This window comes from Cydia pomonella, chromosome 8, assembly GCF_033807575.1.
Source record: "Cydia pomonella isolate Wapato2018A chromosome 8, ilCydPomo1, whole genome shotgun sequence".
Classification (NCBI taxonomy): domain Eukaryota; kingdom Metazoa; phylum Arthropoda; class Insecta; order Lepidoptera; family Tortricidae; genus Cydia; species Cydia pomonella.
Window position 1 is genome coordinate 8,245,115 of NC_084710.1, and position 72,089 is coordinate 8,317,203.

Below are 72,089 nucleotides of genomic sequence, written 5' to 3' on the forward strand. Positions count from 1 at the left end.
TGAACATTATCCGTCATATTACGGATCTTGATAACTTTCTTGTTTTAATTTTCTAATTTTTTTTTGCTATTTAACCTCGTTTGCAAGTGTTTATTTTACTTGAAATGTCTGTGACATTACATTAAAAATACCTTTCAAATTATTAAAATCGGTTCACATAATAAAAAATTATCACAAAAAAAATCAACATACACACAAGTCGAGCAAATTAGTTAGGTAATTTACCAATATATGACGCTGTTTACAATTATGCTTAGCATACTCCTCATAAAAAGACTTTTGTGTTCATTTTTACAAGAAATAGTTGAAAGTTTGCACGGAACCTTCTCGGTGCGCGAGTTAAACGGACTCGCACGTAATAGGCTCAATTGGCGAAGTAATAAAAATATATGAAACATATGCAGTTAACCAAACATGAAAAAAACATTGCGAGACATTGCGAATTTTTATTGTAATTACTCTGTTACTAACTGAACAATCTATTTATGAATCAGTGATCTATAGCACGGGTCTGCCGACTGGTGTATGCAGTTAATCGTTGTGCAGCTTATGAACAAACATATGATTTAAAAACAAATATATATCTTTATTTTAGAATATAAAGAAATCCATGAACATTGTTAGTACCATATCATTATAGCTACATGTTACTAAGTACAATAAAATCATATCCTAACAATAAATAATCAACACACTATTATTAACAATGATAAGTATTTTTTTTGCACATATGATAATTATTTTTAATTCAATATTATTTACTAGTAGTTTTGCACTTAATAAATAACTTGATCAAAATAACTTAAAAACACATCGACTGTTCCATAGAGTTATTTTATGGGAAAAATTTAATCTAAAGTCATCCGTTGAGATATGAGATAAATAAATTGTATTCGGTCTCGCTATCCTGTTGCAATACCTATGGCGGCGAAAATGCAATGGAATTATGAGATTGTTAAAATGAATAAGCGTCGTAATGCCAGCTATGTCAATTGCTTCTTTTTTTCTCCGAAAAAGCCGTAATTATGACTGTTTCGTTTAACAAATATTTAAAGGTATGTTTTTTATTAAACAGATAATTCGAAAGTTAATAGAGCGCAATTTAGAAAATGCAATTTCATATACCTACTATTTGATCACTCTTATCAATATTTTTTTATTATCCGATAAATATTATACAATCTTTTGATGTTTCAGAATGTTTCATAACGCTATTCATTGCTAAACCTGATTGGAACTTCTCTATTTATTCAAGCTACATGAAAAATTCGCACTATTCTATCATTCCGAATACATATCTAAAATCCATTGAGATAGAATGTTACCGGTGAATTCGCTGACAAATACATATATCGAAATCGTTCGCCCCATACTTCCCTTTATGATTGCTTTAGGCCTGACAGTGATCAAAAAATTTCAAATTTGTTACCAAAATGTTTCTGAATGAAATACATAAATAGCTTCCAATCTAAAGTCCTCTAATCTAAAATCTACAGGGTTTTCCCCAAAAAATCCAAATATATTCCAATTAATCCAGGTTTGATGATGATTTTGAAGACAAGTCACATTTCTAGAAAGTGTAATCTAATTTAAACTTTAAACCAGAATGCTAAAGTTGTAATTCTACTGGCGCATATGTGGTCGATAAATCGTACTATGCCTGGAAAAGGCTTAACTTGCAGAACTGAAACCTTGGAATCACGCCCAAAACTGCGCCGCTAACTGAAGATTAAAAATTTAAGTCTCGACCCGGTGCAACCTCCGCTGAATAATGCTTTCGTAGATACGAGTATTCTGGTGAATCTTATCTACGCTAATTTAGGAGTTCAGAGCATTTCTTTGTGTAAGTTATATCGTGTGCTGTTTTATTTTATATGAATGAGGCACATTGGTAGTTTATGTGACTGTTACATAATGAAAGAGCTAAATAGAGAAAGGATGTCACGTTTTTTTTTTTTAATTTATGCCTAATTATGTACAGTTAGACACTAATTTATCTACATCAATATCATAAGCTTCAACAAAACAAAGTAACTAATACTTACAAACTAATTATCCGTCAAAATGGCGGTAAAGCAGACCTTTTCACGCATGTCACGCATCCGTTGTTTTTATTTTATTCAGAGATAAACTAGAGTCGGGGCTGACTTCATATTGTTGGATATCCAGTAACACACGAAAGGACAATGGGCACTTTTGTATGGGGAGTGTCCCATGGATGTATACTGTTGAGACATATGCCGTTTTAAAGCTCTTAATCGTAGTATTATTTTATTGTATGGCACCAACCTTGGACAACTTGCAGGGACCGAGCTATATAAAAAAAGAAGTTGCGCATATAAGCAGTTATATTTCCTTATGCGCGGGATATAAAAGGTTAAAATTAAAAGTCAAAATTGTTTGCAACTGACCCTTCATACCGTCATCTCGACTGATATTAGAATAGAGGCCAAATCCAATTCTTTTAATTTTTAAAATTTTAAAATTTTTATTAATATAATTTAGTTACAAATTGTATAGGTCGCCTTATTGTCCGAAATAAACGAATTATATTTTTTATTCTAATTTTATATTGATGGACAACCTACACACAAGGTCTTAAAAATACCACAACCACTTATAGTAGGTATTCTCTTGAAAAGAAAAAGTTGAGGTTACCCCTACCACAGCTCTGTCCCAACCTCCCATCGATGATTCTTTTGCTTTTTATACATGTATATATATGCGTTGTAATTTTTTATGTTTGATTTCTATTGCTTTATAGACACATTTTACTTTCTTTTATTTACTGACATAATTGTCCATTTAACTTACGAGTAATATTATTTTTATCCGAGCGGCCGGTGTTTATTCCCAACCATTTAGAATATATATTGGTTCCCTTATATTTATTTATGTTAAGGAAAACCAACAGTTTGAAACTTACAATAGGACAGCAAGATTAAAACCGAAAGCCACTTCCGAAAAACTTAGTTCATTAGCGCCCAGACCTAACTGAGGTCTCAGAGTTCAAAAGAGGAAAACAACATAATATAATGTTTATCAGATATTAATGCTGATAAAGCATAAGTTTTTATTCCAATATATTTCACAACTCTTCTGTTTCATTATATTCATCATTTTATTTAGTGATATATAAGTGTCCTAAGGTATTCTCTTCAATTTACGTTCTTCATTAAGTTTTAAGTCCAGACATGCCACACTGAGTGTGAGCGGAAATTTGCCGTGATTCGAGTTTCCTAGTTGTAAAACAAAGGCAATTCACGGTCCGCGGCTCTGTGCTGCAGTGGCTTTGAGAACAGTAGGCACAGACTCTGTAAATATAGAATTACGTATCTAGTACAATACGTACTCTCGTATTATTTGAATATTAATTAAACACTAAATAGTGGATACCGATATATGTTGAAAAAAAAAAATGCAAGGAATATGTAGTTATTAGACAAAAAAAAACTATGCCATAAATTGAGGTAGTGAATTATATTTATACTCACCCGTACCTACTTAATAAGCTCTAATAAAATCGAAAGAAGTCAAACATGTACACCGAATACATCAAAATATGTAAAAACATTCCATAATGTCAATATCCAGAGAGGAAAATGGGGACTACGTTTGTATGTAGAAGTAGCCGTGGTCTTAATCTCTGAGTAATTTTTATAATAGTTTTAAGACAATTAATGAAGAAATTTTCCATTAACAAAACTTATTCATGTGCTTTTTGCATCTGCTACTCAGCTAAGGTTACATTTGGATTGCGACTGGTGCAACATGGAATGGGCGTTGTCGCTGTTGGTTTCCTGACAAATTGCATTACTCATTGTCGAATCGATGTCACGAAGGTAAATTTTCTACTCATTTTATCAAGGAACTTGGCAATGATATGATGTTACTGAATATCAGCATCAACGCTGCTGCAGTCGCAATCCGATCACAACCTTAAGACTATGTTCTGGCACCCGTAACGAAGCTTTACAAACTCTTAATCCTGTTTCGCTGGTGAACAGTTCACTGTTCACATGGAGTTCATCGTAGGACAGTCACGTGCGTCGCTTCCGATGACAATTGGCGCCATCGGACTCACCTAATCTCGAGTAAGAAGTGTGCGTGAAATGGAATTCAGGACGTTCGTGTACAAGTCTAGAAATTGTTGTATTTTTTTCGATAAAACATCGTTTGTGTAGTAATCGTAGTTTATATATTTTTGTTTATGAACTTATTATATCTATGTAGGTATTCGTATAAATTTTAAAGCAATGGAAAAAAATGCAGCTATCAATAGTGACCAGGTGGCAGGTGGAGATGGAGGCACGACTAAGACGCTTATAAACTGGTCGAAAATAAAGTTATTTACTTCTAATTATGATTACATTTGGAATTTAAATATACGTTTTACTAGTTACTAACTAACTACCTAACTACAGACTAGAGTTATTCACTTAAGTTGTATTCCTATACAAAGGGCAAAGTTACAAGTAGGTATGTGAAAAATGGGTGTCAAAAGAAGTCTTTAACTGACGGCAAAGTTATCCATGCCGATGCCGGCACGCAGCGCAAAAAGTTTTTTCGTACACCGTGTGAAAAGTTCGTAGCGTTAACAAGGCCACATAAATACGACATTGTTGGCTTGTGTAGGTACACTTTGGCAGAGAAATATAGATAATAGTAAACCTCTTTATTTACAATAACAATATACAAAATGGATATATATAACTAGCTTATATCTAAAATAGGCCCTTGAGGCATTGTACCAAGGATGCTGTGCGAGGAAGCCGCCAGCTCTTCGGTCGCCAGTTACGTCAACCAGACGTTTCGCGATTTCTCCAAAAAACTTGTACACGCTGGGACCCCATGGACCTAGAGTTTCAACGCTAAATAGTACAAAATGGTACTCTCTATTCCGAGGCTCTTATATTTATTACGTTTCAAAATTTCGGCGCTTTCCGCCGCTGTGCCCGCTTTTACATTAGTCCGTTGGAGGTGGGATGGTGCCAGTGTGTCTACGCAGGTAGCATCCCATACTAACATCCGTCCTCCATCTTGCCTGATAATGCCAGTCAGCTCAAGAAGAGCAGGCACATTGATGGTGGCAAGAGTTCGACGGATTATTTCATTAAGCTACGCATGTCTTGAAAAACGACCTACACTTTTTTGACAAGATAATCCATGGTGTCCCAGTCAGTCCACGTTCGTGCCACAAGAGCATATATGTGGCGTACATACCAAAACCCCGAGTCGCAAATCAGTCGCCAGTGTTAGGGATAATATGTCAATTCTTTTTTATTTGATACATTTTCTCATGTAGGATGGGCTTTTGTTATTTATGAAAGCATCGAATCAATTTGGGACCTTGTTTAGATATATCTACATAAACATTATCAAGGTTTCAGATGATTAGGTACTCGATTTAGGGGTATGATATAGTTTATTCTATAGTGATGATTATTTTGCATTGGCGAGCAAGCTTTACGCGTCATGTCTTGTTTACTTCCAACTTTCTAGCTTTAAAGTCTATAGACAGATATATATTTATTAGTATTTTGCTACCCCTCCACCAAGTGACACTGGAAAATTAGTTGAACTTGGAATTTAACGCGCGTGGTAGTACGTGTAGGGGCAGAATGCACCTAGATACATTTTTATGCCTTATTACTGTTTATGTTTTTCTCAATTGTACATTTTATGTGAAAGCATAGTAGCTTTTTAGCTGTAATAATATGAGGAATGAATAATAGGCTTTTAATATAGTAAATAATTGCTTATAAGACAACATTTAATTAAATAAATAATATAAAAATTACTTAACTCAGAAATATACATTTTAAATAGAAATAAAATTATAAAAATTTCATTAAATGTGTCCGCATCCAAAAGCAACTTTATACATTTATACCTTAGAAATTAAATGATAATAACTAACAAGTCCTGTCCAATTTGGACAAACCACATACACTAATTATATGTACATAATATATCGACCAATTGAATAGCTTGTCAGATCTTTAACTTAGCTAATTAGCAACTATTATAGTTATAGACGTAAAATACAAGCCGAGTACGTCGATATGGTAACATTGACTAATAATGTCAAATCCAGAAGCCTATGTTCTGAAGGCTGCATTGTCAGCGCCATTCTCGTCGAGGGTGTCCGTCGAGCCTGAGGCGGGGGCTTCGGTTTTGACAGCTGGCTTCCAAGTAGGGGTGGGGGTGAATAACTCCATTCCACGCTGTAAAACAAAAGGCATTCTTATTGCAACATGCGGCGTAACAGAAAACTGAGTCACTGAAATAATGTTAAGCTTTTAAGATTATAACGAGTATCATAAAATAAAAATAAAAATTATAGGATATTATTACACAAATTGACTAAGTCCCACATTAAGCTCAATAAAGATCATAGTATGTATGTTAGTTTCAATGGTATGTATCTGTTACGGGCAACTTGATAAGTCTCGTCACTATGAATAATGACCGGTCTGTATGCATAATTCCTGTATCAAGTGGGCAATGTAATTAAAACTGCAAGAACACACTTTGACCGGTGAGTATGAATAATCCCCAAGAGCGTCGGGCAAACTGATAAATTTGTTACTATGGCCCGTCAATATTTATAATTCCCGACGGCCCATGGTCAATTTAATACATCAAGCTTTGAAATCGGGGCAGTATGAATACTTCCCTACTTCCAGCCGGGCAATGTGATAAATCCATTTTTTATACCGCCCGGTTAACTAAGTTGCCCGTAACATATCTTTAAGTTGCCTAATAATAAATGATATTTAATTTTTTTTTTTATTATTTCTGTAAAGGTTGCTTCAACTGGCTAGTAAATGTGGATAAAACTAACGAAAGTAACTTCTTAGCCAACTGACTCAAGCTAAGATAGGTTACTTTTTTTTAATGATAAAAATAAATTTAAAGTCTGTGCGGAAATAGAAGAGTCGTGGAATATGTATAAGGGAACCATTACATTCTATGAGCCTTGTCTTTCGGCACAGACTCTTGCCCTGACATATGTATAATAAATAGGTAGATCAACTTACATAGCCTTTATAGAGAGCCCAGCCTACTCCAACCGGGAAGAACATAAGCGTGGATAATCCCACTACCCAGCCGAGGAAGTCAGCGAAAAATGGAAATTCGTAGTTCCCATACGCAGGCGGGGTCCAGTCCGCTAGGATGAAAACTAAAATGGCCTGCAAAAATATTAGTTTTCGTTATGAGTAATTTGGAGTAATAAAGACATTTTTAGAGAGTACGCGTTATTAATTTCCGAAAATCGCAAAATAAGGGGCACGAGTTGTTGCTGGAAATGTAGTAGTTATGAATACGATTATGATTATGATTAACCTAAGACTCTTTTTTATTTTTAGTGATATAAAATTGTTTATTAGGTTGGGTCAAGAGTGTAAAGCTATGAATATTCCTTTTCCACGAGGTTTTTTATCCAAGATACATTGAAATTATCCATATCAAAATTTAGAGCAATTAAAGTGGAAAATTGGAAATAAATAAGTGATATTTCTACTTTGGAGAAGTTTTAATGGCTCTTTATACATTTTTTCTATTAGTTATAATTTTGTAAAAAATATTTCGGTCGAAATTATTATTTTTGGGTTAGTTTGTAAAAGATTATTGCAAATCACGAAATCATAGCAACCTCTAAATGCAAATGAGTTCAAATTTGGCACGTAGATTACTATTTCATAATAGAATAAAGGGAGCCTTGTGAAAGTAACGTTTATTACTCTTTTCCATACAAAGTTGGATCACCCTATTATTTTTATTTTTAAAACTAAAATCAAAGTTAATTTACTGTTATCACCTTATCTACATACCTAACTACACGCAATCACACAGCAAGACTGATAAATATTTTATTACCTTTTGTTACTATTGTTTCCCGTTACGTTTATATATTTCTTGTTGGTCCATTAACACTGATATAATTCCTGTACTTACGAAGCTGCCGACCGGACAAATGACAGTCCAGACTGCTTTCCAGAAGAACCGTTGGATTTTGTTCATCTTCATATTCATCGTCGCTAGATTGGCCATCGCTCGGTTGATGCCGTAACTCCACGCCACAGACATGCACTAAAAATTACGAAACATTACAAAGTAATATATATATTAGCTGGGGAGCCAGTAATGTGTAGGTAGTTACTTAAGCGTCGTAGAGACCTATTGGAATCGAAAGATTAGGTGATATAAAGAAATAAAAGGTTTCTAAGGTAAAGGTTAAGGTGAGGTAATGTTTTATTTTCCAGTGAGCAGGAAAGTCTCTAACCTTTTAAAATTGGTTGGTGAAGGGTTAAGAAAATCGACAAGTAGATTGTGGATTTTAGTCATTTTGCTCCAAGATAATGCTTTAATCGTTGTGTAACTTAATCTGACAATTATTTGTACGCATTTCCTTGATCTGACAATCGCAAGTTCGACGCCCAATTTTCACATTTTAACCATCAGATTAACAAAAAACAAAATAATTTTCAGATTTTGTAATAGCACAATTAAAGCATTAAATTGGACTAAAATGAACAAACCCATGATCTGCTTAGCAATTTGTTGAAATCCTCACTAACCCCCCAACAACCAATGGATCAACATAGATGGCTAAAAGTGGTTAAGGTAGACTCCACGGGGTAGCAAGATATCACTCATATCCTAATTTGACGCGCTCGAGTAACTACAAAAATCCCCTCTTGGGCTCTCGGACTATTTTATTTTCACGTTCCAATAAACTCAAAGCAATGTAGCCAATAGTTAGTCATTGTGTTTTCATTGCATTGGTTTTTAATATAACCAGTTATATTATATATAAAGTGATTGTTTTGATATAAGAATTGAAAATATCTGTTTATGGTTAAATAATAAATATTCTTTGGATGTAGACGTTACCTGCTCCGATGTTTTTTTAAAGAAATAAACTGCATTATAGGATATTAGTATGAGTAAGATTCTTCAAGTAGTAATAAGGGTTTTAATAGGCAGTTCCGTGGGAACCCGAACATGCGAAACAACAGAAAACTGTGTCGGCGAAATAATAGTTAGCTTTTTAAAATTTATTATTGTATGGGTCTTAGTTGTCTGATATTTTTTTTTCTTAATTTTAATTTAATAGATAAGTGCAAAAGCTGGGTTATTAAGTGTCTCATAATTTCCAGGGGAAAGTGGCAAAACACAACCTTAGCCTATATGACTGTAAAATAACGAATCCTATAATTTTCCCGTTTTTTGATTTATTCTTTTTACTTCGATCTTTAAAAATAAATATTATAGGACATTATAACACAAATTAAGTAAGTCTCACAGTAAGCTCAAGAAGGCTTGTATTGAGGGTATTTAGACAACGATATATATAATATATAAATACTTAAATACATATAAAACACCCATGACTCAGAAAAAAATATCCATGCTCATCACACGAATAAATGCCTTTACCAGGATTTGAACCCGGGACCCACTAGGCCAATCCGGTCGTCAAAGATAGAGTATAGATATGATATGGGATTGTACCTCTGCCATTCCTATAAGTAAGATGGCCCATGATGCTGTATTCCAATCTAGCAGAGTAAGCAGGTATACTCCTCCACTGAAGCACATTGGTATCCCCATGATGAAGCATGAGAAACAAGTAAATGCGGTAACCTGAAAGAATAATAAAGAACGTGATGACAAAATGCTTGATTGATGATTTTTTTATAAAGATTAACTTAGACTGCCGCCAGCAACAAGGGGACCGGCGAGATTTTACTCACTGATGGTAAGGCCGCAGAGAGATCGCCTGAATTACCCGTATGCCCATGACTCTTGGCTAATTAAATTGGTTTTACAGTTAAATACTCTGTATAAGCCAATTATTGAAGGATCCTGATTAGAAGTTGTCGCCACTTCCACGTAGAAGTCGATAAACTGGCTCCACTCCCGGCTACCCACTTTAGTACCTACTTCCTAAAAGTTTTTTTAGTTAGTTAAAACTTAAAAGCTCATTATACCATCCAATAGTTCTTCCTCAAAGACGGCCACTGATCAACGATCGCTGTGTTGATGGCCTCAATGCCGGCGAACTGGCTTCCGAGGCCCAGGATAAACAGCATCAGGAAAAACAGAATGGACCAGAGCTGAGCCACTGGCATCTGAAGCAAGGCTTCTGGGTATGCAATGAACGCCAGACCAGGGCCATCTGATGCAACGTCTGAAAAAAAAATCTGGATTGAAATATCACAATATAAAAGTATTTATTTTGTTCAAGATAAATATTGTAAAGATATCTACATACCTACAGGTAAAATTCGAAAACCACGTTAGAAATAATTAATTATATCTAAATATAATTATTGAGTTATTTAAAACCGTTTATTTGTATACGTTATAAATAAAAAATGACATGTTTATACCAAAAAAAAATGTAAGAAATTAATAATGACAGCGGCGAATGGGCTGGTAATTATTTAGATGGTATTAATTCCAGATTAAAAATATAATGAAAATAATTCCCAAATTAGTACGCATGAAACGAGTGATGGCTATCGCTTATTTAGAAAGTCAACAGTAGGTACAATTTACAGAGTTTTACTCGTAACGTACACAGAATTTACAACCAATTCGGTAGATGCCTTAATCAAGACATTTTTTATATGACGCGTTTTGAGCTATATAAAGTTACGTTAAAAAATACCAGTAGCGTACGGTCCAATTCAGATACGGTATGTTAAAGTTCAAATCGGGCTGTGTCTATAAAACTCGGTTCCTATCGGATTGCTAGAAAATATTTTTTCGTCGCTCCGCTATTGAAAAACACAACATGTGTTATAATGATCTCTCGACGGATATGAAGTGTTAATAACAGTCGAGAGCGATGTCAATATGATGCGTTATTGGGTGATAACTCGTGATGGCATTTGTTATTGTGAAAATGTAATAACACACCTTATCGTGCCAAGGGAGAAATTATGTGCTATAAATAGGATATTTGTTTGATAGTTTGTTATATTTGGTGGATACGGGATATACTAAATTTATCACAACTGCGCACATACCATCCAGAGTAACCAGACTCCTCATAAATAAATCCAGTGTAACTTCATTGTATATTTTCACATGAGATATATGGCATTAAGTCCGCCTTTTGTGCAATAAAGGTTAAATAAATAAATATGGGCAAAAGAAGTAGAGGAAGAAGGAAGCTAGCCTGGATGGATAACATTAAAAGCTGGACTCATATTAAAGACTCTGCCAACTTGAGCAGAATGGCACAGGATAGAAATAAGTTCCGAGAGATGGTCGCCGACGTCAGATGATGACATGGCACAACAAAAGATATTTAATTAATTTCATAAGTCAAAATTATGGACGGAAATTATTTTTAAGGTACGGTACTGTACTTACCATCCACGGTAACCCCCATGAGCTGCGCTTGGAAGCCGAGAACAGAGAAGACGGCGAAACTAGCGTAAATGGACGTAAGGAAATTGGCCAAGCTGACGAACACGGCGTCAAAGTGGCAGTTGTTGTGGAAGTGGTTATAAGAAGCCAGCGTAACTAGAGAGCCGCAGCCGACGCCAAATGAGTAGAAGATCTGTGATTAAATTAATAAAAAAAGTATTAAGGGACAATCTTACACAAATCGATCTACAGTGAGCTCAATAAGGCCTCTGTTGTGGGTTCTAGATGAGTTATAGATAAATACATCTAAAACATCCATAACTCAGGAAAAAAAAAAACTATGATGAACACACAAATAAATGGCCTTTCCAGGATTTGAACCTGGGACCTCCTGCTTCGTAGGCAAGATCACTACCGGCTGAGTTAGGAGTAAGTATGAAGTCAGTTACTAATAAAAAATGGTTTGCACTTAATACAAGTTTACACAAACTTACTTACAAACAAGTCCTATTCGAATTTTAGATCTAAATCGGTAAAGCCGTTTAGTCTGCATAAGTGACAAGTAATTAAACAATATGCTAATTTTACGGTTTAACTCCCGTAATCACTCGCGCGGCATTTTTCGTAGAACCTAGGTCCCCATTTTCAAGCACTAACACAATGTAAGACCACCACTCAACCGGTACCTACACTCATCACGCGGCCAGCGCGCTGCGCAACGAGCGGTAGTACACAGCACGCGGCTATCGTGAACGCCATGCGCTATTAGTGTTTGAAAATGGAGACCTAGGCTCACCGAAAATATCGCGCGAGTAACTAAAAACACGTAAGTAAGATTAGCTTAATTACTCCCGACAGTTTAAATTCAATATTTTGAATTAAATATTTCATAGAAAATAGAAAAACAAATAATATTTTTCCTCTACGGATTTTGCATAAAAACTATAGCACGAATTGTATTCTTACTCACAAAGTAAAATTTTGTAAAAAAAATACCGTTTATAATTTAATTTCACTGTTTTATAGGCACTGGTCGTCTCGAGATTTCTCTCTTAGTTTGGAGTTGTTTTTAAATTTTTATTCCTCAGTAAGTGGGTATGCCTAGATTCCACTTCCTGTTGATTCCATTTCTGTTAATTATAAAATTACAACTTTGACGATTGATTTTATATAAGTAACAGTATCAGTACCTGCGACGCTGCATCCCCCCAAACTCTGGCGTCCAAAAGTGTTTCCCATGTTGGCGTTATGAAAAACAACATGCCGTCTGTTGCCCCCTCCAAGGTGACACCTCTGACTAGAAGTGCTGTTAACATCACATACGGGAACAGAGCTGTGAAATACACAACTTTTCCCGCTGATTGTACGCCCTGCAAAAAAAAAATCCGTTTCTAAATTCTTTGTTTTACCCAAATTGAAATAAGAAGGCATGCCACAGGATGCTGTTAGGTGCAAAGTCTTAGACAACTGATAGCTTAGGTATTTTTGAACATTTTTTGCGGTATTTGCCATAGATGTTATCATTAATATATTTTTATTTGTATTGGGTTTAGAATTTATCATGGGTTTAGAATTTTGGTCGACTTTAGTTCATTTTATTAGCTTAATTAGTTAGTAAAGTAATTACAAAGCTCCAGATATCATGGTATCGTACTTTTATATATGCTTATGCTTTTAAATCCATTTTATGTATTTTTTGTTTGTAAGAACCTGCATATTTTTGAGTAGTACCTACTTATAATAATTTACTAATGGGCCGCCCCCGGGCTTTGCACGGGTTAACAAATTATACACCTAAACTTTCCTCAAGAATCACTATTTATAAGTGAAAAACCACCTCAAAATCCGTGCAGTGGCTTTGGATTTTATCACGAACATACAGACACACAGACAGACAAACGCGGCAGGGTACTATGTTTTATTACATGTAGTGATATCAATGTTCATTAAAAACCTAGTTCTTTTTTCTTTACTTATTATTAAATTGCTAAATTAATGCAGTGGTTGAGAAAAAAGTATATTTTATCCAGGTCGAATGTACAAATATAGGCATTTAACACACGGTACTTGTATATTGCCACGTTTAAGGTAATATTTAGATTCAGACAGCACTAGCGTTATTGTTGCTGTGTTATTTTTCTTCTTCCTAGCTTTATCCCATATACTTGGCGTCAGCTCTCCTTATATGGCGTCGCCAGGCATATCTGTGTGTGTGTGTGTTACTGTTGCTGTGTTGCTATGCAGTATTGCTGTTGGCTAAATTAATTCAGGAAAAGTCGATTATTCCAGCGTCAATACTCATTCCGACATTTCTTCTAGCAATTTCTATATTTCCAGCGTGCTCTGCTGCTGCACAGCAACGCTGCTGCAAATACGTTAGTGCAGTCTGAATCTGATTTACTTCACCTGTACTTACTTTGATGACGACAAGGAAGGCCACAAACCAGGACAACGCGAGACACCCAACAAGATGCCATTGTATCGTGCCCCAATTTTCCCAAGTCGCGTCGCCAATGCCTAGTACGCGTTCGCTATCAACAACAAGATCAATTTAATTTGTTTTATATTTATTTATGTAAATAAGTTTTTAGTTTTATAGCATTTTTCAAACACGAAGGCTAAGGTGACAGGAGTCATCTTTATACAATTTATAACCTTAAAACACCAAATCTCGCAAAATGGTATAAATATGACATCTGTCATCCTTTCCTTCCTGTTTAAAAAAATACTACAGTAATGTTCAAACGATAACAAAATATCTTAAAAGCTTTCTACCAGACTCTACAAAACATTAACCAAATGTGACTGAAAGTTGTTCTTGGTTATCAATGTAAGGAGCCAAATTTGAATGGTAGGCTGACGGCATTATCGTACTAATGGCAAACCCAATGTACAACACTTTGCAAAAGATGCTACTAGCATTTTATTAATGTAATCAATCATTCATCGAATCATTTTGTTAAGTTAATCATTTTTATCGTCATATGTAGTGTTTGGTAATAAAGTCTCCAAGCACCTTATGTAAGTTTCTATTGATTGATATGAAGATAATTATAATCTTATCATTAAGGAATGCCCACGGCATTGGCACTAAAATAAGACGACAAAAGACAGTATGCATGTCGGTGTACAAATGACTCAATCTTTTAAGTGATTTGCGAGAGATAATAAACCGATTTAGATTAAATCGACCCCAATGGCTGCTACTGTTTCAGTTTTAAACGCTACTATACATATTATACAATGTAATTTTAAATGTAGATATTTAATTAAAATACGATTTTTATGAATAAACCCTAAAGTAAAGGGTGAGTACTATAACATTGTCGTCAAAGTTTTGTATATTAACTTTCTTTGGCACGTGAACTCTCTATTTTGGTCTGACGAATATTAAATTTACAAACTTGCAACACGAGTCAGAGAACAATGCAAAGAACTCTAAAAGCGTTAAGGCATGGTGGAACTACTGATAGAAAACAGCGAGAAGATCAAAAAACGGAACAGAAAATTAGAATCAAAAGTGTGTAAGCTGCCTAATCCGAATCCGTCTATCTCTTCTCGAGAAATATCCAATAATAAACAGGCCCAAAGAAGATGATATTTTTCTTCTAGAAATATCGCGAGTCTTCACGAGTCAGACAAAGTCATTTCAGTGGAGATATTCGCCAAAAAATTCTTTAGTGGCAAGCTATATGCCTGTATGGCAAGAAGTTACCTTACGTAACCTTTTTTCCGTTAGAAGTAATTTCCGAAAATTTTCTCATCGTGCTCTAAAAACTATATTTTGTTATAGGTGATCTATTAAAACAATAAAAAATAATTATATGTCCTATAATATATTTTAATAGTATTCATCATTTATTATGAAACTCATTTTCTTTTGGTAAGTTGAAACTCTTAAGTCGGTACTGGTAGCATTTGCTTACAATTGTGCCTATATTACAATAGTCAAAAAAATTATTATTATGTACCGGACATTTAAATTATAATCAAACGAATGTTTTAAAACTCACTTGTAATACTCTTCTGAAGCCAAAACCCTTGTGATATTCGAATACCAAGGTATGGCCTCTGTTCCGTTTAGGCACGAGAAACCATCATAGGGCTGGTATCCAGTTCGCTCGCATATGTCACCAATGGAAATACAATCACGTTCAAAGTACGTAAGATCGGTCGCTAGACCCGAGTTGTTGCCTCGAATTTTGCACTCCGTATCGTATGATCCACTGTAGCAGGCTAAAATGAAGCACTGGTAAGTAAACAAGTTATGGATATATGGAATAAATCTATGTTTAGTGAGAACTCACCTAAGGAATTGTATTCATTTTCACACGATCCCCAATCCAATTTTCCAGCGAAAGATACAATGGTATAAAACAATGTCCATGCCACGATGATCATATAGTAGATTGATATAATAGTAATGACTACTAAAGTGCAGTAGCCCAGGCCACTAAAAAAAGGTGAAATAGCCGTGAATGCTTGAAGTGGTCCGATGCCTGAGTATTGTCCAATGTAAAGCTCCAAGAAGAAGATTGGTAGACCGATGAAGACGAGCATAAGGAAGAAAGGAATGAGGAAGGCACCTAGAAGAAAATAAATAGGTAAATTTCAAGAATGCACATAGTTTGATAAATAATTAAAATAACCTAACCTATAAAAAAAACTGGTCTGACATTGGTTCCATGGCAGAAGGGCCGGTGTCTCTTGTGGGATGCGACATGCTTCAGTACATTTGCACCGTCCCACTTGAGTCACACGGTTAGGTCTGCTGGTTCAGCCGCGGAGTATGTTTTTGGACCCGGGTACGTCCTTAAACTACGTCCACAAGAGAGGTATGGGCATTGTGAATGTCATCTCGCTTTGTGTGGTAGGGCACAGCCAGTGGATGTCATTCCAGATCTAGAGCAGAGCCCAACTGGGGAAGTACCTCCACCTTACAGAAAATCGCAGCCAAATAACACTAGACCCTTCTCATAGTGTTGTGTTCCTGCCGGTGAGTAAGGTTGCCAGAGCTCAACGAGGGGTGGGAGGGGGTTAGGGTCGGCAACGCGCATGTAACTCCTCTGGAGTTGCAGGCGTACATAGGCTACGGATACTGCTTACCACCAGGCGGGCCGTATGCTTGTTTGCCACCGACGTAGTATAAAAAAAAAAAAATGCAGCCAAAATTAAACATGCCAAGTACTCTGCCCTGGAGCCAATGTACGACTTTGTACCAGTTGCAGTCGAGACTGCGGGACCTTGGGCTTTGGAGGCGAAGGACTTCGGCAGGAAGGAGTCGGCGGCTGAGGGAGAGGGGGTGCGACCCTCGGTCCGGATCGTACCTGGTCCAACAGATCTCATTGGCCATTCAGCGTGGTAACGCTGCCAGTGTGATGGGGACATTTGAGCCAGGTACGATTCCTGACGGTTATTTTCTTTAGCTTAAATTATTGTTTACTCGTATAAATGACGAAGCCTGTTGCGTATATCATCATTGGTTTGTTTTAAATTATTTTTTTATGTAAATAATGACCCTAAATTTATATGATTGAAATTTGTAATATAATGTTGTATCAATTTTTAAATCATTAAAATAAAATATATTTAATTAAAATAACACAATTAACTCACCTCCTCCATTTCTATAGCACAGATAAGGGAATCTCCAGACGTTGCCCAGCCCGACGGCGTAGCCGAGGCACGCTAGTATGAACTCTAGCGGGCTGCCCCATGACGCGCGCGCCTCCGCCGAGGATTCAGAAGAACTGTCACTTGGCAATGGCTTGCCATTTGCCACATTTGGCTGTGAATAAAAAAAAACACGATTATACACCCCACAGTGTACTTATATAAATATAAATTAAAAACCAATTCTTGTCTCATAAGTTCCAGAAGATCAATATTTTGTGTTTGTTATGTAGTATGTAAGTCATATAGAGCAAGAAAAAATGTATGGGATAATATAGTGTTAGTATGTACTTTTAATGTCTGCATACTTGCTATTTTGATCCGACGGCCATTTGTCCGGTACAAGGTGCTAAAGTTAGGTAAAAATATTACTAATTTTTCGCGCTTGTACCGGACAAATGGCCGTCGGGCCAATGTAGCAAGTATTAAAAGTACATACGAATACTATATTATCCCATACATTTTATTCATGAGAAAATAAGTAAGGTCTGGCGGCTCTGGGATCTTGGACTAATATAAATATCACGAATCACGTTGAAAATAACTTATGGAAAAGCAAAACGGACGGGTTATCTTGGATAATAAATGTACTTTAAAGATAGTCTATGAAAATTCGTACGTATCGAAAGAGTTCGTAGGTATAAATCTCGCACCAGTATGAACCAAGTTTTTATGATAAGCAAAGACGATGTACATCTGAGATGCGTAGAATGGTTGTTAGGTTTACAAAGACAATGATATTATATCTCAAGATAGGTTATACGCGCTCCAAAATTGAAGCATTTATTATACAAAACGCTCTCACTGGCACCTGACGCAAGGGAGAGGTGTACACTAGCTAGTTAGTTTCCACAAATAGCGTGTTATGTTTATGTTATGTTATATGTAGTGTTATTATGCGTTATATGTTATATGTAATTACATAGTACGTAGTAGTTAGTAATTACGTAGTAGTTAGTAGTAGTAATTACTCAAGGTGTACACCGGCTAGTAAGTTTCCATAAATAGCGTGAATTATGCGTCATAGTGTGTTATGTTTTAAAATTATGTTATGTTTATGTTATGTTATAGTGTTATTATGCGTTATATCTTATTGCTCAAGGTATCCATAGAAGCGCAAAAAGTGACTTTTTGGTTGTAGATATGTCATTTTTGACACCAACAGATCAGTATCATATTTTTAAATGATATTATTTGATTAATTTTTCTTTTTACTTGTTGACATTTTTAGATTTTTTTTTCTTGTATTTAAAATTTATTTAAGATTTAAGATTTTTCAAACACAATGTAATATTGTTATTGAATAAAAATGATGATGATGATGATAGCATATTATTATATTGATCATGACGCGCGAGCGTCAAACAATAGTCGTCTGCTGCCGTGCCGTGAGGTTGTAAGCATATCTTTTACTTGTTATGTTAGGGTATGCCATATCTTGAGATGTAATATCATTGTACAAGTAGAGCCAAATTTCAACTTTTGCGAATTATCATTTGACGGTTTAAAAGTTTTGAATTACATTACTTGAACGGAAATTCCTTGGTAAATACAGTTTAAAAATCCTTCGTTACTGCAATATCTGTTTTTTTTTTCTATATTTTTACAGACATAGCGCCACATTTTATTTGAGAAATATAAATCTCTGAGTACTTATGGTAAAACCTATAAAACATATATAGAAAAAAATATATAACTTACAAATAAGGTTATTAAAGACATATGTACCTCATATCAAAAAGAAATACGAAACAGAATATGCACAACTTTTCAAATACTGTAATGTACTGCCGGTTCAAAATAAGTGGAAACTAGCCATACTAACTGAAGAATATCACTATGTTACTAAACTAAAAGTAAACAAAATATGTACAAAACTAAGAAGTCTACAGAGACAAAACAAATATTGTAAACCCAAATATAATAATGTTCACTAGGTTGTATACATATATATTACCTAAAATATTAAATGATTTGCCAGAAGATGTTCGTGTAAAGTACTTAAATGGTAAACATATAAAAAAGATATTAAAATGCACTTATTGAAATCAAACGACAAAAGCTACTTAAGAAAATCCTACAATGTTTTTTTTTATTAGACATAAGACATTAATATACGAGTATGTATTGTTCTTTTTTCTCTGAACTCCCCATCGGCACACAAACCTCCTCAAGGTTTTGCCTACGATGGGTGTTGTATTAAATTTTAGACTGTAAATTGTATGTTTATTCAATAAATTAAAATAAAACTGTATATCTTAAGATTAGGTATTATATTAATTTTGTAACATTCTTGAAGGTTGAATTAATGAATCTCAAAAATGTTTGCTTATTTCGCAAGGCAATATAATGAGAAATAACCTTTTTAACCACACATTATTACTACTAATAGCACCCTGAGACAAAAAGATGGAATTAATTGAATGTCTTAAAAAGGTTAAAGATCATTGCATCCAAACTTCCCTTCAAGTCCCGCAATCTAAAAATATCGTAGCCATATTTATCGTACCTACCCAAGAACATATATCTAAAATATTAAAATTCAATTCCATTCGTTTATAAATCTTAAGATAACAGTGTTATTAGTATTGCATAATCATAATCATAATGCTTTATTTATAAAACATAGGTACACATAGGTCTTGGGTATATACATTGAATCGCTATGTTTTGCCGGTTAGCATACAAATGTCAAAGGGAACTAAAATCAAATTAAAAAATGCAAATGTTATAACTTATAAAATAAATAAATTAGAATTAAATTACATTTAAAATTAAAATGCAATTGAAATACAATTAAAATTAGTTACTAGTTATTGTTTTATATTAATCATACTTTGCATTTGACTATTATTCCATCTTGCAAGGACCTGAAAGTACTTTTTGAAGTGGATGGATTCAAACAAGAGTTTAATCGTTCTTATTTAAATGTAAATTCGGAGTCAAACCAGAGTTGGATGGAGTAGGTAAGTTTTCGTTCGATTCGCATTCTCGCTATTCAAATAATATTATGCGCAAGTTGGTCTGCTGAGTAAGAAGGAACTAGGAGCCAGCTACCACATACTTTATGTTTATTATTCAAGATCAAGAGAGTCATGGAGGCGGTATTGTATTAAATATTTTAATGGATATTAAAGCGCGGTGTAGCGTTTGTTATTAGTCTATAGTAATTAACCTATTGGCAGATACAAAAGGCGTTTTAATTTATATTTTAATAGTATAGTTTAGTCATTAAAACTTGGATTTAGGCAAACTTTGTAAAATAAAAATCGGACAAGTGCGAGTCGGACTCGCCCACCGAGGGTTTCGTACTTTTTAGTATTTGTTGTTATAGCGGCAACAGAAATACATCATCTATGAAAATTTCAACTGTCTATCACGGTACCTACATGAGATACAGCCTGACGGACGGACAGACGGACGGACACCGGAGTCTTAGTAATAGGGTCCCGTTTTACCCATTGGGTACGGAACCCTGAAAAAGTACCTAAGAAGGAAATATAAATAATATCTACCACCAAATTCGTGTCGGACCACGCATATGCAGCAGCAGTTTTACCGCGTAATTTTTTCAAAATAATAACTGTGAAAATTCGTTTATAGGGGGGGTTATTTCTTTGTTTTTTTTTCATAACATGTTCAAATGAAAAGTGGACATTTTAGTATAACTATGTTACTTAAAATAGTTATAACATATACCTAAGTAGCTTTATGAGCCGATTTTGCATGCATAACCAAGCTTATTGTTTTTTGATGTGAGTAGTTTTTCATTTTGTTATTTTAACGAAGTTAATTTTTGCTCAGTCTCCCGTTGACTACGAACACCGTAGATAGTTCAAACCGTCGGGATGTATTTTAAATTCATTATACGCAATATATTCCGTTAAATAGGTTTATTTCATGTAAACACAGAGTTGAGGGCTTTGATCCTGTATTGTAGTTCTATGATTGTAAAACAAATAATTTATTTTTACTTTCTCTTTGCTTGGCCAGATAGATAGAACTTTTTTTGTATACGCACGGTCAGTATTCACGCTATTTAAAATAAATAAATAAATAAAATTATTTATTTCTAATATATATTCATATATATGGGTACAGTTTTTACTGACCCATGTGAATAATTCCATACTAGGCAATGCCTGTCCTGTAGAGAAGAGAAATATTAAATAAGTTGTTTAAAAAAAGTTCAGATACTTAAAATACAATGAGATGTGGCACATGTTGATGTAAGTACGTTTAAATATTGTTTTATGTTCAGTTATATTTATATAGTGCTCCCATCTTCCACCCCTAAAAATATGCTTGTTATTTTTTTATTACCAAATTACAATTATATTCTGAAGCCAGATACTACTCTAGTAACGGACGTAGACTAGTATAAAGTTTAATGTTTTACCACGTTACGGATATGGTCTTAAAAGTTTTAAAATTTGCGTATAATCACTTTTAATGTCACAAATCATCTCCGCGCGGGCCCTGCTCTTGTACTCGAAATCTTCTTACGCGGCGGCACCGGAGTTCCGTTGAATAAAACTTTACCTGATTTCTGTGAACGTGTGCATCGTGCACCTGTGCCCGACTTCCAACTCCAGACCTTTGACTCCAAATTTCTGAACATAACTTACGCGGCTTAGGTATTATGGTACCATTTTGGTCGGATAATTAATGATAGCTAGTGCTAATCGAATTAGGAGTTTGGATTCAAACGGAATTCAGTAACTTGATAAGTAGGCCTATACGTACACATATGGCAGTTTATCGGTCATTCTCAAAGATAATGGCTTACTTAATTTGATATGCTTAATTTATTAATATAAATGTATTAGATCGTCTTCTTCCTCGCGTTCTCCCAGCATATTGCCACGGCTCATGGGAGCCTGGGTTCCGCTTGACAACTAATCCCAAGATTTGGCGTAGGCACTAGTTTTTACGAAAGCGAATGTCATCTGACCTTCCAACCCAGAGGGTAAACTAGGCCTGGTTGGGATTAGTCCGGTTTCCTCACGATGTTTTCCTTCACCGAAAAGCGACTGGTAAATATCAAATGATATTTCGTACATAAGTTCCGAAAAACTCATTGGTACGATCCGGGGTTTGAACCCACGACCTCCGGATTGCAAGTCACACGCTCTTACCGCTAGGCCACCAGCGCTTCGATATAAATGTTTGAGATAAAATTAAATAAAAATAATGTACCTATACTTTAAGTATATTTCTCAACACAGCAGAGCCTTCGGCCTTCTTTAATTATAAATTGATTACTGGTATAATTTATTATTATGAATGAAGTAAAATAATTAACATAAAAAAACTATTTAAATGAAATAAATCTAAGCCTACTTAAAATACATATATTTAAAGTTAGGTATCTAAAGTGACATGTCTGGACCAGAAAATGACACTGTTTACCGTGCACCGAACTTATCATGACAATTACACATCATCATCAACATGGTGCCACTGATGTTTAAGTAATATAGAAATTAAAAAATAATAATGTTACCTCTTAGAAAAATACCCACGATCTTAAAAAATATTATATTTTATTAATAAAATACTTGCCAAATTCCAAAAATTAAAATGCTTACTGTCAAATATTTAAGATCCTATTTTAAAAACAAACGGAATGAAGGTACAGAGCAAACAAGAAAACGAAATTTTTATGTACCAACGACTAGTAACAACACGGTACATTGGTACTGGAAGTGACCGATTTGGTATTACATTTTAATCATTACCGATAATGAGACCGGAAACTGATTTTTATATTGCTATATGGTTTTACTAGAAATGCCATTCATAATATAACCTGTATGATTGGGTATAGATATACCTTGAATGACTATCGGACGATTGTCAATAACTGATACACTAATCTTTTACATTCTTTAATGGCTATCATTAATAAAATTAAAAATTTGAGCATCAACACACACTGCTAATAAGTGTAAGATCAAATTACACATTAGAAAATGAAAATACGTAATAGATGAATAAAGATTTTTGACTTTCCCATAGAAAATTTCAATATCAGAGTAGCTAAAATGTATGAAACCGTCAATTTTATACTCAGTTATCAGAGTTGGTCCCATAGTAAAAATTGCTCAATTTGACCTTTATATTCTTATCGTAAAATATTGGAGTTTATTAAAAAAATATCCTGTATCCTGTTAACTTATAAATGTAGATATGAACTCTTACTATTTATGTTACAAAATAGATGTATATCAAAACAAGATAAATAAATATAAAACAGGTTAAGCTAGTCTCAAACTTAGCAAATATTTTCTCTATAAAACGTAAATAATATACAATACGTTTTGAGTATTATAAAATTCTTAACAGCGTGAAATTGTGCTGAAAATATAATACTTCATCTAGTTTTTTTTAAATATGACTTAATTTTTTGCAACATAAACAAAAATGTATACAATTTTGTTATTCAGAGAGGAGAAATAAGATTTTGAGCGATAACGGTTTTGAGCGAATTGTCCCTTATCACTTCTAATTTGAGCTGCATAAAAATATCTTATTTATAGAAAAGAAATATTGAAAACTATAAAAAAATCATCATTTACGACATATTTCCAAAGTTCTTAAAATATTAAATATATATTAAATAAAAAACTTGCCTCGTTTATGGTGTAATTTCTACTAGCCATTGCATGAAACAGTCCTCAGAATCGTCGACGGCAATATTGCAGCACTTTAGAAAACACACATAAGAGCTATTACGCCAAGGCATATGCATTCATACAAGCACAACACTGCGATACTTACTACCGACTAAGGTAACCGATTAAAGTATTCCTAAATAATACCTTATCGCGCAAATTTGATACGAGATGATAAATATCAATCGTTTATTGGGTAAATTTCACTCCATATCTTACAAGCCTGATGACTCAATGATACTGATTGTAATTCATTTTGAAAGATAACACCTACCGTAGAATTGATCGATTGATTGATTTTCGGAACTACAGACCATACCGAAATATATACCTATCACATAAATAAATCAATATTATAGGACATTATTGCACAAATTGACTAAGTCCCACGGTAATCTCAATAAGGCTTGTATTGATGGTACTGAGAAAACGATATATTTATAACTACTTAAATACATAGAAAACACCCATGACTCGAGAAAAAATATCCGTGCTCATCACACGAATAAATGCCCTTACCAGGATTTGAACCCTGGACCATCGGTTTATAAGCAGGGACATACTTTGAAGAAAAAGTGACTACCCTCCAGTGGCTGAAGTGTAAACTGAAGATGCCGGTTCGATTCTGGCCTCAGCGACTGGAGGGCTTGGCTACCCCTTATGCGACGCTAAACGACACAATATATATCTTACACAGATCGACTTAGCTTGAAACTAGTTGAAACCAAGCAAAGCTTGTTCAGTCGACGACAAAGACATGTTTACATTTCTCGCTTTAATACAAAGGAGTAAGGTGCAAAAATGTAAACATATCTTTAACGTCGACTCTACTATGCGTACGAGGCGACGAAATATATACTCGTAATGTAACTTCCATAACTCAGGTCACACAGGATGTAGTCAATTGGTCAGTGTGGACGAACCTTTAGTTAATGACGTAGCATGATTGTTGTGTGCAGTGCCCATCTTTTGACAATAATACCGAAAACAGTTTCCCCTGCCACCGCCGTTGCCCCCGCCGAGCAGTCGGTTGCGGAGAGCTACAGCTTGCAGTCTGCGTCGGTTTGCCAACGCGTGCTCCTATTGAAGCTGCTCGCCATGAAGCGCAACATGTAGCCATAAAAAACGTTCGTGACCCATTTTAATAAATTTAATACGTATTCAATAAGTAATCATTACCCAATACACCCCATTAGTAATAATACCCACTTAATAGCGTTTCAGTGGGTATTATTAATCAATCCAATCAACGGATAATATAGTATTAGTATGTATTTTAAATGTCGGCATACTTATATTGTCCCGACGGCCAATTGTCCGGTAGGTACAAGGTGCTAAAGGTTGGTAAAAATAATACAAAATGAACTTTTCTTAAATTCTCATGGCTAATTTTTAACTCAACACTTTAAAGCTGCCCGAAAGATATTGTGACTTTACTTATATTCCCACTCTTGATTTTTATATATGATACTGAGGGAACTATTACAAACCATTTTTGTAAGTAGCCACACTAATCGGAGTGGCTCAACCATCCCCCAGACACACATAAAATTTGTATGTGTATCTGTGTCGGTCGGGTGATTCCGAACCTCTTCGCGTATTCCGAAAATGGACTGTTACATGATAGAAAGAATTATGGTTAATTTTCGGAATAACCAGATATTCGTAAGTAATGCATAACTACCCGAATCTGCCATATATAAATGTATTATTACATTTAATGCCTAAAAGATAATTAAGAGTGCATATAAAAATCATTCATACTTTTTGAGAACTTTGTCAGTGCCTTGAACTTGCTATGTAAATATTGACTGGCAATACATCACAATACGTGCACATCAACGCAAAATTTCAGCACTTTACATTAAAACACAAGAGCAATATACTCTCACACATTCGTGCCAAGTGTCTCACATTAAAACATTTTAATTAAAGGGCAAAGTATTGAATTAATTATTGTTGTTCCGAGGGGCTACCGGAAGGTAGAACAGCTGCGGCTAAGATTTATACCTTGTGCCCGACGTGGGAACGGTATGGCGTGTCTAAACTGGGAGAGCGTAGCGGTTTATATTATTATTATTATAAGCCTATACGGTGTCCCACTGCTGGGCAAAGGCCTCGATTTATACTCGTCTCGGTTTTGAGTAATCTCCGGACATTCGTTGAGATATGAGAGGGGTGGTTTATATATTTAATGATAACAAGAACTAGGAGGCTTCAGCTGCCATTTAAACCTAGATCGTGCATGTAGTGAGCTTGACTACAAAACTTTAGGATCAAATAAAAGCAGTGTCATTTATTGAACTATCTGAGACCTTTCAAGAAAGTTAATAGGCGCTATTAAATAATTTATATGATTAAAATTAATTAATAACATTATTTTTTTGTTTTAATGTTATAACTATACTCTGTATCTTTAGGTATTTAAATAAAAGTAAACAAACAATTTGTGCATTTTCGGGTAGTTAGAACATTTAATGGTTAACCAACCAAATACAAAACCGCCTGGATCTGTCACTGACCGAGCTGACTTTAACCTACATTATTTGATAATATATAAATTTATTGTTAATGCTCTTAACTAAGAACCCGTCTTATCCGATACTGGTGCTAATGTTTTAGTACTGTTTATCGGTAGGTACGATGTCATTGTTTATCGAAGGTATGGTTTTAATTACAATATGTACTTGGTATGCTCTTTTACCCTTTGAATTGGAACAGTGCGGAAATGAGAGCAAGGTTTCATTAATTTATTCATTAACCCGCTTTATATTATACAACCTCCTGTAATATAGTGTTTCCGGGTAAGCAAAAATATGGAGATTCGACTAAAGGCTACATTCTGATTGCAACAGATACTTAATACTGTCAGTGTAGGTGTGTCAGACTGCGTTGCAGCAAGAAGTCAATTATACAGGTCGTCGGCGTGGATATTAAAACGTTTTCTGTATTAATGCTGACAAGTATTTACAGTACCTATAATTTGTTGATAGTTACTGATACTCGTACGATGAGAGTTAAACCGAAAAAAAAATCTGGTAACTAGTGACCTACAGATAAATACCTTAAGAGTATACATATATATTACAAAATATAAATTAAAACTAAAAACACCATTTAGGCGAAAGAACGGTGCCTCTCGTTGAATCGCCTGCCCTTGAGTCCGATTCGGCAGCTCGTGCCAGAACCTTCGAAACACGACATCCTTCGACCAGAAACCGGTGCAGTCCATGTTACCGTGCGGGACAATACAGTACAATGATACTAGGAGAAAATATTATATTAAAATATTAGCTTATGTTTCAATCATAAGGTACCTCAGGACATTTAAGTGTACGGCGTGCGTTCGGCGGGGGCAGCGGCTGAGCTAGCGGCGGCTCTAAAGGAAATGTATGTGGGTTTGACAAACTACCTATTTGTCCATGTCTTGCCATGGAACACTGACTGCTGGTGTGCTTAGGCTGAAGCCAAGACGTTTATTGGGGAAGTGGACAGGCGTTTTAGAGAGAGTGGTCCTGACCTGATCCTGACCCTCGCTCCGGGTCGTTCTTTATGCAGCGGTTCAACGTAGCAACGCGGTGAGTGTGTTGAACTCCTTTGCGTTTGGAGGGGCGTGGGGCGAATTTTGTGAGTAGTCTTTTTGTTTGTTACTTTTTAATTTAGGTAAAGATTTTTGTGATTTTTGTAAGTAGATTTTAAGATTTTCAAATTGTATTTTTTGTCATCAAACAAATTGATTAAAAATTTATTTAATTACTAACCTAATCATTTTAGTGGTATAATTACATTCTATGTATTATTAAATCAGGTACAAAGGTGCACATATTATCTAATTACGTGCAGTGATAAAACTCTATCTATATAATATATAATCGACAATCATACATTGTCTGTTTCATGTTTCGATTGATTGATTTTTGCCACTAGTAGTTAGGAACAAAAAATATTTTAAACTGAGAAGATCTTGCAGTACCTACCCGTACAAATAGAGTAAAGATCTTTTGTAAACAGAGTAAAAGGGAATTGACTTAGTAAATTTAAATAGCGCGTACGATAAATACGAGTAAAGCATATTTTTTTACATAATTCATGTATACCTTTTCATCAAGGTTTCATCTTCATAAAGAAATGCTAAAAAAGCGGCCAAGTGCGAGTCGGACTCGCCCATGAAGGGTTCCGTACCATTTATGACATTAAAAAACTACTTACTAGATCTCGTTCAAACCAATTTTCGGTGGAAGTTTGCATGGTAATATAAATCATATATTTTTTTTTGATTTTTCATTCTGTTATTTTAGAAGTTATAGGGGAGGGGGGGGGGGACACATTTTTCCACTTTGGAAGTGTCTCTCGCGCAAACTATTCAGTTTAGAAAAAAATTATATTAGAAACTTAAATATCATTTTTGAAGACCTATCCATAGATACCCCACACGTATGGGTTTGATGAAAAAAAATTTTTTTTTTAATGACGTTTAAAAAAAAATACTAGATCTCGTTCAAACCAATTTTCGGTGGAAGTTTTCATGGTAACGTACATCATATATTTTTTTTAGGTTTATCATTCTCTTATTTTAGAAGTTACAGGGAGGGGGGGACACATTTTACCACTTAGGAAGTATCTCTCGCGCAAACTATTCAGTTTAGAAAAAAATGATATTAGAAACCTCAATATCATTTTTGAAGACCTATTAATAAATACCCCACACGTATGGGTTTGATGAAAAAAGATTTTTTGAGTTTCAGTTTAGCTCTTATAGTTTCGGAAAAAAGTGGCTGTGACATAATCGGACAGACAGACGGACATGACGAATATATTAAGGGTTCCGTTTTTTGCCATTTGGCTACGGAACCCTAAAAAGACGATTACAAAGTATAAAAGCAGCCGATACTAAAAACGATGGTCTAACACCTTGATGGTGATGACAAATGTGTTGGAATCAAACTACTTAAATTTTTTGCTGTCTTGGGTCAAATTGTAAAATCGTAAGTGGTTATTTGTGCCCTTTTATTCGGTTTTTAGGCGTGTGCTAGAGTTGATAAATCTTTTTATTTTTTGCGAAACGGAACATTTTTTAAACTTAATAACTCTATTACGGAAATGTAACAAATTTATGGTTCAGTTATTCTAATATAGATAGTTATCCTTTTCTAAAATAATATAAATATATTATTAATATATATATATTGTGACGACGAATTTAAAAGACAAACAAGCAAATCTTCTAAAAACCATCTAAACATATACTTTTATGATTGATTGCAGAATAGGATATTTTTAAAAATAACGACTCATAAGAATGCCTTTATATTGTATACAGGCTCAACTGAGATAACAATACCTCCACAGTAACAAATTCTAATGTAGTTGATACTGGATACCTTTCTTGTTTTATTTTTTTACAATAGAACTCGTAGGCCTTTAGATATCCCTCGATTGGAACAAAGTGAATAAAACTGTAGAACAGCTAAAAATCATTCGATGCTGAATTCCTGCGATTCTGTTCGTCGAGTTCGATCTATCAAAATCTACACGGAACAATTTAAACCGATGACACGTTTTAAAAGTCATAGCGAATGTATACCTTTACTATGACACTCGCGTTCAAAAATTCTCTTTTATTTTTTATTTTTCCCTCCTGTCTGGTAACTAACTCAATTTGCAAAGGATTTTATGCAAAATTCAGCTGGAACGGATTGATGACCGTCAGTGCGGGTGGCCACTTTCGCATTTCAATACTCTCAGTTGACAATTCAATAATTGACTAGAATAGAACCACAATGCTATTCATTTTAATTGTAAACAATAAAAGCACAAATTCAAAATAAATAAAACGTAGTGCTTTATTGCAAAATAAATCTTTGAATTGACGATTCATACAGAAGCAACAGGTTTAAACCTTAAACAGAGTCATTAGCAGTGAGTAATAACCTAAAAGTTCCAAAACATGAAGTAGACATAGTGTTTGAAAAACAAGGATTAATTCCTATAGCGGATTAATCTCAAACACTCGAGTACTTTCGAAATGTACGCTGATACTAGATGGAAGTGGAAGGCAAACTGTCGTTTATTTTTCTTATCGTTGTCTGCGATGCTTCATGTCGAGTATCAACGGGTCGCAGCTCTTCAATGATCGAACTAGTGATGCTATCGACAAGAATTGAAAGCTACATTAACGATAACTGATTTAAATACATTTATTATCGACGTTACCTAGACATCTTCTAGCTGCTTCTAGAGACTTACAAAATATTTGTACTCTTGTTGATCTTAATTTTTACTTTTAGCTAGCTGTCCCACTTTTCTTGACAAGTCAATATTTTTTCATGCTTAAATTGGCTGAATATTAAGTTTTAAGAAGAGTAGTCATCTACTCTTATTTTAGTTGAAATTTGGATAGGTCTTAGTTTCCATACTTCGACTTACTTACTTTCCTATTACGAGGAAGAAATTTTATTTAAAACAGTCTGGAATTATAAAGCTTGGATAGCTACCAGTGGTTTTGTGTTGAATCCAGCAAATGTTCGACAATTGTTTTTTTAAGAACCGTGACTTGTTCTTTGGCATTATTCGTTATGGTTTGCTTGATTTCCCCAATATAGAATACCACATGCAATAATTTTTATTTTAAGCGCCTTTCATACAACGGTGGGTGGTGTATGAATGGGGCCCTCGCATAATACTAGCTATCCTAGCTAGCTACCATAACCAATGCGATGCGATTCTTAGTAGGGAAGACCGGGTATGGTTGTCTCAGGGGTTGCTTGTCACAGCGGCCATAATAAACCGCTAAACGAACGAAAAAGTTCATCGACTCATTCATAAAGAAGGTCTCTTGCGATCTTTCGTTTGGTTGTCAATTATGGGTGCGACACATGGTGCGATCTCTGAGACAATCATACCCGGTCTCCCCTACTATATCAATTTTGACCGTCAATCGTGCGAAAATCGTGAATTTTTTTTCACAATCGTGAAAAACTGTGTTTTTCGTTATACATAGTGACTTCCAAAAGTGTGAGTAAGTAATAAATGTTCTTACTTATTTATATACTTCTTGTGTATTACTTTTAAATTATAATTAAACCTTTATTCATTTACTAAGCTTAGTGACTGTCCTTAGTAGTAATCTAAAATACAGTTTAAAGAAACTTAAAGGAAAACATTTTGAACTTATTTCAGTCTTTAAAACATTAACTAACTAACTAACTCCGTTGGCTCAGCGACCCAAAATGAGACTTGGCCTCCGACACAAGACAGCGCCACTTTTCTCGGTCCTGTGCGACCTCTCGCCAATTGTCGACTAAATATTCGAACATCGATATAATAATTTCCAAGCATTCCCCCCTCTAGAACAGCTGAGCTGAAATGTAATTCATAGCATGGGACAACAAAAGATAGTGAGGTGCATTTGATCCGGCTCTCATTAGCCGATAAGCATCCCATCCGCAGGGATTGCATTGTCGACTTTCCAATACTATATTTTCCTCTACAAATATACGAAATTTTATGCACTACTTACTGACTTTGTTTGGATTAATTTTTAACAGGACAGTTAAATTTCTTTAGTAGGAAACTATAAAACTCAATAATCTACCAATCAATATCAATCCAAATCTATCAATAATAGGACCATTTAATACTCAAAATACACAATGATGTTATGCATATATGTACTTTACCGTATATCTACAATTTAGTTTAAAAAAATGTAATACAGAGCAAAAACTATGTTTTCGATTGTATGAATTTTTAGAGTTTTGTAGCCAAAATCGCAAAATTCTGAACCTTTATGGTTTCGTCATGTCTGTCTGTCCGTATGTCACAGCCATTTATCTAAAAAACTATAAAAACCTATAAACGTATTGTGTGATTCGCTACTAGGTAAGTTCAGATGTAAAATAAATAAAATAATATTTTGAAGAAGCACATGTAAAGTAACTAAACGTGATTTTTTTCAGTAAATATCAGCGTGTGATACATTATTTGATAGGTCTTAAAAAAAGGCAAAGGTTTATAAATAAGTTTTTTGATGAGGTGAATATTTTTACTTTAAAAAAAATATTTTTTTCAAATCCGAAAATAATGTTAGAATTATTTAACAACCATCAGAAGTTTTCAATTCCGTGTCCAACATCCTCTACATCTGAATTCGCTTTGTGTTTTATATCCATTTGATAAATCGGCGTAGGTACAAAATAAAAAGTTAGTATAACAATTCAAAAAAATGTTCACGTGAAAAACGGCCTAAATAAATGCCTGTATGAAAACGTGCAATACAATAAAAACTTTACGACGTGTCTTTCAGACAGCGGATAAATTGCGTCCGTTTAAATAATTAATGTTCGCACACCGCAGTCACAGCCCGGGGACTTGAGGCGGAATACAGCAGGTCAACCCGGTAATCAGCAGAAATACTCATACACACACACAGCCCGATTCGAACCTTAAGATACGTTAAAATTTTCTAAAGATACGATATGGGTTGGATATGTCAATGTCAAAAGTGACGTTTTTTGAACAAACGTCACGTTTACACTGACTTATCTAATGTTTTAAGCGGCGAGTGAGTTACAAGTATTCTAGTAATTTGTAACCTTGAGTGAAGCGTTAAGCTGACATTCGGATGACAGCTGTAGCTGTGTTACTGTTGCGATATGACTGCTGCGTCGTTGATGCATGCGCAGTCACCGTCAATTCTCTTGATACAATTAGTGGCAGATTGAAGGTGACATTCCGATAGAAATTGCAGCTACTGTTGCGACATTACTGCTGCGGCGTTGATGCTGCTGCTGTATGTTTCAATTTCCTTGATAAAATGGGTGACTTTCGCCGCCGCATTAAATAAATAAATAAATAAAGAAAATTATAACACAAATTGACTAAGGCCCTCGGTAAGCTCAATAAGGCTTGTAATATGTTGTGGGTACTTAGACAACAATAAATATAATAAATAATAAAAAATATATAAATTATTGTATGTGTGTAATATATAAATTGTTGTATAATTATTGTATTGTGTAAAAATAAAAAAATAGAAATAATGCCGCAGCCGCAACAGTAAAATAACTGTAGTTGCCATACGAATACCACTTAGGTTTAAATGGCATTAAATGTGAGATTTGGTCTGGAATTGTAATTTTTCACTGAACATTGAGAGAAGAAATCCTTTATATGCAACAAGCTATACAGGCTGAAATTTTAACCACCGTTCATACTCTACGTAGTGATTTTGTAGGTCAATCTGAACAACTTTTATTATGGGGCCAATGCGTATTACATAGAGTATGAACGGTGGTTAAAATTTCACCCCGTACGATGTCTCATAAGGTCATAAGCTGTACGTTGCCACGTAACGTGCTTAGTGAGCAACATGCGAATCGTTTACTATTCACTTATAGTAAACACCCCTATAATGGAATAGGCACCAGTAATGGGATGGTATAAACATATCCTGTAAAATATGCATTTATCATCAGTTTTTAAACACTGCAACATTTTAGTATAAATAAGAGCCATAGAGCTGCTTAAGTTTGATGTGTCACTGATTTTTCTATTTTAAAATTAATGGCGCCATACATCCCATGACTGGAGCAAAAAAACATAGTTTTTATTTGTTAATAATATTGAAACCAGTTGCAGTATCTTTCATTAAATACATTAAAAACATAAAGGACGGTAAAGAATTTACAGGTGCCGAGAAAATATGAAAATACTCCAAGTTTTCTCTTAAATGTGCCATGACTGGTGCCGTTAACATATTGCAAGTCTGCTGTTAGGGCTTGCGAGGTAATAAGTGACATAATGTATTGACGCAAATAAAATATAACGCGCCTGCTGAATTCCGTTTAGCTGCGACTCTGGTCAGAGGCTAATAGCTATTCGGGGACCACGGAACTTACTTTATTTGGTCAATTTCTTCCCATTTGTTACAGGGTTACGGGGTGGTAAAAGATTTTTTCTTGTTACTTTGATACATTGGGTGGGGGAATTAAACGGTGGCACTTTGTACGCAAGTAGTGTCCGGAGCATAATAAAAAATTGGAACGTCTTGCTTGCCCTGCTTTTTGTATAAAAACACGCCTTTATAATTCACACGCCATATTTTATGATGTTCTCACAGAAGTCGGATAAGTATCCGTCAACAGCTGTCGGACAATTTTACTATTATAACGTACCAAAAGGTTCATATTGATTTGTAGACCGCTATAAAATAATACCAATAAGTAGATAGGTATGACCAAAAACCGTCTGGACACCCTAGGTCCCGCTGTAGAGAAGAAATGCAAAAAGACCTAAGCGAACGTGGCACCGTCGACTGGACAAAGAAGCATGGCGGTTCTTACAAAAATTGACTAAGCCTCACAGTAAGCTCAAGACTTGTGTTGTGGGTACTCAGACAACATTATATATAATATACAAATACTTAAATACACAGAAAACAAATAAATGCCCTTACCGGGATTCGAACCCAGGACCATCGGCGATCAAAATTATACATTAAACAACAGAATGCAAAAAAAGCGGCCAAGTGCGAGTCGGACTCGCGCATGAAGGGTTCCGTACCATTTATGACGTATTAAAAAAAAATCTACTTACTAGATCTTGTTCAACATTTTACCACTTTGGACACACATTTTACCACTTTGGAAGTGTCTCTCGTGCAAACTATTCAGTTTAGCAAAAAATGATATTAGAAATCTCAATATCATTTTTGAAGACCTATCCGTAGATACCCCACACGTATGGGTTTGATGAAAAAAAAAATTTTTTTTTTTTAATTTTATGACGTATTAAAAAAAACTACTTACTAGATCTCGTTCAAACCAATTTTCGGTGGAAGTTTGCATGGTAATGTATATCATATATTTTTTTTAGATTTTTCATTTTGTTATTTTAGAAGTTACGGGGGGGGGGGGGGGGGACGACACATTTTACCACTTTGGAAGTGTCTCTCGCGCAAACTATTCAGCTTAGAAAAAAATGATATTAGAAACCTCAATATCATTTTTAAAGACCTATCCATAGATACCCCACACGTATGGGTTTGATGAAAAAAGATTTTTTGAGTTTCAGTTCTAAGTATGGGGAACCCCCAAAATTTATTGTTTTTTTTTTTCTATTTTTGTGTAAACATCCTAATGCGGTTCATAGAATACATCTACTTACCAAGTTTGAACAGTATGCTCTTATAGTTTCGGAAAAAAGTGGCGGTGACATAATCGGACAGACAGACGGACATGACGAATCTATAAGGGTTCCGTTTTTTGCCATTTGGCTACGGAACCCTAAAAATGTCTGGAGCACGATCCGCCATGTTCCGTGGATCATTCGAAAGATATTTAGTTGATAAAATGATTGACGGGATGAACGTAATAATTGCGGCACTATTGCAGCTGCAGTTCACATCCGAATATCACCTTTAGTCGTTCTCTAAACGACAGATGTCTTACTTTAAAATGTATAGATACCTATGTTTCAGGATACCGTTTAGCAAAATCGCCTCAAACTAACCGAAAGGCTTAAGGGCTTCGTTTGACAAACGAACGTGCCCCAATGAGGTTCCGCAAGACCCTAATAAACTTAACAAATGTGATATCAAAGTCAGGCCCTTTCCCATAACGTAATGACGACATATTCCCATGTAAGCTTCTTGCCCCCATTATAGTGAATCGGTTTTGCTATCAACGCGAAACTATATTTTTACATAGTTAACGATCAAGTTGAAGTGCTTAAATCTTAATTTTCCCATTTTCGTCTCTCCATTTTTCGTCGTGATCTCCCTGTTGATATCCTTTTTTAAAATTCCTAAGTGAAAAACTGAACGTTTTAATCACGGCAGCAATGCGGCAATAAACGTCACTAGAAAACTGACAGTGATATCGCTATCGGCAATGCTGCAGCAGTAACGCGGAAACAGTAACGATACTGCAGTCATCCGAATGTCACCTTTACTGTTTCAGCGTGGCTCGAGCAGCGTTGCAGTAGTAGATAGTGTAACTATTAGGAACTGTTCGGATTTAGGCTGCACCAATATTGCAGTGCGTGTTTACTGCCGAGTGTCGACTGCATTACTGCCGCGATTGACAAAAATCCGGAAAACAACATCAATTTTGATCTTTTATTATATTTGCGGAAGGAATGCGGTCGGGATGATGTCGCGTTGTAATACTGCCGCCGACTACATTTCTGTGACTCAATGTTCATGCCCGGAATTTTGGCATTTGCGACAGCAACGCAGTTGGCAGTAATGACGCGCTGCAATAGTGCTGCAGCACCTAATAACGGTGTAGTCTGAATCCAAACGGCACGTTCACGCATAGGTATTAGGTACGATGTGGTTTAGCCGAAACAACGTCATGATTCCATATATTTTAACCAAAATCTGCTTAATGAAAGTTTGTTTTTGATTTTTTTTTTGTTCTTCAAGAAGCGGGTATTTAGGGTGCTCAAGAGTCGGCAACGCTTAAGTGGCTCCTATGGTGTTGCTTATGTCCATGGGCGACGATGACCGCTTCCCATCAGGCGGCTCGTCTGCTCGTTTCCTGACTATATTAACATAAAAAAAGAGAAATTAAATTGACTTTTATTACATAATACATTACATTACAATTCACTGCGATGGATTGTTGTCTATTTTGGGATGTGGGCTTTGATACATTTTCATTGTCTTTTTTACATTTCGAGTCTTTGATCATTTAACATGTTGTTTTTCTTTATTAACGTGAAATTGTGATTACCTATAATTAGCTATTTTGTTTCTTTTTTTTTTGTGTTTTTATGTTTTTTGGATTAAATTTATTTCAATACTTTCAATGCATAGAGCCTTAAAATTAACATTCTTGTTACCTATTTCATATTTATTGTATCAAATAAAATTATATATAGCTAAAATATTACTTACCTAGGTAATTGCTAATATGCAATATTAAAAATGTAATATTAATCTACATAAGGAAAATGTGTACTTTGTCTAAATAAATAAAATTATGGAATTTTGAATATACGAAACATTGGACATTTCGAAAGCCCGTATACTGACACGGCTTACGGCATGCGAAAATAATTAATGTATCACAACTCTCTGGATGACGCATCACCTATTCGACTATGCTACCATCCACAGCAGAATCGTATTAAGAATGTAACTAGCACAACCACATTACTGCCTTATGCTTATGAACTAGTTTGACTACGTTGTTGGTTAGAATGACTTAAGTAACACACTTTTTATATCAACATAAGATCTTTTACGGAAGCAGTAAGTATGAGCGATGCGGCACAGTGTGAATTATTCGTCGTGCTAACGTATTGCCTGTCAGCCACTAGATTCAATTCAAGCTTAGAAATTAATGCGAATGTCTAATTTATAGCTACTTGTTGTTAAGGTACCTTAGTCGTAGTTAGGCATAGAAGTTGACCAACGTACTACGTTAAAAGCTTTTTGAAGTCAACAGAGGCAGGTAAGATAAACTACTTATTGCCACGTGATTTGGTCTGTGCAAATGTCATTGGGGCGGAACCCTACCAGCTTTCACTATGGAAGGTGGAGGTAAGGAATGGAATCTCCATGTACCAAAAAGTGTCATCAAAAAATCATAAATAGGTGGCGCTACAATACCTAGAATACTTGAATAAAAAAATCAAATCACAGACAGCGTACTCCACTCCGTCAATAACGTCTAGGTTCTTAGCTACTCTAGCGCTACTCTGGAGAGATTTGGAATTATTATTTATAGCTGACAGCTAGACACTTTTGCAACCATAAGAGATTTCACTCCTTTTAATTTCACACTCTATAGCTTTCACCTTATGAGAACCAGTTCCTTTCTTCATTATCTGGTTTCTTCAGTGTTGTGGTTGGTAGGTATTAAAAATAATGAGGTTGGTTTCCAATTTCCGTATTGAGTTAATTCACTTTCCTTAAATTAAATTCTGTAATTGGGAAAATTACACTGTTTTCAAAATAACAACGATTTTCCATTTCGCATTATGCTCCGTTTCATGGAATTCAGAAATACGTTCATTACTTAAATAAAATTGCAAGTTATTAAGTTCTACAAATTACATTTTTTATATACCGCGTCGGTGGCGCAAACACTCCTGATGGTAAGCAATAACCGTTGCTTATGGACGCCACAATGACCACTGATACCTACCGCGTTGACCCTTATGTGTGTCCAGCGAAAATACGTTTCAGAGAAATGTCCTGTCTCTTAATGTCTTTATCGTTTGATCCGTACTTACTAACTAAACGTAATACCGTGTGCACTGTACAGTCCAGACAGAAGATAATATGTACGATTGAAAGTTACAAAAATAATATATTTACATTCATAATTAAAAATATATGCTAACAACGCAGATGACAGTTTCGATTTTTCACTTTACACCAAAGTTATGTTTGCAATCGTTCTTCCATAGAAAAATTATCTTATATTGTGAAAAATATTTGTTTAGATTGCATATTACAGAATAATATTTCCTGTGAATATGCCTTAAACATGTTCGCATTAGCAGTGGCACTTAAAAACTTTACGTTCAAATATACATTAAGTTATAAATTTTACTAATTATAACATTTTACTAATAAATACATGTACACATTTTCGAATATTCTTCCATACAAGTGTTGATACTCGTACTGAACGTAACAGAGTAAGAAACACACATTTCAAATCACGATTTATGAATCACTCTGTATATTTTGACAAAAGGTTAACGACATATGGAAGATGCTCAGTTTGTGAGGTAAGTCGCAAGTCAGCTTACACGTGTCTTTAGTCCCGGCGCTCCTTTGTCTTCCAATAAAACTGAGCTCGGCGAAACCAGTCAAAATGGTAGGTATTTGATTAGGTAATACTCCTGGGCAAAAAACATCGTAACTAAGAAAATAACGGTAGGAAGCCGATTTCTTAATGTGACAACACTGTGCGGTACTTCTCTATCCTTATTATCATGTATAAAAAGTTTGAAGTGTAGGGTACTGCTTCCTTGTCTGACACTATACGTTAGGGGACTAAAAGAAATATGGTACCTAATTGTAATATTAACCCTTTCTGTACGGGGACTTGGAACGCCTAGCGATGTCTTTGCGAGAGTCGGCGGTTAGACATATTTCCACTTACGTGTATTTTCTGAAATATAACAGCTGTGCGGTTGAAATTTTGTACACACGTTAAAAACATTATGCACTTTTGATAACTACTCACTTATTGCACTTATAATCACTAGTACTTTATATTTCACGCGTAATATCTCTCACTAAAAAAAGTATAAATGTAAGTTACTACAAGCGATTTTAACTATAGTTAGTTTTGTAAATATTAGTTTATGATATTTTGAATAGAACAAGGCCTTAAAATGATAATAATTATTAACAAAATGCAAAAATATCAACCGTTTTAACGTAACATAAAAACACGACTGCCATTTGAATAAAATAGTGATGTGCACCTATCGATACAGTTGTCGATATTTATCTGTACTGCTCGAGGGTAAAAATAAAAAAGTGTAGCAGAGATCATTACTATTTTAATCTTAATTAACTTAGTAATTCAACAGAGTATGTTAATTTTTAAAACACGGATGGACACATAGCGACACATTGCATTCAACACACATGAATCGGGTCATAGATCTATTCCGTCCCTTAGTTTTCTCAGTAATAAAATAAATTGCGATTCCGGTACCTTTATCAGAACACATTATTATTATTTATTACTTTACACTGTAATATAATCCAATTTTATAACTTTTTTTTATAATTATTCTATAAATTACAACTATAACACTTGCAACTAGCCTAACTACTAAAACTCGATGAAATATAAAACAACACTATTTTCTATCTATCTACTTTTTCTGCACTCGTGGAGTACGGGTGTCAACCCCAGTTGACAGAAAAAATGCGGGATTTTTAAATAAATATTTGTTTTAGCGCCATCTACCAGAATGTTTTGCCATTTTTTTCTTTGAATCTATACTAATGCTACTACTAAATATCATCGTTATTACCAACATATAAGGTCTAAATTGGTTGAAAAAATATTTCAAACTTCGTCCTACAGTGATGATGCCTAATTGGCAACTCTGGTTGTCACCCGTACAGAAAGGGTTAAAATACATGCATGGAAATACGTTTAAGTTCATGTTAGAGCAGTTCTACTCGTGTTCAATCAGGAAAATTTAGATGCCAACAAAAACATAAATGTGAAATGAGAGCCAAGTTCAATATAAAGAATGTGTTGTTGTTGACTGGCACCAAAAGAATTGAGATCTATATGAGTGCCAAGTTCTTTGCTGTGTAGAAAATCCAGAAATTATATAGAATTTGACTTGGCTACTTTATATATGATTTTTTCCATCGAATTATTAAATAATTTTCAGTTTTTAAGATTTTTTCCTTTTTATACACCATACATCTAATAGTCTACCTTGATTCCAAGTATCAAGTTTCTAGGTCATCTGGGAGTGAGTTAGGTTTTTGATTTATAAGTCTAAATTAATCTAATAATTGTCAACATATGATTGTTTTTCATCTGATTATCTATAATTTTCAGATTTCTTCCTTTACCTATATACACCTAATAGTCTACCTTGATGCCAAATTTCAAGTTTCTAGCTCATCTAGAATTGAGTCAGGATATTTATTTATAAGTCAGTCAGTCACAAAAATGCCGGGTTTTAAACGTTAATTTATCAATAACTGTTTGAGCTACGTTTATGATATTTTGAATTTTAGACAAGCTTGAATAAATGTGCCAAATTTTATGGGTGTTAGGTTTCAAGTTGTGAAGGGGTCAAAAGTAGCTCGAAATGGTTCGTGTAATATTACACATGGTTGCGTAGCCAGTTTCTTTTTCTTTGAACTTGGCTGGACACGCTACCGCGTAATAATAATCTCGAGGATGCAGCAGCGTGTGTAATTGTAGTTTTTGTTATGTTTAATTTAGGCGCCACAACTTTTGGTCTAAAACGTAGGACTGTTATTAATAAATTTAACTTTAGTAGACTTTCTGATTTTACCTCACTGGCCGTCTTGAATGTTCAGCTTGTATATTGCTTGTTAGTGGAGATCTACCTTACAAGTGGGCTAGACGTAAAGATGGCTTCTCAAAGGATGATAGCGGATGCAACTCCGGATATAGCGACGGGGATCGACTTAGAGAAAGAGCAGCTTAAACTGAAACTGCATGTTATCAAAATACCGTTTACATACCTACACGAAGCCACGAATGTAAACCAAACATTTTTTACCATGTTTACTTTTGAAAACATAACATTTTGATTACGACATACAACATAAAACATGTTTTTATAGGTCATGGCATCATGACCTTTAAAAAAAATATAAGCATAAAGTAATGGCTACCCGATATTAATCTCTCTAACTTCGTAAAGCGTGTTTGAGCTAACTAGGAAAGCTATAAAGCAATTGTTATAAATAAATATTTTGGGACATCTTACACAGACCAATCTACCCCTAAGCAAAGCTTGTACTATAGGTACTAGGCGACCATGTACATATGCATATAGATAAATACATACTTACATAGAAAACACCGCTGACTCATCAACAAGCATCAGAGTTCTGTTCATCACACTTACCGGGATTCGAACCCAGGACCATCGGCTTGATAGGCATGGTCACTACCCACTAGGCCAAACCGGTCTTCAAATAGTCGAAAAATAATTCTTGCAGATGCATAAAGTTTTCTTTTTATTTTCACGTTTCAATTTACAACTTTTGCAAATTCTTCGACAATCAGTTACACTTAAGAAGCATAATAATAAAACATAATTAAGAGCATGATAAAAGAGTAATGTTTTCTTTTCTCAAGTAAGTAAATTATTGTTATTCTTTTGAGAAAATAAAGATCTTTAAACCGAAATGCCAGAAATTATTATCACAAATAAGATGAACATTGAACGCACAGAAGTGCAGGTTTTTATTAGCTATATGAGGATATCATTTGTTTCTCCCAAAGCAGTGAACGAGGCTTAGCCGACTGCCATGCTGCCATACATCAGCACCTAGTACCTTAATCTTGCCAGATACACGACGTTCGCGGGGATAAAGCAACTGCGGCGGATTCAACGTTAACGCTTAATGTACGATACGCTTTGCGGCCAGGCTTTGCACGATACACGGTGCTTAACATTCCGGATCGCTTGCCGTGGATAGGTATTGATCGCTTAACAGATCCAGTATAACTATGTTCTACGATTACACATAGTTGTTAGTGATCGCAAGGTCATGTTGCCCTGGTTTAGCCAAGAATTTTGTCAGTAGCATTTTCAAAGCAAATGAGAATACACAACCTAGGATGGAACTTAGCAGACGGATAGATTATGTATGACAATGATTAAGGTTGGTTTACAACAACTACACTGAATTAAGATAATAATAGCTGTTTAATGCTAATAATACAATGTACAAATCTGTCACTGATATATTATAATTTTGATACGAACGCTGTCCACAGTTCCGCATCGTACGCATCAATTGCTGACACATCCAAAGCTATTCAGCATCGCATCAAATGCATTGCATACATATTTTTTTAATTTAAAACAATATTTTTAATTTTTTAGGACCATAAAATCACGAGATAAACTTTTTTTATTGGTTAATTTCCTTTTTACCTATATTTCTACCGTTAGGTTTAATTTGAGTTTAACATTTAATGACCTTTAGTTTTGTATTATTTAATTGTTCTAAAAAACGTCTCATTTAATTATCATAATATTTACTATAGTGGTAATCATAATATAAAAATATTATAGGCACATTCTTACAGAAATCCTTACAAACAACTATACTATTTATAAAATACATTACCACATTTAAAACATAAAAATAATAATAATACTAATTTAGTTAATATGTAAGAAATCCACAACGCAGGTTTCGTCAGGTGGCTACAAATACAACATGTTACGTTCCAAATATACCAATGATGATATCCGCATCAGGCTTCGTCAGTTTTTTTTTAACAATTTAAATTAAATTAAATAATCGTCACGAATTGTACCTGGCTCAAATGTCCCCATTACGCTGGCAGCGTTACCGCGCTGAATGGCCAATGAGATCCGTTGGACCAGGTACGATCTAAAAAATAGTTATAGTTATATTTATTTTATAACTGAAACAAATAGGAACCAAGGGGACGTATTTCATTATTGAAGTCGAATTGGCGACTGGAGTGTAAATGCTTATAGATAAGGGACTTTAGCACTCAAGTGTATTCCCAAATGGGCCAATACGAGAATAGTTGGCCCAATACGGGACAGACCAAACGTCAGTGTATCGTAAATTCTTGCATCTGCTATTGGATGCAGTTTGAAACGCCTCGTCTCTAGGGTAAAAGTGTGAAGCATCATACACTTTGTGCTGGTGCAAAGTGTCGAATTACAATGAGCGTCTACTTATTTTTATTTTCGAGATAATAGGTGCTTATTTAATACTTAAAGTACCTGGGCGACCGAGCTTTGCTCGGTTATAACTATTTATTGTAATATGGTGGTGTATAGGTGATAATCTTAACTAAATTTTTTTACTAAATTAAACTTGTCTAAAACAATAAAAATTATATAGGTATAAACTTGAAAAAAAAAAAAAAAAAAAAAGTTAATCACCGGGCGAGATTCGAACCCGTAACACTCGTTTAGCAGTCCGCGTCTTAACCCGCTGGACCAGACGGACAGTGGCCGGCAACACGAAATTAGCGACCATATTCTGCGTCGAAAGAAAAACGCATGAAAACTCGAAAACACGCGTTTTCCCAAACATAAGACTAATCTAGATAGATTGTATACCCCCAAAAACCCCCATATACCAAATTTCAGCGAAATCGCTAGAGCCGTTTCCGAGATCACAGAAATATATATATTTATATATATATATATACAAGAATTGCTCGCTTAAAGGTATAAGATATTTGACTTCGAAAGCTTGCAGCTCAAGAGTATAGCTGCCTATTTTTCATTATCATCATCATCATCATCGACTTAAAGTAGCTGAATGGTTTGTGCAAAGTCCAATTGTACACGCCCGCGTAAAAAACGTACCTACGACGTACGAGTTTAAATACCTATGTATGATAACTAAGTCTGGATGCCTTATTTTTAGTAGGTACGCGTAATTGGCATCCATAATTGCTTGTGTTTTCTTGTAAATTTTCTTTGACAACCGGCCTAGCTAAATGGGTAGTTACCCTGCCCATGAAGCTGAAAGTCCTGGGGTCAAATCCCCGTAAGGGCATTTATTAAACATACATTTACAGATATTTGACTTTGAAAGCTTGCAGCTCAAGAGTTCAGCCTATTTTTAACCGACTTCAAGATTTCAAAAGAGGGGGTTATCAATTCGGTTGTATGTTTTTTTTTTTAATGTTTCTTACTCCATAACTCCGTCATTTGTGAACCGATTTTGAATTTTTTTTTGTTTGAATTTATATATATACAGATTGGTCCCGTTTTTGTCAAAACTTAGTTCTGATGATGGGATCCATGAGGAATCGAGGGAACTCTTCAAATGTGAAAGGCATACATATAATGATTTTTGTATTTTCTGTAACAAATCAAGCATTTACATTTAAAAAAGTGACATTTGATGAGGTGGAACTGCTGATGATGATCAGAATGGAACTCTTCAACGACGGATAGTACACAATTAGCGATTTCTCCTCTTCGCTGTGTTTGTTCAGTAAATTAGATTTTCAAGACAAACTTTTGTCAAGTTCGAGTTCTGACGATGGGGCCCATGAGGAATCGAGGAACTCTTCAAATGTGAAAGGCATGCATATAGTGATTTTTGTATTTTCTTTAACAAATCAAGTATTTACATTTAAAAAACTGACATTTGATGAAGTGGAACTGGTGATGATGATTAGATTGGTAGTCTTCAACGACGCATAGTACACGTTTGGCGAATTGTCCTCTTCGCTGTGTTTGTTTAGCAAATTAGATTTTCAAGACAAATTTTTGTTCAGTTTGAGTTCTGACGATGGGGTCCATGAGGACTCGAGGGAACTCCTTAAATGTTAAAGGCATACCTATATATAGTGACCTTAGTATTTTCATTAAAAAAATCAAGTATTTACATTTGTAGAAATGACATTTGATGAAGTGGAACTGCTGATGATGAACAGAACGGAACTCTTCGATGATGAATAGTTCACGTTTGGCAATTTGTTCTCTTTGCCAAGCAGTTAGGTTTTCAAGGCACATTTTTATATTTCTATCCTATTTTTTTTTTAATAATTATCTGGTGCTTTATTTCATGCATGGTGTGAAATAATTTATCTTAAATACAGTCGAATACCCTATTGGTAAGATACCCACCAGTCAACCATAGGGCAAATCTGAAATGTGTTAAGGTGGGTGCAGTGGCAAAAAAAACATGTTACTTCCTTTTCTACATAATTAGGCGTAGTAAGTCATTGTATGAAATCTAAAATCAACAATAATCGTTCTTTCACTGGTCTCCCTCATTGAAGTCGGTTTTTTTTTCTTAAAAATTATTCAATATCAGCATCATTATCATCTAGGTACTTAAAGTAGCTGAATGATATCCGCAGCTAGACAATTAAATAGGCCTTTCTCGAGGGTTTCAGCAAAGTCCAATCGTACGTGCCCGCATAAAAAACGTACCTACGACCTAAAATGTATGTACGTATGAATTTGTACCTATGTACTCGTATGATATTATATCATACTAAGTCCAGCAGCCTTAGTTTTAGCAGGTACGCGTAATTAGCGTCCATAATTACTTGTATTCACTAAGACCAAAGCATCCGAAGGCCCTCTATTTTCCTGCACACTGCACTACGTAATTTTCCTAAATGAGCCGGAGGTGCTTTTATTCCCCTTCGCTGATATTAAAAGTTGGTCAAATGCACAGCCATTGTCCCTCGGAGAGGTCTTTGTTCTATTCTAACGTTTTTTCTAGTGACTGGTTTATTTTTATGTCACGTACTAATTATGTCAACGAGAGTGCTAAATAAAAATAGGTGTGTTGCGTAAGTTTAGCGTAAGGTGGCGTAAGCGTAGGAACACAATAGAGTTTCTGCCGTTATTAGACAGGTAAGTACTTAAAATAATCATTTTTTTAACCGAATTGTTCTAAATAACCCTACGAGATGAATCCAAAATGACCAACATATTTCAGAGTTATCTAAACATACTCATACTCATACTCTTTTATTGGTAAAATATAAGAATTTTACATGTCAGCACTTAAAATAAGTTGTACATACAAGAACAGTGTTAAGTCAGGTGAAATTAAATATACAACTAACAATTATTTAGTTGATCTACATTAAAAAAAAAAAGATTCAATAAGAATTACAGTGGTATTTACAAATATCTTTACAAGCCATATCTTTTATACCAAAATTATATTTACACGCCTCTAAGACAGTGACAATTAGATTGTGTATATTTTTGGAACATTGTCTTGTAAAGATATTTGTGATCTCGACCATGCTTAAATTTCACTCCACTATTTCACCCACGGCTACGCTTTTGAACAAGATGGCTTTTTTTGCTGATCTCTTCTTTTATACTTGCGTAATGATCAATTAAGTAAGTAAATATTCTTTATTGCACCAACAATTATACATTTCACATATATGTAAAACTACAAATATATTTTGAAGTAAAATAGAACCAGGTAACAACAGGCGGCAAGAAATAAAATAAATGTTTAAAAAAAATATTGTTTTGCTCGTAAGTCTTGAAAATGTTTTAACCCTAAAACCAAAACAGTATTTTCAATTTAATTCCTTTAATGTTTCCGGACATTTACCGAATAATCCTTTAACAATATGTTCCCGTAATAAGAAGCGTCGTGCATTGTTCTCCAGAGGGCCATATCTAAATTATAGATCCCCAGGCAGCGATAAGGATGACCACGAAGGCCACTGAACCCAACAGGGAAATTTACACCTAAATAAAATCTCTTGATGGAAAAATATTTTACGCCTTTCCTTCGCAACGGGTATTCGCTGAATCCGAGCTAACGATAGAAGCGATTATCGGATATCTAGAATTTGTGATAATGATAATAGAGGTTAAGCGAGGAATTTATTTTTTCGCTTAAAAATATAATTATTGGTATTTTTTCATGTCGACTAACTTTTCTTTTTTAACTAAACGAAGTAATTGCTAGATTATTGTACTTAATCTTAATACCCAGTTTATATTAACTTGTTAGTAGTTTTGAAAAGGAAGAAGAAAAATAAGGGCTTTAAATAAATATTTTCATCATATTTCGATATTGTTTTAAAACACGATCCGTTTCAAATCTCATGGGAAAAAATTCGATATCTGCTAAATTGGAAATGGTATACATGCAGTGTAATACAAACTCGGGCCCTGATTGATTACTTGTTTTACCATATTTTCCACCTTGCAGAATTTAAGGATACATGTGTTTATGTTAAAAAACTTAGGTATCTTTTCAACCAGAACTAACGTTAAATTTGTTACATAGGTATTAGAGATAAGTTCATACCTCGCTTCGTAGCTTAACATGGTCGATTTGTATGTAGCTTCTAACTTATCTTAAGCCTTCTCTTTTATTTTTACCCTTTCCATCATACTATATTACGAGTATCTATATTGAAAACAAATTAGCTGAACATATTTACTGTGACAAGATTGTATATCGAATGTGCTTTCAAATGCAGATACCTACGGTAGAACGCTAAGCATTGCAGCACTCCCATAATAACTTGTTTTTTTTGAGGAGAAACGCAGTCAAATTGGCTAATACTCGTACCAGGTAAAACTACTGCAGTTACAAAACAGTACAAAATTTCTAGATTCTTGCACCGCTCTTTTGCCATTTTCCTAGCAGATGTCTCATTTTATTCTTTTTTTACTACAAAATTAGTTAATGGTTGGGACTATTTTTAAATAATGTAGAATACGAATTGTACAATTCATTTATAGCCCAGTAAATAATAATAAAAACTAACAATTGCATCATAGCTACGTACTGCAAAGTTGTTAAGAAATGAATAAAGACAATCTGCCTCACCGCCGTTACCGCTATTGGAAAATCTTAGGCTATATAGACTTAATACTCAGGACAAAGTATATTTCAATTACTTAGGGGAAATATGTAGTATCGTTCGTAGACATATCTGCTTGTTAAAAACTTTTTTACTTTACTATATATTAGCACATTGTTACTGATGTATTTTCAATATAACTTGGGACTACTGAGACTTTAAGATGGTTCGTTTTTGCGCTTACATACTTGTTAGAACGTGACAGGCATGATGACAAATAATAAAGAACCGACCATCTTAGCCCTACTGAACTATAGTTATAGCTTCTGCGAATAAAAAAACTTTACATAGTAAGTCAGTGGACAAGTTGACAATTTAAGGTGATGTTCTGATTCCGACCGCAGCTGCACTGCTGCAGCAGTGTTGCAGCGTGATAAATTATAATTCAAAATAATTAACTTTCCTATATTATAAATTTAGGAAAGTTACTTATTTGGAATTGCGAGGAAAAACATAAGTCCTCTACTCTATAAACTGAGATAGATTTTTCTTCAACCTTGAATACGTTAAATATAATTTGTGATGACGTTTGGTTTTGCACAACGCACCAGCCAACAAACTAGACAGCCAGCCCCGCAAAAAGTGACTTTATTGTTCTGCGTATAAAAACTTCAAAACTTTTTTTCATAGTATTTTATTTTATTTGAAATGTAAAAACGACTACAGAATAAAAAAATCGTAATTCAATCAAATCCAAATTCAGCGTCTGGTTGAGGTGACTGGTGGCCGAAGAGCTCGCCGCTTCCTCGCACAACGTATCAGCATTACGGTACGAGGAAATAATTAAACTAAATAATTAAATATATAATTAAACTGTTTATTACCATGCTACAAAACAATACAAACAATTTACACAAAACAACAAAAAACAAAACTTTACTATTCTATGAACGTAATCTAAATGAAACTGTACTCAAACGCAACAAGCGGCACTCAAAGAGTATTCCGAGCGGAAATAAAAGTGACTAATTCAATAACCCACAACACGCATACTGTGGCGTTAGCTGCATTTCGACTGATCTCTTTCAAGCTGATATCGTAGCATTTGCACAAATGGAAGATTCAACTCTACGCTGTAGAAAATAAAGTTAAGATTTATACTTAGCCTGTTCGCGAGATAGAAGGTTTTAAAGGCAAGCGGTTTTACAGTCACAGAGCAGTTAAACCATTTAATGGAACGGCCTTGCTACCGCAGTCCCTGAACACTCGACAGTCGTACTCGTTAAACTATGGCCTGTCCCTTGTTTGCAATATCTAGTCATGTTATGGGCACCTTACGAGCTTTTACGATGTTAAATTCTTTGCCGGTTAAGCGTCGTTTTTACGTTTTTTTTATTCCTGTTGGCATTACAAGTCACAAGATGTCCGTTAAAACGGAAGAATATGCATATAAGTGTACAAGTTTTTAACAATTGGTATAAATATCCATCGACATACGTTACTATCAATGTATAAATGCAATCTGTTTTTTAAATATGGTCAAAAAGATAATACGGTCCACATAGTTTTAAGGTTTCTAGACGATCTAAAATCAGGAGCTCACTAATACATTATTCATATGATAACATTCATGCTAGTCCAGTTGGCGTTCGTTCGTTTCTCGCAAAAACAAAACTTTCTGAACTGAAAATCAATATGTTTTTATCTCCCACATGCAGTTGGGAAATGGTTATATTGTTTACTCGTACGTTGAATTAACTTTACATTTTGATCCCTCATATCTACGGAAATAGAGTTAAAAAAAACGGATACTTACCTGATGCAATTTGTATAAATATTAATAACGTATGAATAAAATAAATTTGTATAAAAAAAAACCTGCATTCGTCGAAAAAAATGTACGTGCCATACAGATATCATTGTATATATCCGCTTTTCACAGACTTGAATGTATTTCTACCTTTATTCTAAACGCTTCTATTCCCTGGACTACGTAATGCTCAGGTCATGTTGCAAGGTCGTTAATTCCTGAAGAAGGTTTAGTGTGGTCATCTGTGAGTCACAGGAGCCCCGAGTCACGAAACAGATTAGATCACAGGTCTAGAATGTATAAGATTGCCTGCCAGGTATCAAAAGGTCGACCATAATGGAAAAGCTGTTAATGTCATTGAAATTATAAAATTAAGAAATAATATGTGTTAACGTAAATTATTGCTTTTATAATAGGACCCACCACGATATAATCACTCACCATTTCCCTGAATACAACTGGTACATTGTAGCATTATTTGGTACATTATTATATGTAATGAACCTCAAAAGTGGTCACGTTTTTTTTGACGGTGGCAAGTCACCGTAGCCGATGGACGCTTGCAACTCCAGAGGTGTTACGTGCGCGTTTCCGACCCTTTAAAAATCTGTACACTCCTTCTTTGAAGAACCTCATACGGTAGACCCTCGAAAAACCTCGGCAGGTAGCTCATTCCACACCCGGAGCGTCCGCGGGAGGAACTTCCTCTTAAACCGCACAATGCATAACCATTTAGGTTCTAGGGTGTGAGGGTGAACAACCTGCCGACGGCAGGTGGTATAGTGATAGAAAGTAGCCGTGGGTCTCAAGTCAAACAATTCTTCAGAGCACAGCCCATTGTACAAGCGTTAGATCACACATAAGGAGGCAAAGTCTCTCCTTAGACTTAAAAGGTTCAATAACGCTTGTGAGTTTGGGATCGTCGATGATTCATTCAGCATGACAAACACAGCGTACATACAGCACCCTGCGCGTCAAGTATAAGTATAATGATACGTGTAGTGTGTTGTTCGGGCTGCCGCGACACTGCAGCTCCTCTGCGATGTTTGCGGAGCGGCAAATTGATGGTTTTTACCCCGTAATCAGGAAGCGGGCCGCCTCGATGATGAGACACCATCCTACGAATGCTGGCCGAGGTAATTTTAATTAATTTACTAACATAGTTTTTTCCAATTGTCCAGCATGTCCCAATTTTTCCTTTAGTATAAAAAAATGAAGTATCCAGACAGGTAGGATCCAGAGTTAAACATTATCAAGCTTTAAATACTTGTAAAGAACACCTAAAACTGATTGACTAGATGCCACAAACATAATGCAAGGACATTGACCGCAGACATATATGTATCATGTATGAATGGTGAAATATGTTTAAAATTCAAATATGTATGATACACGTAAGAAAACTACTTAGACACAACAAAGGTATACCCTTCTTGATGAACAATTTGCTTGCGGACAATTACAACTGAACCCATAAAGTAAATATATTTAAATTTAGTTTTTTGGGAACATTTAAAAATAAAATATCTCATGAATCTCATGATGCATAGAGGGACTATTTCACCTACATAGGTAGGTAGATAACAAATAAAATAACCAAAACCAATAACCAATAATAGCAGCCGTCCAAAAACAATACCTGAAATAAGTTATTTTAATAAAAAATATAAGAACTTACTCAGATGAATCCCCTTCAATAAGGAAATACTTCAACTTTGTTATATTTCGGGCAAATTCTTTTGAACACAATTCTTTCCTTTATTTAATGACGCCGTGACAGGATTCACGAGATTTGTATATCTCATTTAGTAGAGACCTCTCCAACGGACGATGTAACATACAAATTGAATCAACTGATTTCACAAAATTAGAAGTAGGCACTCCGCTTTGAACAGGGAAGGGACAAATATTACAACTTATTTAACTGTTAAAATACTAGGAACGTACACCAGTACAAAGGAACTGCGAAATATAAATTTGGAAGTCAAATGTCAATTCTTTTGTGTTTACTAAAGAGGGATGTAAATTTTACGAGTGTATTTGCCTGTCTATCTTGACATGGTCATAAACAAGATATTAATAATGTTATGTATGGTTACTTATATGTAGGTAGGTATACATAATCTTGCGACAGTCAGTCGGAATAAATCTGTCAATCGAACGGGCGTTTCCTTTAGCCACCAATCCCAAATTTAACATTGGCGACGAGGATGGGATATATTAATTTCGTGCGAGGAAGATGGCTAAAACTGTGGGAAAAGTCGCGTGCTTCGAGATAGATGGTGGGAATTGGCAAACTTATTGTGATCGGTTGGAGATGTACTTTTTGGTGAATAAGGTGGAAGATAACCTGAAGCTGCCGACGCTAATAAGCTGTATAGGGGATACCGCGTATGAGCTGATGGTCAACCTGTGCAGCCCGAAGAAACCGTGTGATTGTGAATACGACGAAGTGATTAAAATAATGGCTAATTATTTACAACCGAAACCGTCGGTAGTCGCCGAAAGATTCAAATTTCGGATTTTCCAAAAATTGAGGACTTGTTTACAAATTTAAGCAATAACTCATATTTCACGAAGCTAGATTTATCGCATGCCTATAATCAGTATGAATTAGACGAAGCGTCAAAGTGTTATACGGTGATAAATACACACCGCGGATTATTTAAATATAATCGATTAGTGTACGGACTCTCGTCCAGCCCGGGAATTTTCCAAAAGATGATGCAATCTGTTCTACAGGGAATTCCGAACGTACTTAATTTCCTAGATGATATATTAATTACAGGGGCGGACTTGGATGCGCATTTAAAAACAATAAATGAGGTATTTAGTAGATTAGAAAATTGTGGGTTGAAATTAAAAAAAAGTAAATGCGTATTCCTAGCCGACAAAGTTACGTTTTTGGGGTTCAAGGTTGATAAGCAGGGCGTGAGTGTAGACCCGGAGAAGATAAAACCCATAGTAGAAATGAGTGCTCCCAAAAACGTGGCCGAACTGCGTTCGTTTTTAGGGATGGTAAATTTTTATGGTAAATTCGTTCGCAACTTGAGTTCATATTTGCATCCACTGTACCAGCTAGTAAAAAAAGGGGTACATTGGCGCTGGGGTAAGGAGGAGGAGGCAGCATTTAGACAGGTGAAGAGGTTACTAGTCAGTACGGACGTGCTGGTGCATTTTGATATTTCACAACAGTCGGTGGTTACTTGTGACGCGAGTTCGCACGGCCTCGGGGCCGTGCTAGCCCGGCGCGCGCCCGACGGTACCGAACGCGTCGTGGCATATGCCTCGCGGTCTCTAACTGCACACGAGTTGCACTACAGCCAGATTCATAAGGAGGCACTAGCAATAGTATTTGCCGTTAGTAAGTTTCACCAGTACCTTTATGGTCGTAGGTTTACGCTGCGTACAGACCACAAGCCGCTGGTTAGTATTTTTGGACCAAACAGTGGAGTGCCGGTTACCGCCGCGAGCCGCCTACAGCGTTGGGCCATAGTGCTTTCAGCTTACGATTTCGATATCGAGTACATTTCGACCGAGAAAAATACGGCGGACGCTCTGTCTAGATTAATTAAATCATACAAGGATGAAGCGGTGGAGGAGGCGGGCCAGATACCTGAACAGACTTATCTGCATTTTGCCGCAGACGCTTTATTGTTAGATTATAACAAATTGAAAACCTCAACGGCCTCGGATCCGATTTTAAGCAGGGTTTTAGGTTACATTAAAGACGGTTGGCCGGCGGAATGCGAAATGAGAGAGTTAAGTCCTTACTTTAATAGGAAAAACGAATTATATACGGAATTAGGCTGCATCTTGTGGGGTCACCGAGTGGTCATACCAATATCATGTAGGGTCAGAGTATTAAAGGAACTTCATGAGGCTCACATGGGCATTGTGAAGACAAAAAGTTTAGCGAGGGGCTACGTGTGGTGGCCAGGACTTGACGAGGCTATCGAGGCGCAATGCCGCGAATGCGGCGTGTGCGCCGCCGCGTCCAGTGCGCCGCCGGCGCACGCGCCGCGTCTGTGGGCGTGGCCGGACAGGCCGTGGACTAGGATACACCTCGATTTCCTCGGCCCGGTCCGGGGAAAAACATATCTAATCGTCGTGGATGCCTACTCAAAGTGGATTGAGGCTATAAGGATGAATAGCACTTCGGCGGCGGCGGTAATACGGGTGCTTAGGGAGTTGTGGTCTAGGTTCGGCATTCCGAAACAAGTAGTTAGCGACAATGGGCCCCCGTATTCGAGTACAGAGTTTAAAAATTTCTTATCATGTAATGGCGTAGATCAAGTACTCTCGGCCCCGTACCACCCGGCTTCGAACGGTGCGGCCGAGAGTGCAGTAAAAATATGCAAAGCGGTAATTATAAAAGCTTTGAAAGAAAATTTAGACGCGGAGACCGCACTGTGTAGATTTCTTTTGCAATATCGAAATACCGAACATAGCACGACAGGAGAGAGCCCTGCGAAACTTTTACAGGGACGTTCGCTGCGAACTAGGTTAGATTGCTTAAGACCGGATCGAGGGGATCACGTCCGAGCGGCACAGGAGCGGCAGCGGCGCGCGGCGGGCGGCGTCGAGCGCGAGCTGCGCGCGGGCGATCCGGTCTGGGTACGACAGTATCGCGGTGACGATAAATGGACGCCCGGCACTGTACGAGACAGGCGCGGAGATACTGATTATATTGTAGACACTGACAATGGAACCGGGGTTCATAGACATATTGACCAATTGAAGAGCAGGAGGGTAACGCTAAATAACGAGGGAGGTAGTGTAGCTAAGCGCAATTCACTTGTGTTTCCTGGTAATGACGAGCCGGTTACCCAGTTGGACGAGGATGAACCGAGGGATGAGACGAGCCGGCCCAGGAGTAGCGATGAGAACGAGCGTGAGCGTAGCGCCGAGCCAGTAGTGGCGGCTTCGGTCGCGTCCCCAACTGCGCACACAGCGGCTCCATGTACAGATAGAATGCCCAAAAAGTCACCTGATCCATCCTCTGGGGCCCAATTGCCTACTGACAGTCGGGTCAATGCACCCAGGGTACCTAGAATCCGCAAACCCCCGTTCAGATTCGGGTTTGAAGATATATTTGTTATTAGTAATAATAGCTAAGTGTTTAGTATTTAAGATTCCAATGTATTTCGTTACATAATTTTGTATTAGTAAGTATATAAATACCTCTTGGCTACATTGTATACCTAGTAAGCCACTAAGATTGAATTTCTAATGTTCCTTACCTTAGTAACTAACGTATATGTAACGGTAGCTTATCGCTTAGGTAACAGATAGGTTATATTTAATGATTAAAAAGTTTTCCTTATAAACACCGTTATCGAGTCTTGCAAGGCGAGACCAAGGTCAATAAACGGCGATTATGTAATGCGCCCTAGTGTATTTAGACAGTAGCGCCCTAGTATAGGTATAAGTGGTCAATTGTATAAATTAAAGGTGGAGGTGTTATGTATGGTTACTTATATGTAGGTAGGTATACATAATCTTGCGACAGTCAGTCGGAATAAATCTGTCAATCGAACGGGCGTTTCCTTTAGCCACCAATCCCAAATTTAACAAATAATTTGACACTGAAATCAGTACTTTTATTGTTTTTACACGATTGCCCAAAAAAGGCGTGTATTGTTTTTTAAATACTACTTTTCGTGGTACCAGCTCATTTTTGTAGCTAAAGTGGAATTTGCTCCCGTCGTTTGTATTAGGTTAATTCCCTTACAAACATGTGTCAAACGATGAAACGACCCGATTCTTCAAACAAAAATGTCACTTTCGACACTGACATATCCCATCCATATCGTATCTAGACCTAATATTTGACGTATCTTAAATTTCGTTATTTAGCTATTATATCTTTAAATATTAAATATCTCTTAAAATTATAAAATATTCTTAAAATACCTATTGCCTAATTATCATATCAACAAGTATCATCTTAGGCTCTGTCATAACCAGGGCCCGTACTTTTCATGCCGTTGACGCAAAAATGACGTAGAAATTTAGATACCTTACTTACTGACCGGTAGAAAAATAAATACTTGTTTCGTGAAATACGCTATTAAAAATCAAAAATATGTATTTTTTAATAAATTAATAATCTATTATTTAGTTGAGTGACAATAAAATGAAGGTCAGTTAGACGTTTCTGTACTGATTGTCAAGTATATGTATCAGTTAACTAAAATGGTTGGCAAATGAATAATTATTACGAAAATACTAATTGGAATCATACTGTATGTAGCGTGATGTCATTTTTCCTGTCAACGGCATGATATGTACGGGCCCTGGTCATAATTTTCCATTATGTTCTACCAACCAACTGGTTTTGACTTTTGACCTAGTTAACTAAATACCAGGTACCTCGTAAAAAATCCACGATTCACGGTTACAAGTATTTTAAAACATTCTCTTTACGAAAGAGGGTTTATTTACAAATCAAATTTTTACAAAACGAGCTTGGATCTGTAGAAACCTTTGTAACGTCGTTTGGGTCGATTAGGGCTGCCTTTTTATGCCCCCAGTTTTTCCCAAAGTTCAAAAGCATTATGTCTGTATGCTGCCAGTAAAATGTTACGTCATTGTTCTTTAGAAAAGGCGAATTTTTGACGTCTGTTCAATGCTGTGGTAAGATATAGGTACTTTAAAGTTTATAACGATGTTATAATTTATAATCAGACGCCAGTAGGGCTAAGATGGTCGGCTCTTTATCATTTGTAGGCATAGTGACAAATGATAAAGAGATACCAGTCGGCTTATGACATGATGTAAATTACAAATATTGTCAAAAAAATTACTTTTCAAGACAAGCAATGAACAGTTAAATAGATGTAAATTGATGAAGAATTCAACCGAATGGTGCGGCTCATCGTGTTACAGGCCACACCCGGTTTAGGTGTCGTGACCAGATCTTAGAGTTGATCATTTCATGATGTGGCAATAATTTCATAAAAAGATCGGTTGGTCACATAAAGAAGAAGTCAAACCAAAATAATCAATTTTAAAACGAAATTTAATGAAATGATCAAATTCTATGATCTAACCACGACATAGGATTACACCTTTTCAAATGAAAGAGCTATGTACCTACCAATTGTCGATATAGGATATCTGGGAGTATATAATATGAAATGCGAAAGTACTTAATTAAGACGTGTATTTCACCAATCACGACCGGGAGACAACTGAGGAGCGAGCTATGCGTCGGGCCTTCCGTAGCCGCGCGGAATGCTGACAACGCATAGCAGTCCCTATAGTCGTCCCCCCAAAAAAAATTTTTACAAAAAAATTCCAAAAATAATCTTAAAGATAATACAAAAGATATCTAATTATGTTTTTAAATTGTCAAACAATGTGAAAAAAAAAAAACCAATAAATGAATCTAATTTATTTTTTAATTTTATTGTGTCTGTTACCACTTATCAATTTTAAATTATATCTGACTGTACTTTTAATTTAAATAAAAATGTGCCTCGTAAACAATACCGCGCTGCTCCTACCTGGAATTCAAGAGCGAGCGATAACAGAACACAATGTAACATGATTACTTACGTTTATTAAGTACAATGTTGTAATAAAGTTGACTCTAGAATAGGTACAATGCATTGTAGGTAAGTACTCAGAAGAAGATCTCACTCAGACTCAGACTCGATCAGAAGGTTGCGTGTTCAAATCACGTCGGGGTCACCACTATAGGATATCTGGGAGTATATAATATGAAATGCGAAAGTACTTAATTAAGACGTGTATTTCACCAATCACGACCGGGAGACAACTGAGGAGCGAGCTATGCGTCGGGCCTTCCGTAGCCGCGCGGAATGCTGACAACGCATAGCAGTCCCTATAGTCGACACAGTTAATTGACCATTCGAGTTTTAGTACAAGTAAATAAGTTTACCAATCGACGGTAGAGTGGGGGTATATGTGTGTTCATTGGTGACCTTATTAACAGATCTGTTTAATCTATTGTTAAGTCCATCCATTTTAAAACAACCGTACATGCACGAAGCACGTGCATACAGACGTCAAATTTAGATTAGCTGAGGAGCAGTCAAGCAATCGCTGTGCGAGATTTTAATGTCTAAAAATAGATTGCTTGCAACGTTTCATGCACATATGTGCATGTGGTGGTGTGTCATGTCTATATGGAAATAGCCATCCAGATAATTGTGCAGAATGAAGGAGCATCAACCCGGACTTCTCGGTCGCTTACCGCACATTTGGCTCGTTATCTCTAAAAGTATTACTTAATGGTATGTTTGTCTCCTACAGACTTTGTCCTTTTCGACACGAGCTACTGACCGGTTTTTACTGGAAAAAGCGGTGATAACCGATAATCGATGCTCATTAAATTACATAGTTAATTGGTTGACCTATTGGGGCTTATCAGCAATGAGGTGACCGCAAGTTAAGTTATGATTTAGGTCATGTCACTATTTAAAATATTTACTATATTATGTAATACGTTACGTGAATTGTACAAGAAATACTTACCTTAACATAAGAATAATAATAAAATACGAATTGGTTCTTCAATCGTGTGAATACTTAGAATGGAATATCTTATGAGAGAGGCTTTAAAAAGTCTTCCTACTGATAAGCATGTGTGTAGCGTTGCTGGTGCAGCGTTGGAGTAGGGGAAAATGGGCGATGCATCGCTCCAATAGTTTTATCAATTTTCTTTATAAATTTCATTGTCATTGTCGCATTACTGTCGCGATTAGAACTTTAATTCCGCCACTCATTCAATCAATGAAATGACAGTGGCACCTCAAATTTCCCGCTGCAGCAGTCGCTATCTAGATGTCAGCTTTCTAAATTTATTGAGAGTCCGCTTGAAGTACGATTGCTGCAATATTTATTAGTATGTAAATTTTTGGGTTCTTAAATTCTGCCCAATTAAATGAAGGAAAAAGCTAATGTATTGATTGGGAGCGTCACTCAATTTATTTTTTTCTTTTTCAAATATTTACACGGCATTACGGCATATGCTAATACATCGAATAATTAGACAATACAAATACAAAACATATATAAAATAAAATACAGATATTCATTAAAAATCAAATGCAAGTGTTGGAAAGCCTGTCATCCATCATCCCACAGAACCTCAGACACTCCTGGCACACATTCGCCCATCTCCACGCAAACAAGTCACACTCTGGTGCTGATATCAAGAGTGCATTGAGCAGCGATAACGCGCGGAGGAGTGGCGAGTTTCTGCGCGATACTGAGCGCGCCGCCGGTACGGCCAACAAAGGACGCGTTCGCGGCCTCAAGAATCAATCTCTCTTCTCCTCTCTCCCCAATCGCGGCCTCAATGTTTCTGGAATTGCAATTAACGATCGCCAATTTTCTTTCACGTGTTTGACAATCGCGATCGATCGGCTCGGAGCCGGATAACGTATGGGTACCTACTCGGAAACATAATGTTGAGAATCCTGGTGGTGGCAGCTGTTAGAAAACTATATGAAGAAAAACAAGCTAACACTCAGCAAAGAAGCTAAACGTAAGCATTTCGCGGGATGCAACATGTCTAGTTCAAAGTTTTAAGTTTTAGCAGATTCATTAAAAGCAATTATTTTCCCTTCACACTTATACTTTTTTGCCTACCACGGGACTTTATACATAATTACAAAAATACCCTTTTTTATTGAGATACGGCATATAAATATTAAATATATTGAAAAATCCACTTAAAGCCTACTCGTATAGTTAATAAATTTATATTCGCGGTGGCGACAATGACATAATTATATGTTGTTGTGGAACTTGGAAAGTTTCCATAACGTATAAAAAATATGTTTCTAAGTTAAAAATATTATTTTATCTCTCGACGCCACTGCGTGATATAGGATAACTTGCCGTGACCCCTGACTAATATCAATATAAATAAGAATTCCACAAAACACAACGCATCGCAATCCAACGCGGCATTGCATCGAGCGTGATGAACACCTTTGCGTCGGAAGGGGCCCGGGCGGATAACAGTAGGTATCTATCTACCTAGATGTTTATACATGTTTAGTTATATTTAAGTTTAGATAAACTAAATTAAGTTTAGTTTATAATTGATTTGCACACTAAATAAAAATATAAACACAACATGCAGTAAATGAAAAAATATATTAAATTAGAACTCTTTGGGTATATCACCTAGTAAGTGCCAAACAATTAATGAATTACAATAACTTTTAAATGGATCCTTAAAACAAATATAGGTACTCGATAGATACCCGATGCAGACGAGACGTAGTTAGCATGACTGTATTGAACCGTCTCTTATCTGGCTGTTCAGTATCATCCAGCTTTCTGCCCCGGGCCGACCTTTCATTTAACGTGTGTTTCATTCCTCCTCTGTATGACTTCACGATATTCAGATAGCGTTATATGCGGAGTTTTGCATCGCTATGCATTAGGAACATAGCCTCCTCTTCGAGTGCTTTAGGTTTTAAAATGAATTTATTTGGTAGGAGTATTAAATCTATTTATTTGAATTAAAATACTCGTTCTCGTTCGCTGATGTTGTTTTGTTCGCAAATTGATTCAGTACCCCTAGTGTAAATTTAGTCGATAGCGAAACGTGACGTACGTGTTTGCGTTAAGTCTCATTTTGTATGGGTTTTTGAACAGCGCGCCAAGCGGGACGTTTTGGAAAGTCAAAAATCTCATACAAAATGACACTTAACGCAAACGCGTACGTCACGTTTCGCTGTCGAAAATATTTACACTAGGGGTACTGTACCTTAGAGTATTTCATACTCAAGAATCTCATGATGTATGATAATTTATATGTTATATTTAAGACTTTTACTGTTTAGGAGTTATTTGAGGTTTCGTAGTCACCTAGTAAACCCTTATTAGTTTCGCCATGTCCGTCTGTCCTTCTGTCCGAGGCTTTGTGACGTGATCATTTGTGTGAACGGTAAAATAAAAACGATAAAAAAAATTATGATACCTCCAAAGCTTTTGAGTTAGGTACCTACTGTAAAAAATCTTCTCTTCTTAGTAAAAAGACGTTCAAAGCGCTGCAAAGGTACTCCATTATGCTTTATAATGTACCTTATAATTACTAATAGCCCCCGTTTAGCCTATTTTGATAGAATGGAAACTACGAAACCCTACAGTGAGCATGGCCCGACATGCTCTTAGCCGATTTTTTAAATACTAATTCGTATGTATGTACTGAATGAGTTACAGACGTCTGACCTTTATTTTATTATAGCCCTCATAATTGTTACTTATAATTTTAGCAGTTTGTGATTTAGGTTTTTAGTAGAAACATATTTTTTTATTGACCGAGCGACCCGAGCGTTAGCAAAGGTTACTTTCGTTGGGCATAATAGCTTTCGTCTTATGTCCGGACTTTCTCCTATGCAAATCACATTTCTCGCCTGATTCTCATGAAATTTTTTGAGTAGGTTCGGTAGGTAAATACAAAAGTAATTCATTAAGATATGTTTTTTAAATAGTTTTTAGGGTTCCGTGCCCAAGGGGTAAAACGGGACCCTATTACTAAAACTTCGCTGTCCGTCCGTCCGTCCGTATGTCACCAGGCTGTATCTTATGAACCGTGATAGTTAGACGGTTGAAATTTTTACAGATGATGTAATTCTGTTACCGCTATAACAACAAATACTAAAAATAAGAATAAAATAAATATTTAAGAGGCCTCCCATACAACAAACGTGTTGCCGTTTTTATAGATAATGGTACGGCACCCTTCGTGCGCGAGTCCGACTCGCACTAGGCCGGTTTTTTTTTTTTTCTTCACAAAGCCTTAGGTGTCCGCCACAGAGGGACTCCCCCCTATATTTTATCTGTCGTTTCGTTTTTTTTTTTTGGAAATTTTTAAAATAGTGTAAATTGGCATTGGCAGTACCTATAGTTAGTTACAAGAAAGTATTTTAAATTTTAAAACTAATACGGGACTTAATCGCGTAAACTTACGTTTATTATATGGCCTGACGTTTCAAACGTGACGTTACGTTCGTGGTCACAGGTAGAGTCAGAAGAATAAGAAGCAGGCAGAAGTTTACGCGATTAAGTCCTGTATTAGTTTTAAAATTATGAATGAAAATCGTGTTGGTTTAAATCAATATAAGTATTTGAAGTAAGTATGAAGCTCATCGCGAGGTCTACAGCTCACAGAGCCACTACTAGTTTATTTAGCACAAGGGTAGGCAATATCATTAATCGTGCATTTACCCAATTTAAATATTTTTTAGGGTTTGGTTTACATCCGATTTTTACTTGTGCAATGTACAACTCTAGCTTTTATAATGTTTGGATCAGCGCAAAAAGTACCGAATAAATGGTTCTGTCACTCGTGTCAGTTTTTGTTCCTATTAACCTTTTCCGACATCGACCAAACTATTTCCAGATTCTTACATAATTCAATCGGTCGGCGCGTTATATTTAGATTTAAAACATTCCACTGTTTTGTACACAAATCAAATCCTTTGTATTTTTTGTTCGAACCACGGCTGGCCGATTATGCTGATATTTTTTTACGGTTTGCGGTGGCTACTAGTAGATTGTTATGGTTTTTATTAACGACAAAAATATTAGGTACTATTAATATTAATAAAACGCTTAATCTTATTCCAATACAATTCCGTTAAAGCAAAATTTAAAAGTCCCTGCTCTATTTTTCAGTATAGTATCAAAAATATTCTCTAGATTTTTTGTAAAGTTACCGGCAGACTTTTTAGTCCCTCCGTTGGACTAAAATGTTTTTTATGTAATATGAAAATGTCAAACCTATATTTTCGTATTATATTAAATGGTAAAATGCCAACGTGATATATAGTTATTATTTACCTTTATATTGACATTTCAATTGGGCATAGATAAATAAAATTATTATTTTTATTGTTAAATCTTTTGTCCAGCAATTTAATAGTATTTTGTAGTAACTTAACTTACTTACTTAGTATGTATTATAAATAAAATTAAACAATAACAAAAGCATTTGAATGTAGCACAATCGAAATAGAACAAACCTCGAAATTTCTTGGACAATCCTGAAATTTGGTACGTATGTAAATTAAAGGCCCCTTATTCATGTCCATACCATTTGACATTTGGGGGCCTCGAGGAATCGCAGCCATCTTGAAAAATGTGTACCATCTTGGAGAAATTCGCGTTTTACTCAAAATCTACGTTATCTAGGAAAATATGGTGTTAAACAACATTAAAGTAACAGTTTTAACGTTTAAACTAGGTATACCTATGAATGCCTCCGGAGTAGCGTAACGATTAAGATAAAGATTAAAGTAGCAACTTACAGACTAGCTAAAACAACAAAGTCGTTCTTGGGAACTTGTATAAATAAAATACTATAACAAGCTACCGAGCTTCAACTCTGAATTCAAAACTATTGTTAAGCATAAACTTATTTCGCTAGCATACTACAAAATACGCAATTATTTTATGGATATTTAAGGATGTTTGCGAATGATAACATCCTACATAAGCAATCTAATGCATCCAATTTCTATAAAAGAAAGTACCTACTTTTATGAATTCTACATATAGTAATTTAAATTGTATATTTTATTAACCGCATGCGCATTATAATATGTAATGTTTCCGAAAAGATGTATCCCGCCGAGTTTCTTGCCGGTACCATTTTGGGAGAGGTTTAAATCATCTCGGGCAGAGGTGTAGGGTTAGAGCTGGCGTAGCTTTCTTTGAAGTTCATAAGCGCATTGTAATATGCCTACTTGAAAAATAAACTATCCTTATCTTTCTGTTGAAAGCAAATATCATGTGCTACTGACTAAAAGTATATATTTTTCGCTATTAACAAACCGTTACCGAAATTTCTCGATTTCGTTCAACTTCGTTCATTATTTTGTAGGAACGAACAGATTTTCTATTGTTTTATATATATAATGGATGATCGTTGTAATGCGGACGAATTAATATGTTTTTGTTGGCTACTGGGTGAAAACGATGATCTAAATACTGGACTTTTTTATCATAATAGATAAAAAAAATCGGACGTCTGCCTAATAAAACGGTGCCCAATTTTATTTCCGGCAGACTGTGACAAGATGAGCCCTCACAAAAAGTGACGTCTAGGATGGCTCAAGGGCAACACTGCTGTGAGCGGCTTAGGGGTGTGCGCAGCCGCTTTCTACCCTGTGGCTGTTAACAGCGTCTTATGCATGATGTTTCACTGCCACCCCTGGAGCATATAGCTCTAATGACTCCAATCTGGCCGGTCGGCCAAGGCATGCCAGAGGCAGATAATCCTGTAACACCCACCCTCCTTCGGATGACAGCTGTTCATAAGCAGCTGTCCTGGGTATTTACTTCATTATGACATACTAGCTTTTGTCCGCGTTTTCGCCTACGCGGAATAATAATGATGATTAATATAAATTATTCTATGTGCTTTCGCAGGCTTCAAATTATCTCCAAATTCCACCTAAATCGGTTCAGCGGTTTAAGGATGACGCATGCCAGAATGGTCCGGGTCCGGTTTTCTAAGACGGCTGATCTGTGATCACGTGATGGTTTCTATAAAAAACTGAAGTATCGGACGCCCCGGCCCGGAGCCGAAACGTTCTAGCGTGAGTCATTCTTTAAGTGTGATGGGGGTAACAGACTAATTTACTATCGTATTTATAATATCAGCAGGGAGAGGTATTCGGCGGTAAGGCAAAAGTGCAATGGAACATCGTCTCGCTCATATTTTAGCAGCTATATTGAGAACGTAACTTCATGTCGGTAGACAACTATAATGGTAGTTATTTATTCTCTCCGCTACTTGTACTGAAGGTAATAGGTAAGCATCGTTGTGCCTCTGGTTGTGATTTACGTTGTTTAAAGCTTGAAAATAAGTGACGGAATAAATCATGGACAGGCGTGTGTCAGTCGCTCGACCTAAGCGTTGTGATTTGTTTTGTTATTGTTATTATCAGTGTGTCAACTGCTATATAAGTGGAGTACGCTCGGCTCTCAGTCATTCAATCTTCCGAGGCATCCAAAGTCGATCCAGTTATAGAAATTGAAACGATAAGTGTGAAAAATGATCGACAAGAAAGCACCTGCCTTTACGGAGCTTAGCGAGTTCGCCAGTGTTGGCGTAAGTTTTATTTTATTATTTTACCAATTACACTATCAGTGACCCATGGCACAATTCTCTACATAGTAGTTACAATTATACAAAACATAGGTAAGCCGTACTTGCTATGAGAAGATGCATTCTAATGGTAAAAAATCGTGAAGTGAAAAACTGTAACTTAAATATATCTTTCTTGAAATTACAGATGCCATAAATTTTTAAGTTTGACTGTATACAGTTTTATCATAAAAACTTATTTTTAAGATTCGGTGCAAGCCTGACACTGTTTTTTTTTTAAGCGATGGTCAGATAAAACAATTTAGTCAGTCAAATGTTTATAAATAATTAAATAATTTGCAAACCCAAACCCAAGATCCAAAAAATGGAGCCAAAAGATATCATTATATCTACTGATTAGAGACGAAACAAGGTATCCTATGTAGATAATTACCCTTAGATTCCCCCAACTTGCTTAAAACCAGTTAAAGTAATGCAAACTGCCCAGGCGCTGTGGTCGCGAACTTAGCCCGTAATAACCGGAACTCTGAGGTGAAATTCACCTATACGGCCTTCACCTTAAGTACCCTAATGGGGTACCTCCTAATTGGATATCTAGATACAAACTAATTTAGTCGTTACAAAGTTTACGTTTTCGTTGTCTCGCTAAAAATAGGAACTAACTACGTTCTTCATTTTACATTAAAAAATTAAAATTGTCGTGCAATGAGTGTAAAATGTTATAATTGCATACCTACTAATATACCAGTTTTTATTTAAACTTGGGATTGGATTTTAATATTTTACTGTTTGCGTGACTCAGGTGACATTCAAATGTGATAAACAATACAATTTGCTAACATTAAAGTTATAACTTTTTGTATTCGTGTAACATAACTACTATAACTGTCGGCCCGATTTGAAGAATGAAATACAATAAGGATAAGTTCTGGTTTAGATAAATTCTCATTTAGATATCGTTTGTATGTCGTATGACAGAAGCAGCACGATTCGGGCAACCAATGTCACTTTGACGTTAGAAATATCGTAGATAGATCTTATAGGGATCGAAATAAACGTCATATTTGACTTGTCGTTTAGTTATCGATCTTTTAAAGATCTTTCCAAGATCTTAAACGTGTCTTAATCATTCTTCGAATCAGGCCATGTAAAATTTGGAAATGCCATGTAAAAGTCAAAATTTGTAAAATTTATCAATATTCTTTTACGGATACATAAAACAAGGTAAGGAATAAGGTAGGGAACGTTAGTGAATAAACCAAACCAAAAAAATTATTAAGAAATCCGCTCCTCAGTATAATGCTAAAATGTTTCTCGAGATAATACCGGCGTTTCCTTTTCAATTCGATACCAATCAACCGGCTTCTCCTATGATAGATATTTTGTTTCTAGCTGTGTATTCAGACCGAAATAGTGAGGTAGGCCAGATGGGCAGATTACGTCAATCATGCCGCTGAAACGGCTTACGGAGCCCGGGGCGGAGTAAAAATGGGAAACGTTAAGCCTGGCAGCGATTAATAACTTTGCTATTCCTGCTTTTTGACCACTGGACAGTTAATGATAACTTGTTCTCTTATTTTACGTTTTCAACCATTTGAGGACCGTAAAACCACCCAACTATAGTCCAATACTGCAACTATGGTCCAAAGGAAATTAAGTATCTATACCAATGTTCCTTGTGGTTTACTCCTAGTTTTACCTTCCATTTATAAACATACTTTGCCTTAGAACTACAAAAATATAGTAAAATACACACCTGAACTAGAAAAATTTGGTTTTTTTGTGGACCATAGTTGGGAGCTTTGGACTATAGTTGGGTGGTTTTACGGGATCTCTTTTTACTGCTACAGTAAAACACTTTTCACTGCTTCACTTGTAAAAACTGTACGACCATTTTAACGTTTCACAATTTCACAATAAACTAAAAAGTATTTTCTCTATAAGTGAAAAGAACACTATTGAATAAGTGTGGTGTACGATTCATATCCTTTGATATTTATGGAAAAAATAATATTCTTCTCAAACAATCATATTTAGAGAGATTTCCAAGAAAATATCTGTATCATAACAATTGGCAATCGAGCGTAAACCAAGATTTCTTTGAAAGTATTTATACTAGAACTGTTCAAATCGTTATTTACGGAATGTTTATAAGGTAAAGGCATATAAAAGCGATAAACAAATGCAATCATATTATGTACCTACATTGGAATATGTTTACTCCTATATCCAGTAGGTGGGGAGTTGATAAATGTATAACATAGTTACCTACAGTTATTGATATAAGTACTTTTACAACTACATATTTTTGTTTGCTAGTTTTCTACTTCTAAAAGGATGTAAATCCTTTTTACAGGCTGGTGGCAAGGTAGCGTTCGCGACCGATGACTTCTTTGCGACATGCGAGAACATGCTTGCCGACAGCGACCCTCTGTGGCTCGCTGACAAGTACACCGAGTACGGCAAGTGGATGGACGGTTGGGAGACGAGACGCAAGCGCGTGGCCGGCCATGATTGGTGTATACTGAAGCTTGGCACTAAGTGCGTCATCCGCGGTACGTTTTGAGTTTTGCATCATTGTCCTTAATTGGCGTATACGACAAAATTTCTTTTGTATTTTGTCCTCAATCTTCCTCATTTGCCTTATTTAATAATAGTATCAATTTACCCATGTTTACTAATCGTTTATTTATAGCAAACGGTTTTTGCATGACTAACGTTTTTCTTACATTTGTATATTTTTTCAGGACTTCTTATCGACACAGCATACTTTACCGGAAACTATGCGCCAAAATTTTCGATACAAGCTGCCTGTTTAACACCTGCAGGTATGAAAGGCGTATTTATCAAAATTAAATGTTCTTTTTCTGTTCCAATTGTTGCAAGAGTTTTCACAACATTTAATTTTCATTACAGAAGAATCACTGCTACCGGAAAGAAATGCCTGTATGGGAACAGCGTGTACAGAAAACGAACTGGAAGTTGTAGAAAGGCTAGCGACCAACAAGTGGAATGAGATCGTGCCTATAACTGGTCTCAGGCCGGGCTACGAAGAGACCAGACTGAATTATCAAAAGGTACTTAAAGTAAACCAAACAAAATAAATATTTTACCTACTAACTATATCACTTATATCAAACTGTGAAGCACAACGCTTAAAAATTTCGAGAGTGCTTCAGCCGAAAGCATACATAATGCTTTATTAGATCAAATCCCTAACCTCAATTGGGGAATCTGGGATTTCCCTAAAACTGTTTTTATCTTGTTTTAACTCGTTTAATGAATTATTAATAAATAATGCATGTGCCTGTTGATTTTATTTTATGTCGGAAAGTGATACTTATCATGTTTATTTAATATAGGTAGGTTACCTAGTGCTTTTTGCCGGGCCTAAGTATATATTAAGAACATCATCTTCTGACATTATGTTTATTCATTATAGGTATTAAGTGACGAAGCATACACACATGTCCGCGTAAACATCTTCCCTGATGGTGGGATTGCGCGACTCAGAGTTTACGGTGTAGCAAAGCCAGAAAGGCCGTTGCCTCATCACATGGTGGATTTACTGTCCTTGCTAAACGGCACCACATGCCAAGGTAAATATTTAGCTGTGAAATGTAATAGAAAATTGATTTAATTTGTCATAACTTCCGAACCCATATACCAAACATAAATAACTTCATGCAAATGTGCTCACGGGGGCACACTTTAGATTTGAGTTAAAGAATTTTGTAGTCTCCCACTGTAAAATCTAGTACTAATCAGGAACAGGATTTAAAGTAAGCATATTACCTCCTTAAAATCAAACCTTAAATCCTCTATCCAAAGTATAACCGAAATACTAGCCTTACCGAAATCTAACTATTTCAGGGTACTCAAACGCTCACTACGGCCACCCACGCAATATGATCAAACCCTGCAAAAGCAAGTGCATGTCCGATGGGTGGGAGACGGCCAGGAGACTCGACCGACCGGACATTATCGAGGCTAATGAGGATGGCACGCTCAAAGTTTCTGGTGAGTTATATACTTACTATTAAATTAATTTATAATACAATCAATATGTACCGTTCACTTCACGACAGTAGGGTCGGTTGCACCAAACCGTCCCTCACCTTTGAAACGTTCGCTAAACTTTATCGTATGGCAAATGACATAGTTCACAGCTGATTGCCTTTGATCATCTCGTCAATTGTGGTTGGTGCAACTGACCCTTAATATAGAGAACCTTAGGATTTTTAAGCATGGATACTAAATCGTTAGTTTCTTGGAGCTACGGTCTTTCCAGAGAGAATGTACTTTATGACGGTTTTAAAATAAGGCAACTACAATATCGCAATTGTGTTAGTCTTAAGGCTCTATACCAAAATAAAAATATATTTTGTTCGCCAACCTTGATCTCATTTAATATACTCGCTTTTATATTTGAGTTCCATTACTCAGCCAAATGAAAAGCACCTCTCAATATTATCAAAAACCGTTTTGGTTAGCGCTTTTTTTTTAATTGGCTACTTTATTTCAGGAGAAGAATGGGCCGTCTTCAAATTGGGTTTCCCGGGAAGGATCAAAGAGCTGTGTGTGGATACTGCGCACTTCAAAGGCAACTTTCCGGATTCTGTCAAGATAGAGGGTACCTTCTTAAGCCGCGATTGGTCGCCTGAATCAAAACCGCAGTGGAATAGCATCTTAAGGCCAAGCAAGGTGAGTTTCTACAAATAACCTAGCGACAGTCTTGGGATGAAAGTTTTTTTATATTCGTACATTTAACTTTTTTTTATACTACGTCAGTGGCAAACAAGCAATCGGCCCAATGGTAAGCAGTCACCGTAGCCTATGAACGCCTGCAACACCAGATATATTACATGCGCGTTGCCGACCCTTTAAAAACCTGTACACTCCTTTTTTGAAGAACCCCATACCATAGGCTCTCGGGAAAACCTTGGCAGAAAGCTCATTCCACAGCCGAAGCGTCCGCAAGAGGAAATTCCTCTTAAACTGCACAGTACGCAACCATTTAGCTTCTAGGGTGTGAGGGTGAACACCCAGGCGACGGCGAGCGGAACACACACTAGCATTAATGCGAGCCACATAAAACACAGTAAGGACTCGCAAATTAGAACTACATGACTACATAGTGCACTAGCATATGGCTCGAAATTTGTAATTACTCTTATAATATGTAATATGTTTCCCATTAATTTATTACATTATACCTAAAGAAACGCACACTAAAGTCAAATTTTGTTTGCAGCTCTCCGCTCACCGTGAGCACTGGTACAACTGTGAGTCGAACCTGGTGACGCACGTCAGAGTGACCATGGCGCCTGATGGAGGCATCAGCAGGGTACGCGCCTTTGGCTTCGTCGACAATACGATAATAGTTTAATTAAGGAAGATTCATTGTGATAACTTCAACTCCTTGTGCATCATATTGTTATTCCAAAATTATGCACAAGGAGTTGAAGCAGCCTGACCTACCGTTTATTTAACATTTTAATTATGATAGATAGCAAGCGGATAATAACAGGAGTGAGTAGCTAACTATTGAGTAGCGTTTCTGTGCTGGGTCTTAAAATATTATTACCATGTGTTCTGAATTCAACATTTAAATGTATTCAATATTGTTTCGTCCGTAAACTTTTGTAAATATTTTAAACGTCTTTTTTATAAAAATAGCAACAAACTTCGTAATCGATTTCATGAATGTGTAAAAGAAGTAATGTGTATATATTAAAAATATTTGAAGCGGGTCACTTGCTACTCACATAATTAAAGTAAGTTTTTGCTAGATTATTTTGTATTAAGTTATTTACTGCTAGTAACTTTATTACGTATTGATGTTTGTTAGTAAGTTATTTTTATACAATAAGAATCAAACATGGTAGAAAGTTCCTTGTATTATAAAGGCCGACAAGTAATATATGATCATTGTCAAGAGGGTTTTGTCACTGAGGGGGATTGTCACTGTCATTCTCATGTATAGGATGACAGTTCAGTTTAGTATGAAAAAAATAGTTCCAGTGAAATTCCGCAACATGGCGCGTGATCATATATTACTGGTCAGGCTTTACCTAAAGTAATTTAATTTAGTGTTAAATTTCAAGTATTATTATATTAAATGTTATACCTATACCTTAATATCTAGTTTAAATGTTTACCTTTTGCCTTCAACGAAACTAAAAAAAACTTCCGTATTAGCCCGGCCGGCACGACCATAAAAGGATTGACACGACATGATTGGCGCTAAAATACCCTCAGCGTATAACGTAATTTACATACATCTTTACTATATCATCGCTGTAATGCAGGCGCGACACATACAGAGAGCCTCACTAACTAGAGCAAAAAAGTTCAGCAGTTGGTACTGTAAGACTGTGTGGTCACAGTTTTACCAGGAGCCTGTTCTTTAGTGGCGATTTTGTAAATTCCTACCTGTCCACGTTGTTACCAGAAACCTTTTCCGTAGCTTTACGAGCTGCCAATCACCTTTGAAAGTGTACTGATCTTGTTCGAGGCATCTTTCAATATGGCAACGATATCCGATACATTAGATTGGTAACGGTTTCGCCTTAAGGCTAAGCCTTTGAAAAGGCGTATTTTGTATTAGACTACATATTTAATTACAAATTCAATTACCCATAGCTACTTTATGACCGAAATTTCTTTTGAATATAGTAATTTAGCTAGCTGATTCACACAAATGCTAAAGAAATTTGTTTTAAAAAACGTTCGTAGGTGAATGTATCCAAAATAATACGATATTTTAGCAACATACTTTAAATGCAAACTTTATAAAGGAAACTTAGCGTGAAATTCATATTTTCTCGTTAGGTGAGGGAATATTTTATTTGGGGTAATAAAGCTCGTATTTCAAAAGAATGTGTGAGAATGTAATTTCGCGCTCTTCACTCGTGACACGCTTCTGATGGGCTCCCCTAGGCGCTCGTTGTTTGTGCCGCTTTTAAAAAATGTATTTGAAAATAAGGTTGAACTTTTTTTAAGGTGAACAAAACCTTAGCTAAATAGGTATATTCCTTCTTAACATGTTCATTTGGTATTGCTTTATTAGATCATTGTTTTAACTGGCGCGACAAAAACGTGACAAGTCGACAATTCTGCCACAGCAACCATTTGTCACTGTCGTTCGTTGCTACTGATTAGGGAGCTCAATATTTTAAGCATTTCTACCTGATCATTGATAATAATTTTATTGGAATCATTTCATAACAAAATTGGTAAGTCAGCAATATTAAATGTCATTTGAATAAGTGCTACTTCTCAGTGGGATAAGGGTGTTCTAAAAAGGTTTAATAAAAATATCATTCAAATCATAGATAAATAAGTAAGCTTAAAGTATTCACTCCATACTTCTGTTTCCTTACTTAATACATTACAAGTTGTATGGTAAT

General features: G+C 35.7%; 2 protein-coding genes across 2 annotated transcripts; one reads left to right on the plus strand and one right to left on the minus strand.

Moving 5' to 3' along the window:
- Positions 1-4,660: 4,660 nt before the first annotated feature.
- On the minus strand, positions 4,661-24,111 carry LOC133520478 (sodium- and chloride-dependent glycine transporter 1-like). Its single transcript, XM_061854913.1, has 12 exons — positions 23,700-24,111; positions 17,008-17,179; positions 15,699-15,977; positions 15,405-15,627; positions 13,808-13,922; positions 12,582-12,761; positions 11,395-11,584; positions 10,002-10,201; positions 9,523-9,654; positions 7,963-8,097; positions 7,044-7,196; positions 4,661-6,227 (listed from the first exon to the last, which is right to left on the minus strand). The coding sequence occupies exons 1-12, from the start codon at positions 23,727-23,729 to the stop codon at positions 6,102-6,104; spliced, it is 1,935 nt and encodes a 644-aa protein (XP_061710897.1). The 5' UTR covers positions 23,730-24,111; the 3' UTR covers positions 4,661-6,101.
- Positions 24,112-64,167: 40,056 nt separating this feature from the next.
- Positions 64,168-70,818, plus strand: LOC133520484 (allantoicase-like). Its single transcript, XM_061854921.1, has 8 exons — positions 64,168-64,680; positions 67,034-67,232; positions 67,425-67,505; positions 67,594-67,754; positions 68,120-68,276; positions 68,551-68,697; positions 69,203-69,381; positions 69,932-70,818. Exons 1-8 carry the CDS (start codon positions 64,624-64,626, stop codon positions 70,064-70,066), a joined length of 1,116 nt encoding a protein of 371 aa, XP_061710905.1. The 5' UTR covers positions 64,168-64,623; the 3' UTR covers positions 70,067-70,818.
- Positions 70,819-72,089: the final 1,271 nt, after the last annotated feature.

Excerpts from the sequence above, each read along its gene's own strand:
- LOC133520478 (XM_061854913.1), bottom strand. The coding sequence starts at position 23,729 with ATGGCTAGTAGAAATTACACCATAAACGAG. Across the intron at positions 15,628-15,698 it reads AAATGAATACAATTCCTTAG|CCTGCTACAGTGGATCATAC; the intron begins GTGAGTTCTCAC and ends GCTTCATTTTAG. Across the intron at positions 13,923-15,404 it reads GCTTCAGAAGAGTATTACAA|CGAACGCGTACTAGGCATTG; the intron begins GTGAGTTTTAAA and ends TGTTGTTGATAG.
- LOC133520484 (XM_061854921.1), top strand. The coding sequence starts at position 64,624 with ATGATCGACAAGAAAGCACCTGCCTTTACGGAGCTTAGCGAGTTCGCC. Across the intron at positions 64,681-67,033 it reads GCGAGTTCGCCAGTGTTGGC|GCTGGTGGCAAGGTAGCGTT; the intron begins GTAAGTTTTATT and ends TCCTTTTTACAG. Across the intron at positions 68,277-68,550 it reads AAACGGCACCACATGCCAAG|GGTACTCAAACGCTCACTAC; the intron begins GTAAATATTTAG and ends TAACTATTTCAG.